This window comes from Mastigoproctus giganteus, chromosome 6, assembly GCF_048544385.1.
Source record: "Mastigoproctus giganteus isolate SK-2022 chromosome 6, ASM4854438v1, whole genome shotgun sequence".
Classification (NCBI taxonomy): domain Eukaryota; kingdom Metazoa; phylum Arthropoda; class Arachnida; order Uropygi; family Thelyphonidae; genus Mastigoproctus; species Mastigoproctus giganteus.
The window spans coordinates 9756701-9828789 of NC_143580.1; the positions used below are offsets into that span (position 1 = coordinate 9756701).

Here is a 72089-nt window from a genome sequence, read left to right on the forward strand (position 1 = left end):
CCTTCAACTTCTGTCTCCTGTCTCGCTATTGCAAGGTGTTTAGACGACCCGAGACGCTCCCTCTCTACTGTCTCTGGCCCAGCATCTGTCCAATGTGCTGATAGTCGTATGCTGGGAGGCTCCTTCCTTGGTGATCATGCATCCCAGTAATTTAGTGGCTAGATGAACCAATACAAACAAACAATATTACACACGATACACAACTCACTCACCCATGTGAGTAGTGTATCGGCCTTGGCAGCGATGCTTCCACCACAAAGATACTAAACGCAGTTTTACAGAATACCACAGGAACCATTTGACACATGGTACAATAGAATACAATACACCATAAGCCTTCTTGCTGGTAGTCCTCGTGGGTAGCATAGTTGGTAGAATCACTGTCCTCCCCACAATGGGTAGAAAAGACCTGAGTTCTGTCGATGACGGGAGGAATTTTTATGTGCATTTTTCACAACTTGGCTAAGTTAGTCAGTCGCAGGCGAGGGTATCATGGTTTTTTCTCCCCGAAACTCGGGTTTTTCTTCCAGCAAACAGAAAACCGATCTCAGAACACACGCATACAGATAATATACACGGAGCAATATGGCCTTAGTCGCTGATGGCTGTTTGGACTTTTCCAACCATTTTTCAGACACCACTATTAATGGGATTCTTGCTTACCGAAAAAAAAAAAAAAAAAAAAAAAACTGTTTTATTGTAAAATCCCGCGGACCACAGTTCATCTTTTTCATTTTAAAACAAATTCCAGCTAGCACCTTTAGGCCAAAACTCGTAACTTGAACTCTAAACATATTGTATTCGCTAAAGATGTTTTCTGGAAATGTAAATAAATCTTGGTTAACTGACCTTGGTCAGTTTTAAAATAATTGATTTGAAGTTTTGTAACACATCTTGAAAGCGTTTTGCAAGTGAAGGTTATAGTGTTTATTTTGGACGGAAGTCTTAGAATAATTGCAGGCTCTTTCGACCAGGAAACAATAGAGAGTGGCACCGAAAGAAATAAAATTGTCATCATCTTGGCCGAATATCCGGTATTTTTAAAATTTATTATTCATAAAGTATTTTTCCTGTATAACCTTGCTTGTGCTTTCATCAGTATTCTGCATAATGTGGCCTGATGGGTAAAATAACCTGTGTTCATAAGATGATGACACCCATCAGTATATTGTTTGAGAGAGAAAACTACGAGGGCTGTTCAATAAAGAACGATCATAATTTTTCATGACAACCGTACCGCTTGCTATTTCTAGCTGAGCTGCAGAATTTAAGACCAAAGCCAGCTGCATTACATAGCAACTGCGTAGTTGACTCCTGCGAACAATGTGACCTTGGTGCTCGGTCAAATTTATGCCTGATCAAGGGAAAATATTTCGAGAAGGAGAAATCCATAGAAGATTCAGATGGTGACAATTAAGATTAGATCTTTCATCAGTCGGAGAATTAAATGATCATCCCCTCGTATAACAGTAGTAGGGCAACGCTGGCAGAGATGTTTAAAATATCGCTAGGAAGCACTCATGATATTCTCTATGACCATTTGCATATGACACTTGTTTGTGCACACTCGGTTCCAAGGCCTGAGCAATAGCAAATTCTCACGGAGGTTTGTCAGGAGCTGCAACTGAAAATTATTGAAGATGGTGAGGTTTTGCATAAAAAAACTATTAGATTAACTTCACCCGGAAAGTTAATTCATATACTCAATAGTATTGTGTCTGTAAATTGCGTGTGTTCTTTGGTCGATTTGCCTATTTTGCTGGACGAAAAACCATGGTTTCTGGGAAAAAAACCTTGCTATCTACTCCTGAGACCGACTAACTCAGCCACAGAGTGAAAAAAGCCCATCAAAGTTTCTCGCGATGGTATTCGAACTCGGGCCTATTCCACCCGATGTGGGGAGGTCGGTGACGATACCATTATGCTACAGGGATGGGATACACTTAAATAGAAAGGATGCAAGAATTTGCTGATGCTATCGAGGCAGTGTTAGGTGGGTCGGAAAACTGCTTGCTTGGGGGGATACAAGGATTAATAGATTAACAGTAGCCACTGGCAAAGGTGAAAGTGAATCTTGCACTGCTTATATTGGAATGAGCAGCAGCTGGGAAAACAAGATGCAGGGGATTTCAGAGACTGCTGGGAGTTACAAGTAAACACATGGGTTGTGTTAGGGTAGCTAAGAATAGGAACAGTTGCATGTATACTTGCTTGTACACCAATGCTAGGAGTGTGGTAAATAAATTTGATGAATTTGAGGTATTTCTCAAAACATCAAAGGCCGATACTGTTGGGATATCACAGACGTGGTGTCACACAGATATAAGGAATGCAGAACTGGAATTTGGGGTGTACAAGGTGTACAGGAAGGATACACAGGATAGGAAGGAAGGAGGCGTTATGCTATTAGTTAAGAAACACATAAAATCCAAGGAAGTGAAGCCAGCCGACATCGCTGGACAGTGCAGTGTCGAGTCAGTTTGGTGTGACATAAGCATTGGGAGATCAAAATTGAGAGTAGGAGTGTCTTATAAGCCTAATGACTCTGATGAGTATAATAAGAAACTCTACAGGGAAATAGAGTGGGCCAGTAAATCAGAGAATCTTATAATGGGGAATTTTAATTTCCCAGATATTGACTGGAATTTGTGGATTGGTCACTCACACACTAGCAAGGCTTTTGTGGATTTATTGAATGATTGTTTTCTAAATCAGCATGTTCGGGAAGCAACTAGAGGGAGCAATACTCTTGATTTGATTATCAGTAGTGATTCTTCATGCATTAAGAATCTGCAGATAAAGGAACCACTAGGTGGCAGTGATTACAGTGTGCTGAAGTGGGATTTACTCAAAGAGGTAACTACCATCAAGGGTAAAGGGAAGGGTTTTTGCTTTCGTAAAGGCGACTACAGTGGTCTGACACAGTATTTAAATTCTATATGGTGGGACCAACTGATGATGTTACCAACAGCAAATTCAAAATGGGAAGCATTCAAAGAATTTATCTTGGAAGCTACTAGGCTTTACATACCAACTAAGAAATATTGTTCAAGGTTTAGACCTAAATGGATGTCAGATGAACTAATCAGCCATATGGCAGAGGGCGCCTCCGTAGCCAGGTGGGCAGGAGCAGCAGTGATTTAATGAAAACGTAGCGCACGCTTCTTGATTAGACCGGGGTTCGAGCCCGTGACCACCAAATATGGAGGATGCGGAAAGGTCAGGGAATGACCACCGCTTATCCCCGGAGCAATATGGTCTTAGTTGCTAATGCTCCTAAAAAACAAATAACAAACAAAACAATATGGCAGAGAAGAAAAATGCATGGGATACATATAAATTAATGAATGACATGGATGCCTATGATAGATATAAGCTGGTCTGTAACAATGTCACAAAGGAGATTAGGTAGGCAAAGGCAGATTATGAGAAATCTTTGGCAGATTCAAAGAAAAACAGCAAAGCGTTCTTTACCTATGTAAACCCTAGAAAGAAAGCGATGAATCAGATTGGTCCACTGGATATTGATGATCCTGCTCAGGTGGCTAACAAACTAAATGAGTATTTTGCATCTACATTCACACATGAGGAGTTATTCAGGGAGGGGAATGCCAGAGGTGAGTTAAACTCTGGCAGTGAGCTAGATGATTTTGTAATAGAGAAAAGTGGGAGAGAAAACTGAGAGAAAAGTGGGGGGGGGGGAGAAATTGTTGAAGATAAACATAAAAAAGGCACCCGGAGTGGATGGGATCTCTCCAGTTATATATTAAAGGAGGCAGCAAAGGAAGCCTTTGCTGCCTCCTTTAATATATAACATAATTATAGCTAAACCCTTAGCCATAATTATGAGAGCTTCTTTGGACTCAGGGGAGGTACCCATGGACTGCTGATGTGCAAATGTGACCCCAATTCACAAAGGAGGATCAAAGGGCGACAAAAGTAATTATAGACCTGTGAGTTTAACTTCTGTTCTAGGAAAATTAATGGAGGCACTGGTTAAAGAAGCACTGTAGGATCACCTAGACAAGACTTCAGGTATAGCTCGGACACAGCATGGTTTTGTTAAGGGAAAGTCTTGCCTGACCATTTTATTGGATACTATGATGTATTCACAAAGGAACTGGATGCAGGGAATAACTTTGATATTATATATTTGAAACTTAGAAAGGCTTTTGATACTGTTGCACATGGAAGACTGCTGCACAAATTGGAGCAGTGTGGCATTGGAGGCAAATTGCTGCTATGGATAAAGGGATGGTTGAGGGGGAGAAGACAGAGAGTGGTAATCAGTAGACACCGCTCATCGTGGACTAATGTTATTGGTGGAGTCCCTCAGAGTTCAGTTTTGGGTCCATTGTTGTTTTCTGTATTTATAAATGATAAGGTGTAAGGTGTATTTAGTGTCAGACGGCACCAGGGGTTTCCCCCATCTCCGCGTAGTTTTCATTGTGGGTTTTCATCGTAGTTTCATTAAATCTCGGGCATTTCCAGTGAATTGGAAATGCCAGAGATTTAAAAGTGTATGAATATTGTATATGTGTAATGCCGTGTACCGTTGTTCATCTGGTCGTTTATCCGCTGGACCCCTGCTGAGGCCCAACGTTGCCCCACCTTCGCCCCGTGGAGGCAGACCAGGAACCCAATAGACTTAAGTTACTCTGGCAGGTCCTGCCTGAGATTTCAGTGGCTAGAACCTAAAAAAAAAAAAAAAGTAAATAAATAAAGAAATAAAATAAAAATAAAAAAGATAAAAAAATAATAATAAAAAAAATAAAAATAAAAAATTCTTATATTGTATTTATATATTGCATGTATATATGTGTCTGTATACACACAACGTGCATACACATACCAGCGTTAATCGTGGGGTTGACGTCGCTTGTGTTGATAGGCCGGGACGAAGATATTTTGGATGTGTTTAAATTTAGGTGTGCGGGACTTCGCTAGCGTGAAGATAGAGAGGGGGAGCTGAAGACTGGGGGGGACCAATAGGGAAGACAGCCCCCAAGTTTCAGTGGGGCATGCCCATGCCCCTCCAGAGTAGAAATGAGGGTGGGGGACGAGAGAATCGTCTCCCCGGGGGAGTAGGGTTTAAAGGTGCCCTCTTCAGGCTGCCGTAAGGCTTTGGGAGCTAGGCTGCAGTTTGTTGGCTCTATTATTGTCCACTTGATTCAGGTTGGGACACTCATGGGGCAATCCCCGTCCTTTTTTTTTTCTTCATCTTTTTCCCTTCTTTTCTTTATTCCTTTCTTCTCCGTTCATTTTCTTTTCTTCTTCTTTTCCCTTCTCTTTTCTTTATTCCTTTCTTTTCTTCCACAATTTTCTTTTCCAGGAGTTGTCTCTGTCTTATGCGATTTGTTTATGTTACTGTACTATCAGTCTCAATGTATGGCAATTAACACCCTTCTCCTTGTGAAGAGATCCTGTGCATACTGGGAAAGCGCTCGGTACTCCTCTTCTGTGTTCTGTGTCAATGAAGTGATGTTCAAGTCCTTTGGGGAGGTAATGGATTTTCGTGATGAGGGTGCATTTGAAATCTTCGTATTGTGGGCAGTCTTAAAGCAGGTGGTCCCAGCTTTCGACTTTCCCGCACGTGCAGTTTGGGTCATTGGCAAGGCCCAAGCCGAACAGTTTCTGGTTGAAGGGTTCATGTGCTGTGAGTAACGAGGTCAGGTGCAAGCCCGGGAAGAACCAGCCCGGTTGCTTTGGGTATATTTTGTTCAGTTCTGGAAAGAATTTACGAGTGATCTCGCCCTTTGTCGTCTCTGTCCATCTTTGCTGCCACTCCTGAAGGATAGAGGTCTGTAATCGTGCTGTTTCCGTTTTTTTGACTGCTTGCTGGGTTGATTGTGAAGTCCTGATGATTTGCGGCCACTCCCTTTGATTGCAGGTAGAGCAGTACTGCTTTCACAGCTTCTAAATCCAGGGGAAGCGCTCCAGCCAGCACCTGCAGTGCAGGTGTGCTTACCGTGCGGCAAGCTCGTGTGGTTGTCAGTAGGATGGTCCTATGTGTCATGTCCAGGATTTTCTTGTTGGTTACCAGTGATGTTTTGGTGTACCATACTGCAGCTGCGTAGGTTATTGCTGGGATGAAGGTTGACTTATAATATAGCTTTATGGTTCGTTTGTTCAGTCCCCAGTCCTTCCTCGTAATCCTAGCCACTAGGGCTGAGTATCTTCTTATTTTCATTCTTATGCGTTTTAGATGGGGTATGAACGATAGGTTATTATCTAAGATAATTCCTAAGTGCAGTGCTTCATTTGCTTGGTGAGTTTGATGGTCAGGCCATTTATTTTTATTTGGGGCGGACGCTGCACCTGAAGAGTTCCTTTCAGCAAGATGGATATGGTTTTTATCGGTACAATTTTTAGCTGTTTTTTTGTGGCCCATTATTGTAATTTCTCCATTGCCTGATTACCGATGTTTTCCAGTTGGACTCTGGAATCTGCCTCAACAGTAACAATGAGATTGTCCGCAAAGGCCTCAGCCTTTTATAATTATAATTATTTTATAATTATATTTATAAATGGGCCTCAGCCAGCCCATTTATAAATGATATTGATGATGGTATATATCAAGCTTAATGTCCAAGTTTGCAGACGATACGAAGGTTAGCAGGGTTGTTAATGACACTAATGACAGTGTGCTGCTGCAACAGGATCTAGAAAGGTTGAGCAGATGGACTGAGAGGTGGCAAATGAAGTTTAACGTTGATAAATGTAAAGTACTACATATGGGAAGCAGTAACTCAGAATAACGTATCAACTCTGTGGTACTACACTGACAGTGGTAGAGAACGAAAAGGACCTGGGGGTAATTGTGCAGGTAGATATGAAATTTTCTGTGCAGTGCAGACGGTCTGCAAGAGTAGTTCATGGTGTCTTGTCAATGATATACAGGAATTTTTCTAGCAGGGATAAGGAGGTGATTATCCCCTTGTATAAGGATTTAAATGGTCAGGCCACACCTTGAGTACTGTATACAGGTCTGGAGGCCTCATTTCAAGATGGATGTGGAGCTGTTGGAACGAGTACAGAGAGGAGCAACAAGATTAGTGAATGGAACAAAGGGATGCTCTTACGAAGAAAGGCTTAAGTTTTGCAAATTACAGTGTCTGGAGATTAGGCACCTGCGAGGTGATCTGATTGAGGTGTATAAAGTCTTGAATGGTTTGAGCATGCTCAATGCTGATGGGATTCTTCCTTTTGCCCAGAATAATCACCTGAGAGGGCATAAATTCAAATTGAGGAAAGACAGATGTAGGATAGATGTGCGGAAGTTTGCCTTTAGCCAGCGGGGTAGTTGGTTGGTGGAACAGACTTCCATCCCTTGTCGTGGAAGTTGATAGCCTAAATAAATTTAAGACTGAGCTGGACAGGTATTTGGAACGAATGGAGGGGTGAAATGGGAGCGGTTTTTTTTTTTTTTTTCCGGCTGATGCTGCATAAGCTTGCTTTTCTGCATCATATGCCTCTAATCATCATCTGCGGGTAGCATTAGTATCATATGCTGATGCTAATGCTACCCGCGCAAATAGGTCAGGGTTTTGCACAAGGTGACAACAGCCAATGAGACATGACTTCATTATTTCTACCCAGAGAGTAAGCCACAAAGGAAGTCTTCTTTTGAAAGTCTACGTCCTTGCCAACACCGAAAAAAGCAAGACCTGTGGCTTCTGCAGGAAAGGTTATAATCATCTCTTTTTTTGACATTCAAGGAGGGTTTACCGCCATGGTGCCCTCATGGATAGCATAGTTATTAAAATCGCCTCACACCGGGTGCAAAAGACCTGAGTTCTAGTCCCGTCGATGACATGAGAAATTTTTATGGGCCTTTTTTTTTTGTTTTTTTAGATATTCTGTCTCAGGCGAGGGTAGCATGGGTTTTTCTCCCGGAAACTCATGTTTTTCGTCCTGAAAACAGAAAATCGACCACAGAACACACGCAATTTACAGAGTATATACGGAGAAATATGACCTTAATTGCCAATGCTCCTAAAACCCAACAACAACAACAACCAGCATGTTGTGCCACATCATACAACTGTTACGGGACCTTACTGCAGAACTGTACTGCACACTTTGAGGGATCACATTCGTCCTAAACGATCACAACTGCACGTAGGCGGGTGGATGCTGCATCACGACAATGCAAGATCTCACATTGCTCATACTGTCATCGAGTACTTAGTCAGCATTAATGTTAAATGCGTTCCTCATCCGCCGTACAGCCCTGACCTTGCCCCCTGCGATATTTTTTTTCTCTTTACAAAATTAAAGTAGTAGCTGCAAGGAAAACGTTTTGAGTCATCAGAAGTTGTAAAGATATCAGAGGATATTCTCAAACGCATATCAAAAAATGGCTACCACCATATTTTTGAAAAATGGCAGTAAGTCGAGGGACCATCAAGATAAGTTGTGAAAAAAAAAATGATCATTATTTTTTTAACAGCCTTAGTATTTTTATTTCAATGTTTGTGCATAAAGCATCTTTCTTAAGAAATTATGGACCTATTATTTTTGGTGTTTTTTAATTCTGCCTTCTGGTTACAAAGCTCTTTTCAAAGAAATTTCCAATCCCTCTTTTTAAAAAAATAAATAAAAGAAAAAATTTTCGCTGTATACGACCAAAAGACCAGAATGCTGCAAGGACCGGCGAGTTCTCTAACAACGTACTGTACTGAAAATAAGAAAGAAAGGAGCGAGTATAACAAGTCTTCTGGTAACCCACTCAGCGCCTAGTACAGGTTAGAAATGATCTCATGAGTATAAACAGTTTATCCACGCCATTTACGCCACCTGGCGGTGTTTACGTCCACCGCTCTGGCTATCTGCTTAATCCAAGGCAGCTTCTCGACGGTTGGCCTGTCACCTGTCTCCCGTTTACGCCACCCCTGTCATTCCAGCATGCGCGCACACTTCGCGCTTTTCCATTCACTACTAACAGACGAACTGGCGAAGGACGGAGAGTATTAACCCGCGATACGAGGGAGCTCTGACACCATGTGCATTTACCTTCGGGTTACGGCAAGTTATTAGAGCAAGTCGGACTGGCAATTAGTTCGTTTGGGAATCGCACATAATGGGTCGCTGCTACCGAGTGGCCCTCCTATTGTACGGGCTCCTAGAGACTTTTGTTTTCACTGGAAACATCTTCGGATGGGCTGCTCTCAACTACATGCTCAAACACCAGGGGGTGTACGAGTACGTGTGCTCATCGGACCCCTCCGCAACCCCCGAGTACATCCGTTCTACAGACGACCTGTTGGAAATGGTGTCGGCATCCATAGGAGGACCATTGGATCCCGAAGAAACTTTGGAGTTCAGAGAGAACCACAACGCAACTTTGAATCTTACGCTACCGAACATTCACGAACAGCTTGGCGACAGATTCGAATTCGAACTCGCTCCTAGAAGCGCGCGTCTCATCTCCGAGTCATCTTCTTTCTTCACAGCAAGGCCGATAGACGAAAGGGAGTTCGAGGAGTCGGCAGGGTGGAACCTGACCTATCGCAAGGGCCCTTACAGTAGTGATTATAACGTAAGTATATAAATAGAAGAGTTGGATAATCTGTTTGATACTTAGAATCTTTGTTGCGTTTATCCCATAACCTTTGACCCCTCATTCGATTGGCTATTTGAAAGATGCTTCCATTATATTTGATGTCATGCAATAACGAGAAGTCCTGTTGCATTATATCAAATGTATCCATATTTTATGATGGTGCGTCTGTTTTGGGGCCTCCACAATGCGAAATAAGACTAAACCGCCTTTAGCGTGTAGGAGCAACTTAAATTACCTCCAAGCAGGCAAGAAAATAAAATTTCTCTCTTCAAAGCCTTTAGCTTTAAACGAAGGCTAAACCTTGGCTATACTTGTATAACTAGTTCACCAACTGTTATTAAGTTTGTGCAAACGCATTATAAAATTAAGGCAATAAAGAAATCGTAATGATGCAGTTTTTAGAGTAACCATAGCAACGGTTGATGTATCCGACACGGTTTGTGTTAGATAAGTCGTATTTTGGTCGTCAAAGCCACTAAATCAACCGATACGGTTGGGAGAATCCGAGGCTTCGAACCTCGCAATAACGCAAGTTTTTATTGCCCCAACATCGGGCAGGCGCTGGAATTTGAATCAATGTTTGTGGAAGGGATAATGGATTAAAAATGAATTTTCCGAACTTCAGGCAGTGGATATAGTGCAATCATTCTTTTACTATTTCTTGCCAGGAGTTGGTATGGCTTCTCCTTGAGAAGTACCTCCAGATCAGATTTTGTCCATGATATTTCAGGAGCTTTTAGTACCGATTTCAGTGTACCATACAGGGACTGAAGGAGCATCATTACTGAAATTCCTCTGATAAAAGACCCAGAACTGAATAATCGGTGGTGCTGCCATCTGAAGTAGAGACCTGAACTAACCACATGGAATTAAAACCTGTTCTTTTTGCAAACGAACAAAAATAAGATTTATTTTTTGAAACCAACTTAAATTGGAAAGGAAATAATATTGTAGACGATTTATGGATTATTTCTTAAGATTTAAATCAATAATAAGAAGAAAGTTGAGGATTAGCTGGTCTTAAGAAGTCATCCGATTAAGGACAAGGAGACTTATGTCGAGAATTAGCTGTTATCTTCATTCCGATAGAAAATAGTATTTACGTGATGTCGTCAATACCCTTGATCACGTGGTATTTAACCTCTGAAGAATTCTGCTGAAATCCAGCTTTTAAGTTACAGTCAACAGTTCTTTCTCTGTCTTTGAGAAGGAACTATTGCCCTCTTAAAGCTCTGTTAAGAAAATTTTACCCTCTTTAATTTCTTTTAAGTGGTAGGAAAGAATTAATGGCTGTGACTTCACTGATCAATTTAGGCCATCGACTTTGGAAATCCCCTGGTTACACCCCTCTACAAATAAACCCCAAGCAATTTTTCAACTGCGTATATTGCGCTTTGCCTTGAGGTCTCAAGGTGAATTGAGAATAGTTTGAAACAAAAGGCCTGAAGAGCAAATGGAAAACGTGTTCAGTGGAGACGGAAAGAATGAAAAGCAACTTGTCTGTCCCTTGATATCTTAATCTTATACGCATAGTTAATTGGATAACATCCATCACAATGCAGTTATTTTTTGTGGTCACTTTTTTCTTTTTGTAATGCGAAAGTTGGCACACCACCTGCAAGGTCACGCTCCCACCCATCATTCAGGAAGTTCTAGTTCACGGCAAAGCTCAAAAGCTCAAATTTTTATGATGATAATTCGAAGGACGCTTTTCGGGAAGCTGAATTCATTCTTTCAGAAGAAACAGTTATTTTTATCACATTGATTGCGGAAGTACGTTGGAAGAATTTAAAATGCGGGTTCCGTCCGTGAAGTCATTTTGGAGTTCTGTTTGATATTTCTTACATCGTCTGCATCTGGGATCTGAAGCCTTTATAAGGGTATGCGTTTGCTGTTTACTACTCCAAACACAGATGTACGAATTTCCTCAGCCTGATCTGTATCATTTGGACAGCTTTTTGACAGATTTCCTCATTAGTTATGTATCGTTATATAATGGTGGGATATCTCCATGCTAATTAGCAAAGCTTGGCTACGAATCAAGATGGAATAAAATAGCAATCGAGGTTACCTGTGCGATTGTAGTACGATTTAATCAACAATCCCTCGGAATTTTATGATTTCTGTTAAGGAACGGACAATTCAGACAGGCTAGAGGACCACAGAAGTGAGGTTGTTGTTATCAATGATATACAAGAATTTTGCCAATTGGCATAGTTAACGTTACGATGTCATATGACCGTGGTGAGGCCTCATTTTGAATATTGCGCAAACGTTTATTGGATTTTTAGATTTCCTGCACCGTTTAATGATAAGAAAGAAGCTAATAACCAATTTCTTCTGTGTCTTTCCTTTCAGTCGAAATGTGCTAACAAAAGATTAAACTTTATGATGAACGTTTTGGGAGTTTTTTCAACTGAAGAGAGTCCGCCACTTCTGGGCTGAGATGTAACGATTTTTTCGAGACTATTCATGAAAATTTCTGTGGAAAACAGAAGAACCAGCTTTGGAACGAACGCGGTTTACAAAGGTAACGCACTCACTGCTGATGGCCTGCGTTTTCTTGTCATTAAACTGCAGAGATTACTGCCATCAGTTCATTTAAGATGTTATTTATTTTAAGGCGAGGTATGGCCTTTGTTTTATGAAGATCGACTATCCACTCTTCGAATTGTTTTTATTTTTTCTTCATAAAGTTCTCCCACTTTAAAAAAAAAAATGTTAATACTCCGCAAGACCACCAGGTCAGTGTTGACCATAAATCACATGGCCAACTCCTGTCAACCTTAAATCGTATAAAAGTCATGAGAGCTTGAACGCCTCACTCAAAGAGCATGTATTACTGCATTTCACTCCTGACCACTCTGCTACCTCAGGCTTAGTAGGGTATTAGTTACTAACACAAGAAGTGAACCTTCTGAGTTTATATACACTGAATGATCACTGAATTATGACTACCTACCTAATACCGTGTTCAGCTACATTCGCTCGGATAACAGCCGCTATTCGCCTAGGCATTGACTCCATTAGATGTCTGCGGACGCCCAGGGATCTCCAGCCATGCTACCTGCAAGGCTTTCCTCAGTGAGGCATGGAATCGATAACGGTTGTGTGTCGATATGCCTCACTTCCCGTTCTAAAACATGCCACAGATGTACAATTGGATTGAGGTCAGGAGAATGGAGGCAGTCAAGATGGGTGGTATCTTCACTGTGTTTGTCGAACCTCTCGTGCACAGTGTGGATCGAGGACACGGCATATTATCATATTATTGAAGATCCCATTTCTGTCCTGGAAAAAATGCAACATGGCTGGATGCACATGATTTCCTAAGAACTGCCGGTAGATATATCTCACTAGTGAAACGTTCGTTGACCACACGCACGATGGGTCCTAATTCTTGTCAGAAAACTCGCCCCATATTAAGCAACCACAACCAACGGCCTTAATAATGGGCACCATACAGGATATATCCATGGACTCGTGTTGCTTGCGCCACACACAAAGGCATCTGTCAGCGTGTTGCAGCAGATATTTGGATTCATCCGACCAGCACTCATTGTTTCCAATGCTCCAGTGTCCGACCAGCCAGATGTTGGCGCATCTTCATTTGGGATATTATTCTGCATTCCTCGTATTGTAATGCGATGTCAACTGTCGTGCAGTGACAGGCCACTGAGCCCGTGCAACGAATCGTACAAGAATGGTTTGGAGAACATAACACGGATTTCCACCATCTTCGCTGTCCCCCACATTCAACTGATCTCAATCACTACACACATATTAGTCAAAAAAATACGAACCTTTATTCACTATCGAATCGGGCCTCTGTGATTCGAATAAGTGTGCTGCATAGGATGGATTATCTAGTGACTTTGCTTGTTTTTTTGAATGAAAAACCCGAGCTTCTGCTAGAAGACAACTTTGTTGTCCTTGTCTAAGACCGATTAACTTATCCACAGAAAGAGTCCAAAAAATTCCTTGTGTCATTGAAGGGTTTCGAACCAAGAACCTTTTCCACACAATGTGGGGAGGACGGTCTACCAATTGTAGAAAATGCAGCCCATGTCTAAACAATTAGACATGGGCTGCATTCTCTATAATGGAATTCTTTACGATTTTAACGACAAATATATAAACGCTGTTCAAACCACTCATGCAATCCACTAAAAAGGAATCTAAAATGTAATGATGTTTAATGATATTACTAATCCCTACTCAATTGGGGAAGTGGAGTGTTTGAGGTTTTCGATTTAAAACCTCAAATACTCCAATTCCTCCGACTTAGCCGGGCTTACTAACATCATTAAACACCTGACTGAACAGCTTAGTCACCCTTTAACTGTATTAACAAATAATATCATTAGAACTGGCAACCTTCCAAAGTACTTAAAAAAAACTTAACAAGCAACACTTGCATCTACGCCTTCGTAGTTGCTTTATCTTGCCCGCTTGGAATGGTTTCGATACGATTATTGTAGACTGAAGGAACTTGTAACATCTTTTTCACTTAGAGTCAACTTAGTTGGCGACATGCGGAGATTCAAGTTTTTATCACCGAATTTTCTTGTTTTCTCCCACAAACAAGGCGTTGTGGAAACATCATATTGACCAAAGAATATTATGCTCGCATTATATCAACGTTCCTTTGCGAATTGCACAGTGGTTAAAATCACTGTCTTTCCACACCCGTTGGTGGGAAGCCATAATAAGTTCTCTACAACAATGTATGCAATAGATCCATGATAATTTTGCTGTGCTGCCAAAAAATAAAAATAAATAAATAATAATAATACTAAAGGGCCCGATTAGCTCAATGATTACGAAGGCGGACCATCAATGTCATGGACTGAATTCGAATCCTGTCGCGGAAAAATGAAAAATAAAAAACGCTAGGGAAAAAGCAAAAAAATCGCGAAAGTCACTTCATCGGGACTACCTCCCTAAGGTCGAAGCGATGACTGAAGCAGAGAAAGGCGTCGTCTGGTGTCGCTCCCAATAACTACCACCCATCACTGAATGCGAAAGCCAAAGCTAAAAAGGTCCACCTCCATTGCTGGATGAAAATGAGAAGTAGTATTATCGAACAAACTGCATCGAGTGTGGCTCAGGATAAAGCGACTGTGGTTCTGTCCAGCACTCAACCCACTGCCCACCATGTTCAACAACAGCAAATACGGATATACTCTAAATGATGGGAAAAGGACCTGTACACTCTCTCTCACCTGATGAATGTGGACGACATCAATCTCTATGCCACAATGGAAAATCAACTCCAATAGCTACTCCGGATCACTGAAGAGTTTAGTCCAGAGGGGTCGGCTCGAAAAGTCGGAGACAGTCTCTCGAGGAAGGCAGTGGAGAAAGTGGCGCTGTCATTCAAATGGCTACCACAAGGGAAAGGCAAGACCAGCCACCATAACCAACTGAAAGTGCTTCCTGCGCAACTGCACTAGTGACCACCTAGGAAGCCAAAGCATGAACTGGAGCATCAAAATGAATACGTTCATCATGCGAGCATTCTTACAAAGTAAAGAAGCTAGGTACCGACATGAAAATGTACAGGACGAAACTACACACCAAGTGGTTGAAACAGTACCCGACTGTTCAGGTTACCGAACAGCGATTGGCAGACGAGAGATGGACCATCGTCACGAAGAACCTGATAGCTCCTACAATCTTGAAAAAAATCAAGGAAGATGTAAGTGACCAACTAGAAAGAACAAAGAATACGAGCATAACCGACACTGACACACTTCCTAGAAGCAACCATGGCAAAATGGAGGACCACCATCAAGGTAGAGAGCATCACAACCAGACCCATCCCATCTCCATCAGAAGAGGAATGTTCCAGGGATATGCCCTGACTCCACTGTGGTTCTGCCCAGCACTCAACCTACTGTCCACTATGTTCAACAACAAAAAGAATCTGTACACCCTCTCTCTCTCTCACCTGATGAATATGGACGACATCAAACTCTATGCCACAACGGAAAATCTGCTCCAACAGCTACTCCGGATCACTGAAGAGTTTAGCTCCTGACATCAGGATGCAATTTGGCCTCGACAAATGCAAAACCTATAGATTACATCAGAGAAATCCTGTCTTCCAACTTCCATCGTGTTGAGTGTTCGGTATTGGGTATTGGGCCTATTGTTGTTTTCTATATTTATTAATGATATTGTTGAAGGCATATCAGGCTTAATTTCCAAGTTTGCAGATTATACAAAGGTTGGCATGGTGGGTAATGAGGAATAAGGTTATGCTTCTTCAACAGGATCTAGAAAAGTTAGCCAGATGGGTAGAAAATTGGCAACTGAAGTTAACATTGACAAATGTAAAGTACTGCACATTGGTGCAGTAGCACCAGAGCAGGGATTATCCCCTTCTATAAAGCCATGGTTAGGCCTCATCTGGAGTGTTGTACACAGCCTTTAGGCATTACTTTAGGAAGGACGTGTATCTACTGGAACGGATGCACAGATGGGCAACCAGATTGGTGAAAGTAACAAAAGGATGCTCTTATCTAGAAAGGCATCAGTTCTGAAAATTGCAGCGTCTGGAGAATAGGCACCTGCGAGGTGATCTCATTGAGATTTTTAAGGCCTTGAATGGACTGAGTAAGCTGAATGTGAATGGCATTCTTCCTTTTACTCAGACTACACACACACACATACACGAGGGGGCATAAATTTAAATTAAGGAAGGATGGTTGCAGGATAGATGTGCAAAAGTTTGCCTTCAGTAAGCGAGTGGTTGATTGTTGGAACAGGCTTCCATCAGTTGTGGAAGTGGATGGTTTGAATAAATTCAAGGAAGAAATCAAATTTCTGAAGGTCAAGGATGGGTAAAGTGTATTTTTTTTTTATTTATTTATTTTTTTTTTTTTGTGGCTGATACTATATAAGCTTTCTTTCTTGAATTATTTGGAAATTTCGGAGCATGACAGTTGTACGAGACAATTTGGTGAGTGACATTTTGCTGGATGTGATAGTTTTGTGTATGACAATTTGGTGACAAGCTTTCCCCAAACTTTCCCCTTAACCTACCGCCCTCGTGGGTAGCACAATTGGTAGAATCACCGTCTTCCCCATATCAGGTGGGAAAGACTTGAGTTCCAGTTCCAGTCCCGTCGATGACAGGAGGAATTTTTATGGGTCTTTTTCACGACGTGGCTGAGTTAGTCGGTCTCAGGCAGGCTAGCATGGTTTTTCATCGTCCAGAAAACAGAAAATCGACCTAAGAACACACAATTTACAGACAATGCACATGAGCAATACTACCAACATCTTTCAATAAAAACTATAGCGCGGGTCGCAAACCGAAAGTCAGAAGGTGCGCATTACCCAGTGATCATCCATTTAAGGACCTGTACCTTTGATTTCCGGAACAACCCCCTCCCTTGATGTGTATTTCCTAAAAAATGCAACTTACAGAAATGAAAGTAAAGTGCCAACAAGGTTCTCCTGTATCCCAATCTTTAACCTGTCAATGGTACTTTTTTAAAATATAAAATATCAAGATTGGTTGTAGGATTTTAGGCGCATCAGCAACTTAAGGTCATATCGCGCCGTATATGATATGTCTGTAAGTTTGTGTTCTGAGGTCGATTTTCTGTTTGCTGGAAGAAAAACCATACTACCCCCTCCTGACAACGACTAACTCAGCTATGTTGGGAAAAGGCCCATAAAAATTCCTCTTGTCATCTATGGGACTCGAACTGAGGTCTTTTCCTGATATTGGATGGTCCGTTTGTAACTAAACTCCGTAAAAACTAAAAGCGTCTAGAATAATTGAATGAACATGTAATTTTTACACATTCATTCATTTATTCATTCTTCATATCTGTTGAAATCCTCTACACAGATGTTTGCATAAAAGAAAGGCATATTAAAAGTGTCATGGATTTTTTTAAAAAATTCTAACATCTGTATTAGCTGCATGTCAAAAAAATAATAAAACCAATACATTTTTACAATTAGTGCTAGAACAACGAAGGTTATAAAGTTGGTAAATTAATGCGTTACAAGGCGGGTTTGGCTGCTGGCAGAAAGGACTTCGACCAATTTCAACTGAAAGCCTCTAAATATGTTCAGTTTATTCCTAAAATAAATAAATATCAAAATTAAAGTAATTTATGTGAGATGTAAATAAATATGAAAACAACGTAACTTTTGTGACCAAATTGCACGATAGTGGCGTCATCTTTGTTCTTGGAACCCTTGTAGCACCAAGGCCTTATATTCAACAAGGCTATTTTTCTTATTCGGCATGTCCTTTGAGGAGATTCTGAAGCACGCGACTGTTAACTACCCTATAGTTCTTAAATGAGTCTATAATTAGGATGGGTGATTCGCTTGTCTGTCTATCAAGCATTATGCGCATCCCATCGCATTGTCGAAGAGATGTGGAATGACCTCCAAATGGTAGATAACCCGCTGTCAGGCAAAGAAACAAAAATTGTCAACATGCGGAGGTACGCTCCGTAGGTCACCTGACAAGGTTATGCGGGAAGCCAGCTGATTGCCACAAAACGAAAGGAACAAGCAGAACCCCAATCCTCTCCCTTACTGAGCTCTAATAGATTGTCAAACTAGCAGCTTGGAATCTTGAACAGCGAGTACAATCTACAAGAAGTAGATTGGCAAAGTTCGCTCAAGGAAGTGATGCGCAAGTTGAAAAAGCCGTCATTATCAGCCATTATGGCACCCATTAGGTGGGGGGGGGTGAATAGATTGAGGTGAAACCTGACAGCGGCAATCTGAGTCGCTATCCACTTTTCTCTTGAGATAAACTTCATAAAGGGTAAAAATAAATGTATTATGATGAGGGTTGATATCGTTTCCCTCATGCCTGTTGGATACAAAATGGAAAATAACTATTGTTTAAAGGAAAATGCTTTGTGTGTTGACCTTCAACAACATGCTGGTTAGTTCTAAAGGGAAAAAAATCTCTAATGAGCTTGGTATCTGGAGACAGGTTAGTACTATGTGATAAAAATTTCCCATAATTCCGAGATACTTAATGAAAATGTGGCTGCAGTGGTACTTGAAGTCCCTCGAAATCGATTTTGCATTTCTTGTAGATGGCACTACGTGGTTATCCCTTAATCTCTATTTATTATGCGCTCATCCTCGCCTTCTTATCTCTCTTACTAAATCAACTTAATCCCGTTATTTAGATGATGGAGTTAGAGATAGTTGGAGGATTCAGTTGAGATTAGTGTCAGAGAAATTCTCTGTTTGTCCTTGCTTATGATTAGTTTCTGTCTCAGCCACAAGATCGATCCTGCATGATTTTTTTAACCTGTCAAGAAGGAAGGGAAACAGAACATTGACGTCTATACTAAAATTTCCACCCGGAGCTCCCGGCGATAAATTTAGGTCGAGGTCTGCAGGACCACAGAAAGATGAATAAACAAGAAAAATGTTATTCCAAAGGTACGCTAACGTTCGCCGAACCCGCTTTCGCTTGGAGGGTGTGGTGGGTGGATTATATCGTGACGTACTCCCTCTCCCTGGAAACAACATTACTTCTAATTATACTTAAAGAATTTATGCCTGAGTAGCTGAGGGGCATTCATGGGCGCTTTAAAATAACGACTATGACGTGGGAAGTATCATGTGATGAATGGACAGGCATTGAATAAACGCGGAAGTAACAAAGAAAACTTTTAAATCTTTATCTGTCTCAGCTTTGTTCTTCGGTGTAAGAAAAAACATAAATTTTAAATTGAATGTTAACGCCTCCTTAAGTTAAAAATGTGTGAGATAAAGAATAATAATTATCCCAGTCTCGGGAAAATTCTAGTGTCACGTGCACGTTATCGATCTAAGTACATCCGGGTATTCCCATGTAGGAGATCACGTGACCCACTTTTTTTTTTTTTTTTGATAAAAACAAGGAGCAATATTTTAAAGCCCTCTAAATTTATGGGATTCAAAACGCCAAATGTAATTGATAGATTATCCCTGCGTAATCCTCTGAAGAGGTTAGCAATGATAATTTATCTCCACTAACACCCAAATCTGTCACATCTCTCTTACTAATTATAAACACTTTCATTAAGATAAAATAATATATTTACATTACTAAGAAAAGGAAAGAAAAAATGGCTTTAATCAGTAAAAGCAACAGCCGAAAAATGGAGGTCATGGAAGACCAGAAACTGAGTTAATTGCTTTCTTTAGAAATTTTTCAAAAATCAAATAATTTGTAGCAATATTTGCTCTTATTAAGTGTTATTATTTTAATTCAAGGACATCTCTAAATATGTTGATATATTAAAGTGATCAGAGAGTGAACATTTCAATTGAGAGAGAGAGACGGTTGCCATAGTAACTAACAGCATGACTTTACTAGAAGGAAATTGTAAAGTCTATTTCACAATTACGTCACTTCCTTCTTTAAATTCACTTGTAATTTCTTCCGTTTTTATCTTTGGTATCTCAGCTGTTTGTATTATTTTGAACTATAAAAATATAATGGAATAAAAAATATTTTTAAATCTGTGTTGGTTTAAAAATCACGTGCTCTTGGCACTTAGTCAATTATAAAGAGGAAATATTTGATTATCGAGATTTTATCTGTGATTTCGACTGTTCCTTTCTGGTTCTGGGCAGTTTATATTTTTGCCAATTATAAGTTTAATGGAAAACATTTTCTAAGTGATTTTGGAGCTCGTGTTATGAGACCTGATAGATATAATTAACAAACAGCTGTTAATATTTATCGTTCGTTTCCCTTTAGTGTTAAACTGGAAAACATAGATAGAGAGGGAAGAAAAAAGAATGGGGTGGTGATCAGTCTGTAATTTTCGAGGCCAACTTTACGCGGAAATTAAAAGCCATTATCTCGGTACTGGTGTGACACAGATGTCTCTGAAAAAGAGTATTTGACCTTGGGGCCACGCCTTATTTCATATGTAAGAAGCGTATTGAGTTCCTGAAATTAGATACAAGTCCAAGGATTATAGTTCGGGTTTTTGAGAGCATATACAACTATTTACTATTCAATTTTACGGTTATTCCAAAAAAAAAAAAAAAAAAAAAGCAAGCATATCCGGGTTTTTAGAATCGGACATCTAATTCCAACAACACGTGAATATTAAGATGCATTTTTATTTCTTTTATTTCCTATTTTTATACACTGCTCGACAAAATTAATAGAACACGTAGAGCCCTCGTGGGTAGCACAGTTGGTAGGATCGCTGTCCTCCCCACCTGGTGGAAAAGACCTCAGTTCGAGTCCCATCGATGACGGGAGGAGTTTTTATGGGCATTTTTCACCACGTGGCTGAGTTAGTCGATCTCAGGCGAGGGTAGCATGTTTTTTTTTCTCCCGGCATCTTGGATTTTTCGTAGAGAAAACAGAAAATCGACCATAGAACACACGCAATTTACAGACAATATACAGGGAGCAACATGGCCTTAGTTACCGATGCTCCCAAAAACCCAACAACAGCAGCAGAACACGTAGAAAACATGGTGTTACTCGTGCAGCTTGCAATGAAGTGGGACAAAATTTGGTATGGTGGTGTATCACAAAATAACGATGAAATGAGGAGACAGAGAGAATCTTCGGACATGTATAAGGGACATATATAGGGGTAAATCAGAATTGCCAAAATGGTCACATTACAGAAGTCCATGTAAGGTTGTTGTTGTAGTAGGATTTTAGGAGCATCGGCGACTAAGGCCATATTGCTCCGTGTATATTGTTTGTAAATTATGTGAGTTCTGAGGTCGATTTTCCGTTTGCTGGACGAAAAATCCGTTTCCGGGACTAAAAAACCACGCTACCCTCGCCTGAGACCAACTACCATACAAGATGCTCGAAACTATGGTCACATGACATCAGTACAGCATATGATCCACTCGAACCATGCTCGATATAATGGTGTCCATAAGATTCTGTGGCAGCAAAGCCATTCGACCAGTGCAGGCTTTAGTTCATCAAGTGACCGAGGAGTTGGCTGTCGGCGTGCAATGCGACTCCCTAGGGCGTCCCACATATGTTCGATTGGATTTCATCATGATCATGCTGGCCAAGGCAGTCGTTGCATATACCGTATTCAGTTTCAAGATACTGTATTCCTCCACCACTTGAGCTCTATATGCAGTGGCGTTGTCATGCATGAAAAGAAAATCTGGAACAATCGCAGCCCTAAAAAGTCGCACATAGGGTTCCAGGATCTGATCTCGGTACCTCTGCGCATTTACCGTTCTCTTATCAAAACCACACAAGAACACATACTCTACTATACATGTCCCTATCTCTGATGTTGGAGGGATGGTGCCGCATTCCTCGTTGTCTCCAAATGAAATAACGTCTAGAATCTGTTTTTAGGCTAAAAGGGCGCGTGTTTTATTGTGAAAGTGTCTTTGACGACACTGTTCAAAATAAAATATTCATGAAAACCATTTTGTTCTGTTAATTTTGTCGAGCAGTGCATTAAAATAATAGAAATAAAAAATCTATATCAGCTCCAAAATGGTCATTAGAAAGAATCAATTGTTCCTTAAAAAATCGAGAGTAACCATTTCCCCCTCCCGATCCCTATGCAGTAATTTTCAGCCATTGAAATGGTTGAGAATTACTCTTAAGCTCACATGTGACACTCGGCCACCAATCTGTTGCTCGCCTTAAGACACTTCAGCTGTGATACGCACGAACCACGCCGATCACTTTGCTACCTTCTAATAGCATTTCCTCTTGCAAAATGGACCAAGGTCGCGCTGCTCAGTTTCGAACGATTTCACAATATTTGAGTCATAAACGCATTCCTTTAGAACATTCTTTGTAGATTAAACAAGGAAGCCACACTGTTTTTTTTAAATGGTTTTCTGTTGATGGTTTCTTTCATAAAACTAAATATGTTTGGGAGATTTAGTGTTAATTTAAGTTATATCGGGGTTGTTCGAAAAGTAGTGGCAAACTTGTCATGCCCATACCCTGTAAAAGGAGACCAGCATAGAAGTACACGCAGCAACAGCAAATTCGTAAGTTTACATAAATGAGAGAGCTTTTTATCTAGAGAAATGTAAGTGAGTGCTGCGGGTGGAAATTATGTTTATGAAGAAAGATCACATTTTTTTGAATAATCCCGAAATTTGAATAATAATCACGAAACTTGGATCATACATAAGCGGATCATTATTTGAAATGGCCTTCAAAACGTATACATATCGGAGGGAATACCTATATGAAAACTGTATACACTCACCAGCCAAAAACTTAGAAATCTTTTGCAATTGGCATTAACAGATAATTACACGTACGGTATACAGATGTGAGTTTTCACATGGTAGGATCATTTGTTCCTTGGTACTAGATCGTGTACTGTTTCCTGGTGCATCTCAGTCGATCCAATCATGCGAAAAACGTGAGCTTTTTGGTCTTCAGAAAGGTGTTATTATTGTTGAAGTACTTTTAGCAGGAACCACAATTGAGTAAACAGAGGAAATCACTGGTGTGCTGCAACCATCTCAAAAGTATTGTGGGGGTTGTACTGGTTTTATTGTGGGGGGTGTGGGTATTATTGTTTTTCTTGGTTGCCCTAATTTTCTTTATATTTTGATTATTATAATTTATCCCCTTTTTTATATGTATATCCCCGTAGTCCAATCCTCCCACTTAGCATCTGACTTGTTTGTTCTCAGAAGATTACCAGACCCAAAGGGGACCCCAATTATTTTAGGTATTTTTCCACCGGATTGGCTGAGTTTCGGAATGACAGACTCCAACACATGAATGTAAAATAAAACAATGTTTATTAACATATCATACAGAAACTAGCAACAGCAGTTATTCAAACTATATTTAGCTGGTGACTTGTTATTTCATTAACCTTTATATGTGTAAATATCTTGTTCAAACTCAATTGTTTCATCATCAGATATTCTACTCTAATACACATTATTATTCATTATGTCGTGGTGTCTCTTCATGTTCTTTACAGGGACTTCAATAGGTCGTGTCATACACTTTACATAGATTCTTCCCACTCTTCTTCTGAACAGTCTGTATAATAAACCAACAACTACCCGCCAATGAACTGGCTCACAAAAACCTTCAGAGTTCGTGGCTCAATTTGTAAGAAAATTTCATTTATTCAATCAGACACCCTTTCTGTAATCAGGTCAACAGGAAATATCAATCAATTCAATTTAACATTACCTTTCAGAACAGTTAATCCTCCATACCTTTATATATCACTTATTAATTAGCCCCTACTCAAATCAGAAATACTCTCCACAAATCAACTCATAATAAATTGAAATTTCAACCTTTAATTTCATACATATTATAAAAACCTTTCCCAACATTAAACAATTCTCAGTTATCTATTATAATCTCTCCTTCCAGCAAGCATTAATATGAGGAGCTTCACTTCAAATTATAGGCTACGTCCGTCTTAAATACATTACACTTTTATTCATATATTCATTACTTAAATCTCCCTCTTTAACTATATATACACATATTTCTCCTAAAGTCCTCTCCTTAATAAACTAAGTACACCTATTTCGGTAAACTCTCTAGCACTTACGTGTTTGGCCTGGAACTTTCCTCTCTGCTCGGCATCCTTTCATATCGGTCATTCAGGTACTGGAATGCGGGGGCGCTCATTTGGGGATCTCGGTGATTATGGTGTTTCCCTACCGGGTACTGCACGGCTGGAATCAATCAGTGTCGCATACTCTTTACCGGTCAGCATTTCTTCTTCCGTGGATAGAGGGGTTTTCGAGTAGGCCAATGGTTCGACCACTCATTCGACTGGCTTTGCCTATATAATTCTCAGGGTGTGATTCTTCCTTCTTCCTCACTACGGCTTCCATGTTTACAGGTGAACATTCCTACGGGCTGTCGGGATATGCAGAATTTCTATCACTGCTTCCATCTATCTCAGGTCTGCAGCTATCACCCAAATTAGACTACTGCTCTGCTTAGTATCGTTCTCCAACTCCTTCAATTCATTCTCCAGACCGCTCCGTGAACTTCTTCAGCCTCCTCCGAAAACTTCTTCCGAATGCCACGAAAACCTTTTCAGAATCTCCCTCTCAAAATTCCCTCTATTTTCTTCCTGGCCAATAGGAGATCTGCACATCCTTTTTCCTGTGTTCTCATTTGTCTCCTCTCCTCTTCCGTGGGCGGGTCTTCTTTACTCTTTGTGTCCCCACTTCCGTGGACCTCGAACATACGAGAACAATCCAGAAAGAGAGGCGGAAGGTCCGATCAACTGAGAAGCGTCACAGCTCCTCCCGTGACCTCACGCGCGCACACCTGGTGACGTCGCCCACCTCTAATAGCGTTTCACCGTGAAATTTATAAGAGGGTCAGCTTAAGCACTCTTGGCCCTTACTATGGTGCATCTGCCTCTGTCTTAATGGGGATTTGTCATGGTATATTACTTTCACTGACTCGTCAAAGAACTTCCATACAAACAAGCTACAACTACACAAGGAGTGACTGGAAGGTATTTTTGAATTCCAGTGCTTCTTAACCCATGTTGTTTTTACCAGAAAACCACTATTCGTATCACAGTTAAATTCTCATAATATTTAACCATTTTTATTAATTAATGTAAGGACGGGTCCTTACAGTATACAATGAGCGGAACATGGAAGGGAAAGCTCTAAAAGAAAGAAATATGGCAGAAAGCCTATACTTCAAGAACGAGATCGCAGTAATTTAAAGAGATTGTGTATCAGTAAAGAAAGTCCAGTGTGCTGTAAACGATGCAAAAATTCAATACAGGTAAAGTAAGATCCCATTTCCAACGGAACGATGCGGTGGGAGTTGAAGAATCTGTGATTTGGCAGTCGTGTGCCTATACGAAAGCCAAGCCATATTCTGTCTGTAAAAAAATTGAAAGGTTCCACTAGAGTGGTGCTGCCAAACAAGAATGGACGGTGGAACACTGGAAAAAGATCATGTGGTCTGACGAGTTTCTGTTTATACTATTTGCAGAAATGCAAAAGTGTGGCATGAACCTCATTAAGCCATGCATACAGACTGTCTCGTGTCCACCACTAGCTGGACTACCCACAATGTTTTATATTTACCTAGATTACGGGCGCATTATGGCCATGTTGCTCTTCCGCCATAAAGCCCACACTCAAACAAACAAACCTTGGATTGCAATAGTTGCTTTGACGATGACAACGCAGCCCTCGTGAGTTGCACAGTTGGTAGGATCGCCGTCCTCTCCACACCGGGTGAAAAAGACCTGAGTTCGAGTCCCGTCAATGACGGGAGGAATTTTTATGGGCTTTTTTCACAACATGGCTGAGTTAGTCAGTCTCAGGTAAGGGTTGCATAGTTTATTCTTCTGAAACTCGGGTTTTTCTTCCAACAAAACAGAAAATCGACCTCAGAACACATCTAATTAACGACAATATACCGGAGCAATATGGCCTTAGTCGCTGATGCTCATAAAACCCTACAACAACAACGCAGCTATTCACCGTGAAAAAATTGTATCTGAATGGTTCGAGAAACATTTCTCCAGATTTTAATACAATTGAGTATGTCTGGAATATGTTGGAAACTGCAGTTAGGCTTCACAGTTCTATACTGACCGCAGCACCACAGCTAACCAATATGTTGATGGAAGAATGGTCAAATATGGCGCTAGACAACTCGTAGAATCAGATACCTGTCAGACACCTCGTAGAATCGATGCAGAAATGCAAAAATTCCTGACAAATTGTTCGGGCTGTAATTCAGACAAAAAATGAAGATGGCTCTCTCTGGATATTAAACCTTTAATAAACGTTTCCAATCATTTGTCCAGTCAGTATATATACTACTCCCCACATATATACTGTATAAGGGCATGTTCTATAAAACAGACAATGGATCACGAAAACTTGAAGCTGTATGTGTTTATCTTCAAATCTGAATTTTGAAATCAGTTCTATAATTTTTCTACGTTATTCCCAAGTCGAGTTGTGGTCCTGAGAAGAGCTGCACGTGTCACAAGCGGGTCGCTTGTGACACGTGCAGGTAGATTACCCCAGACCTAGAGTATAGTATCGCAGTTTTGTTGTAATGGCTCTTCTAGCGTAAGTATGGTTGCTTTTATGGCTTTTCCTGAAACGTAGATAGCTACACAATTCAATTTTTTCCCACGGGTATCCGGATATTTTTGGCAATATAGTGTATGTAGGATGTGCCATTCTTCTAATCTGTGCCTTTCAATTTTTTTTCAACGCCATCAATGTATAAGTTTGTTGAAAGGCTGAAAGAAAGAAAAACATTCCACTCGTCAAATAATTATATTTGAAACGAACGTTTTCCTTGTTGATAGAAACTATTAGAAAGACAGTAGTCATAAAACGTCTTGTAAGGAGAATGTCTTGCAAGGCCACCACTTATATAATTCTTCGTAGCGTAGCGATAAAAGCCATTTATCCCACGGACTTCTCTGTATCGTGTAAAAGGTATAATAATTAGTTATTTTTGGCTTATATGTATATTCTCATAAGGAAACTACGAACGCCTGATGTGTGTGCCTCTGAAATATTGTTTCGTGTCCATTTTTACTGGCTGACCTTACGCTAGCGGAAATCTAAAAATCTAAGTTGCGTAACCATAACAACAATTATAACGGGTACTATATGCCTGTCTTCTGATGCCCTCATGGGTAACGCAGTTAGTAAAATCGCAGTCCTCCCCCCAACGGTTGGAAAAGACCCGAGTTCGAGTCTCGTCGATAAGGGGAAGAATTTTTATGGGCCTTTTTCACAATGTGGCCAAGTTATTCGGTCTCAGGAGAGGATAGCATGGTTTTTTCCCTGAAACTCGGGAAACATGCAATTTACAGACAAGGACCAATATGGTCTTATTCGCTGATGCTTCTAAAACCGTACAACAACAACCAATCTTTTGATTAAATATTCAACAAAATACGATTATTCTTGGTAAAGGGTTCTTAACCGATTTCTTCATTACTCGTACTTTTATTCAGTGTCTAGATAGGGCCATTTTTTCCCCCGAACTACAGCCTGTATACGTTGTGGTATGGTATCCACTAGGTGTGCGTGAAGGAGTCTAGCTTCATATTTGAATCCATCAAATTCTTCCATCAATATATTTGTCAGCCGTTGTGTTGTGGGTGGTAGAGAACTGTGAAGCCGGACTGCAGGGTCCAACATATCCCAGACATTCTGAATTGGATTCAGATCTAGAGAATTAGGCGGATACAGCAGATGAATAGTTTGGGAATGCTCCTAGAACCATTGAGATACAATTTTTTTTCTCTCCGAAAAATCGGGTTTTTCGTCCAGCAAACAGGAAATCTACCACAGAACACACAATTTACAGAGAGCACGGAGAAATATGGCTTAGTCGCTTATACTCCTAAAACCCAACTACAACAACAAAATCCAATTTTTGCATGTTGGGTAGCGTTGTCTTGAAAGAAACCATTGAAAGTATTGAAGCAAAGAAACCATAGAAAACATTGAAGTAAAGAAACCATTGAAATCATTGAAGAAAAAACCCATTAAAAGTATTGTCGTCTTGCAAGAAACAATTGCAAAGCAGGTAAATATGAAACATTACAGGTGAAGTTGGTCCGATACGACAGAGAGATATTCACTGAAAGTAACACGACCTTCTAACGATATGAGCGGACCCAGTGCATACCAACGGAACATACCCCATAGCATCAATCCCACCTCCAGTCTGGATATTTGGCTTCATGAGGTTCATACGTTGGATAGTGTCGTCTTGAAAGAAGCCATTGAAAGCATTGAAGTAAAAAAAAATCAAAGAAACCATTGCAGGCATTGAAGAAAAGGAATCAAAGAAGCCATTAAAAGCATTGTCGTCCTGCAAGAGACCATTGCAGTCCAGGCAAATATGCAATATTACAGGATGAAGTTGGTCCAATACGATAGAAACATATTCATTGGAGTTAACACGACCTTCTAACGGTATGAGCGGACCCAGTCTGTACCAACAGAACGTACTCCATAGCATTAACCCACCTGCAGCCAGTGTTGGACATGAGACGGCTTGGATACTTGACTTCATGAGGTTCGTACCACAGTATGAACCTCATGAAAAGCTGAAAAAACACTAAAACGAGACTCGTCAGACCACACGATTTCCAGTCCTCCACACTCCAATATTGGCGTTGATGGCACACGACAACCAGAACTCAAATTCTTCAATTCCCGCCTTATAGTTCGGTTGGAAATTTTGTCTTTCTTTTCTAAATTGAATTTTTCATGAGGATAAATGGGCCTGTAGTACTGGAATCCATAGTGATACAAATAATGATAATGTATATATCCAGTAAAATGCCTCTAATTATACTTTGGGGCTTTCGAGGCTGAATGTGCCTCTTTATCAACAATCCATTCTATTTGTTGATAAAGAAGCCTCGAAAGCTCCAAATTATAATTAGAGACATTTCACTGGATATATACGTTATCATTATTTGTGTTGAATTTTTCAGTCATTTTCTGTACATTGAAGCTTCTATTCTGACCAACTTAAGTTCACGTGGTCTCTTTCTTGGAGTACCGACTCTGCAATTTTTTAACCAGTGATTTCATTTGTTTTCTCAGTTGTATTAGCATTAGCATTAGCATTAGCATTAGCATTAGTAGAGGCATTTGATGCAAGAAAGCAAGCTTATGCAGCATCAGCCAAAAAAAAAAAAAAACCCACTTCCACTTCACCCCTCTGTTCGTTCAAAATACCTGTCCAGCTGAGCCTTAAACTTATTTAGGCTATCAACCTCCACCACAAGGGATGGAAGTCTGTTCCACCAACCAACCACCCGCTGGCTAAAGGCAAATTTCCGCACGTCTATCCTACATCTGTCTTTCCTCAGTTTGAATTTATGCCCTCTCAGGTGATTTTTCTGAGCTAGAGGAAGAATCCCATCAGCATTGAGCATGCTTAAACCATTCAAGGCTTTACACACCTCTATCAGATCACCTCGCTGGTGCCTAGTCTCCAGACACTGTAATTTGCAAAACTTAAGCCTTTCTTCGTAAGAGCACCCCTTTGTTCCATTCACTAATCTTGTTGCCCTTCTCTGTACTCGTTCCAGCAGCTCTACATCCTTCTTGAAATGAGGCCTCCAGACCTGTATACAGTACTCTAGGTGTGGCCTGACCATCGCCTTATACAATGGAATAATCACCTCCTTATCCCTGCTGGAAAAATTCCTGTATATCATTGACAATACTCCATGAGCTACTCTTGCAGCCCGTCTGCACTGCTCAGAGAACTTCATATCTGCCTGCACAACCACCCCCAAGTCCCTTTCATTCTCTACCACTGTCAGTATAGTACCACAGAGTTGATACGTTGCTCTGGGGTTGCTGTTTCCCATGTGTAGTACTTTACATTTATCAATGTTAAACTTCATTTGCCACCTCTCAGCCCATCTGCTCAACCTTTCCAGATCCTGTTGCAGCAGCATAGTGTGAGTAGTGTCCTTGACAACCCTGCCAACCTTTGTATCGTCTGCAAACTTGGACATTAAGCCCGATATACCATCATCAATATCATTTATAAATACAGAAAACAATAATGGACCCAACACTGAGCCCTGAGGGACTCCACTAATAACATCAGTCCACGATGAGCAGTGTCCATTGATTACCACTCTCTGTCTTCTCCCCCTCAACCACCCCTTTATCCATAGCAGCAATTTGCCTCCAATGTCACACTGCTCCAATTTGTGTAGCAGTCTTCCATGTGCAACAGTATCAAAAGCCTTTCTAAGATCCAAGTATATAATATCAAAGTTATTCCCTGCATCCAGTTCTTTTGTGACTGCATCATAGTATCCAATCAAGTTGGTCAGGCAAGCCTTCCCCTTAACAAAACCATGCTGTGTCTGAGCTATAACTGAAGTCTTGTCTAAATGATCCTGCAGTGCTTCTTTAACCAGTGCCTCCATTAATTTTCCTGGAACAGAAGTTAAGCTCACAGGTCTATAATTACTTGTGTCAGCCTTTGATCCTCCTTTGTGAATTGGGGTCACATTTGCACATTTCCAGTCTATGGGTACCTCCCCTGAGTCCAAGGAAGCTCTCATAATTATGGCTAAGGGTTTGCTTACTTCCTTTGCTGCCTCCTTTAATATAACTGGATAGATCCCATCCACCCCGGGTGCCTTTCTTGTGTTTATCTTCAACAGTTTCTCCTCCACTTTACTCCCAGTTATTTCAAGATTCTGTAGCTTACTGCTAGAGTTGAATACACCTCTGGCATTCCCCTTGCTGAATAACTCCTCATGTGTGAATGTCGATGCAAAATATTCATTTAGTTTGTTAGCTACCTGAGCAGGATCATCAACACTTGACCCATCAATATCAAGTGGACCAATCTGATTCATCCCCTTCCTTCTAGAGTTTACATAAGTAAAGAACTCTTTGCTGTTTTTCTTTGCATCCCTTGCCAAGGATTTCTCGTAATCTGCCTTCGCCTGCCTAACCTCCTTTGTAACTTGGTTGCATATCAACTTGTATCTATCATAGGCTTCTGTGTCATGTGTTAATTTGTATGTATCCCATGCATTTTTCTTCTCTGCCATATGCCTCATTAGTTCATCTGACAACCATTTTGGCCTAAACCTTGAACAATATTTCTTAGTTGGTATGTAAAGCCTAGTAGCTTCCAAGATAAGTTCTTTGAATGCTTCCCATTTTGAATTTGCTGTTGGTAACATCATCAGTTGGTCCCACTGTATAGAATTTAAATACTGTCTCAGTCCATCGTAGTCGCCTTTACGGAAGCAATAACCCTTCCCTTTACCCCTAATGGTAGTTACCTCTTTGAGTAAATCCCACTTCAGCACACTGTGATCACTGCCACCTAGTGGTTCATTTATCTGCAGATTCTTAATGCATGAAGAATCACTGCTGATAATCAAATCAAGAGTATTACTCCCTCTAGTTGCCTCCCGAACATGCTGATGTAGAAAACAATCATCCAATAAATCCACAAAAGTCCTGCTAGTGTGTGAGTAACCAACCCCCAAATTCCAGTCAATATCTGGGAAATTAAAATCTCCCATTATAAGACACTCTGATTTACTGGCCCACTCTATTTCCCTGTACAGTTCCTTATTATACTCATCAGAGTCATTAGGCCTATAGCACACTCCTACTCTCAATTTTGATCTCCCAATGTTTATGTCACACCAAACTGACTCCACACTGCACTGTCCCGCGATGTCGACTGGCTTCACTTCCTTGGTTTTTATGTGTTTCTTAACTAATAACATAACCCCTCCTCCCTTCCTATCCTGTCTATCCTTTCTGTAGACGTTGTACTCCCCAAATTGCAGTTCTGCATCCCTTATATCTGTGTGACATCACGTCTCTGATATCCCAACAATATCTGCCTTCGATGTTTTGAGCAAAACCTCAAATTCATCAAATTTATTTACTAAACTCCTAGCATTGGTGTACACACAAGTATACCTGCACCTGTTTCTATTCTTAGCTACCCTAACACAACCCATGTGTTTACTTGTACCGCAATGGCTCCCAGCAGTCTCTGAAATACCATGCATCTTGTTTTTCAGGCTTCTGCTCATGTAGTTCGTGCTAAACGTGAACCAACACTAACACCTCTCTGACAATCGTAAAGATTATCTCATCCATTACTGGATAGACCAAGAAGCTCCAGGAAGATACAGTATTTATCCGATACTAAGGAATTTGGGATCATACCGCATGACAACTTACATTTGCATGCGGTACGTTTGATTATCTGTTGATTCCAATTTCAAAATTTCAAATTTCTTTGGTCATTGAGTGTGGAAGTATGAATAGATAAAGGAGACAACTTGCTCCTCTGGAAAAGGGTGCCCCAAAACGCGACAAACTGCCGAATCTACTTCTACAATAGGAGAGTCGGCAATTTGTTCTTCAGCTATTTAAGAAATTGCGGATTTCCTCAGTTGCAGGAGATCAATTACGTGACCAATTACGGTTTACTCTGGAGGTGCTTTGAAAGTTTACGACGTGAACTAATTGGAACTTGGCTTCAATTATATCATGAGGTGTGCATGTCATCATATTTAGGTATACATCATTTGCACGTGCTGTGATCCAGTTTTGTTTTAATCAGTGTAGTTGTGAGCTCTTACGATCTATTAGGTCATTTTACACCGAACTTTTTTTTATCTCTATATTTGTCTTGTATTATTCTAAGTATACGCTAAATAAATATCACCTGGAATATTAATTCAAATACTCAAGTGTAGTATATTCGTGAATTGCGTGTATTCTCTGGTCGATTTGTCTGTCTGTCTGCGTGGGGTAGCACAGTGGTATCGTCACCGTCCTCCCCACACTGGGAAAAGGCCCGGGTTCGAATCCCATCGGTGACGCGAGAAACTTTAATGAGCTTTTTTCACTCTATGGCTGAGTTAGTCGGTCTCAGGCGTAGATAGCAAGGTTTTCCCGGGGGAAACTCGGGGTTTTCGTCCAGCAAAACCAGGCAAATCGACCATAGAACACACGCAATTTACTGACATAATACAGCAGATGAATTTAATTATTCGGTGGCCAAAAATAATAGGTTGGTCGATTTATCTGTTTTTCTGGACGAAAAACCCGAGTTTTCGGGAGTGGAGGGATATTGCTATCTACGCCTTAGACCGACTAACTCAGCCAACGAATAAAAACAGCCCATAAAAGTTGCTCCGTCATTGACAGGATCCAAACCTTGGCCTTTTCCACCCGGTATTGGAAGAACGGAGACAATGCCCCTGTGCTACGCGCGCCTGCATTATTATTTAGATTTTACACACATTAATATTATTATGAATATTGTTATCTAAATATTATTATTTTGGTATCGTATCCGCTCGTGTAACAAAAATTCAACGATCGTCCACGATCCTGAACTTTAAACATTGTACATCTTATCTTGTATATATTCAGTTATTCTTTACGTTGTGGAGAGCTGAGCATCTGCTGCCCCAACTAATATAAAGCGAATCTATACAGCAGAATATTGGTCAAAGAATATTAGCCCGAGAGTGGCCAGCGGATACGATAAGCTCCGAATTCCTCCTGTCCAGAAAACATCTCAAATGGCAAATGCACTAAAAATCAGACGACTACCATATTTGGCCGGAAAAAAAAAAAAAAAGGATTTTATTCATCTCAAAATATGAAAACCAGGCTGATCTCAAGCAAAACCTCTGGGAAAGTTTGCGGATTCCCTAATTCCAGCTATGAGCCACACCTGATTTTTGGTATTTGGTATGTTGAGGGTCTAGAGGCTCCTGGGATTTCTCCCATCTCCACGGTGTTCTCTGTATTGAGTGACAGTACCCTGTCAAGCCAGAGGTTTAAAGTGTGTGGATCATGTATAGTGTAGTCTGTTGTGCCCATTGTTCATCTGGCTTATTGGCCATCGGACCCCTGATGGAACCCGACGTTGCCCGTACCGCGCCACGAGGAGGCTAGCCAGGTGTTACCAGTAAGGAATCAGTACTCTGGCAGGTCCTGCCACCCACTTTCCTCAGATTTCAGTGGCTAGGACCTAAAAAAAAATGCTTTAATCGCTGTTGATGCTTTTGTTTGATCATAGAGATTTGCTTTAAGAGCGAGAAGAGATTGTACGCTGGATGAGTTTTATTTTTTTCCGAAAAGGGTCGGGCAAGCAATTTTCGTGTAGTTACAATTTTGACATGTGGGACTATGCACTGTAAAGGTAGACAGATTTAGGTGGGGAGAAGGAAGGCTAGAGGATAGAAGAAGAAGAAGAAAGGGACCGATAGAGAAGGTGGCTCCTAAATGTTCAGTGGGCATGCCCATGCCACACCAGGGGGAAAGTGGGTTTGGTAAGGAGAGGAGGGGACAGGGGTGTCTCCCCCCGCCGGAAAAAGGAGATAAAGCAGGCCCCACAATGTGTCAGACCTGGGTCGCCATTTGGCTAGTTGGCAGCAGGCTGCAATCTAAGTCGTTCACTTTGACTCTCCAGCTGGTGGACTTAGTCTCGGCAGAGGCCAGGATGCGTCACCTGCACGTGACAGGCCAGTTACATCTAGGTCCCGGTGTTTGGTCGCATCCAATAGGGACTCAGTTGTCTTTCAGTTGCTCTAGGTTGTCACGCCTCTTGTGTTCAAGTCCTGTAGTCACTCAGCTGGTCTTCAATGGCAAGTTCTGTTCTTTGCGTCTGTTTGGTGGTCCAAAGTATGAAATTTGTTTCAGGGTGGTGGAAGTGCCTTTTGCCTCGCGAAGAGATTTTTAGCGAAAAGCGTAAAAGCCTTATAGTTTTCTTCTTCCTGCAGCACTATGTCCTCCTGATTTCTAAGGATGGAGCGTAGTTTGGTAAACAGCTGGCCACGGAGGTTTTCATAGATATTACATTCGTAGAGCAGGTGCTCCCAAGTTTCTTCTTGTCCGCATCTACAGTGCACTATGTCCGAGATTCCAAAATCGTGTAGCTTCTTCCTGAAGGAGCCATGCCCTGTCAGCTGTAAGTGGTAAGAAGTCCAGGAGAGTACCAGGTCGGGGAAATAGAGTAAACACGTCTAATGTCTGGTATGAAGCTTCTAGTTATGCGGCGTTTAGTGGAGTCATTCCACCGATTCTGCCACACTGTTCTCATGTGGTCTGTAAGACGTCTTTTTTCCTGTGGTCTGGTCAGAGTTGGGTCCGTAGTGTATCCCAAATGTGTGATTACCCTTCCTTTGGCGTGTTGGTGCAGCAGCCCACGGCCCACAATCTCCAAGTCCAGAGGGAGACAACTTGTGCTGATTATGAACTCCAGGCTTGCTTTATCTAATCGATTCCTGCCGAACTAAATGCTAACCAGACTGCGTGGTGACCACCTGAAATTTTCCACCAATGAGAAGCAATCTACTCAACCCTTCATCTAATATCTTAACAACACCGATTTAATCTGAAAGTGGATCAACTAGATGCAGTATTATGTTTGTTGCGTTGCGCTGGTTGAAATGATGAATGGGCAATATGGCAGATGAGCAGAAACAAAATTTTCTGGGTTCAAGAATAAAACTTTCCTTTTTGCCCTCTTTTGTTATAAATCATTAATTATTTCTATTCGTTAACGAGTCTGAAATGTAACACATTACACACATTAATTAACTTGTATTAATTATTATATTATGATATAAAATATCTCTTCCATTTTAAAACTGCAAGCATATTCAATAGCTTGAATCATTAGACATGATTGGGCGTTCCATACCAAAGGTTTCTGAAGTTCCGAGACAGTTGCTTTGTCTTATGATTGTTGAATGGGAAGACAGCAAAACCTGACACAGCTAAAGAAACCTTAAGTGTTTCTTAACGTCGGTAGAAAGTCGGTCAAGGAAAATAATTTTTTTTTCTCTCTTTTCGATACGCTAATACTGAGAAAGGAAGTACAGTACAAAGATGGGAGACCAATTCAAGTAGTCTTTATTTCTCCAAGACTTACCATGCAGAACCCTTTGAGTGAATAAAGAGATCCCGAAAAAGCTCCCTCCCCTCACCCCCACGTTGGATCAACTTCTACTAATTTTTTTTGCCCATATTACGCATTGCAGTTTGTTAGTAACGCCATCATGTAATTATTACATTAAAAATTAAGACTTGTTCATTTCTTGAATCACAGAGAAAATATATAGCAGCGCCACCAAGTATTTTTTTTCAATATTAAAAATTAATAATAAATTAATAATAAATTAATAATTAGTAATTTCTTGGCTTCTTTAATAGCAAACGAACAAAACATTTCCTTAGCAGCGCCACCTACTTTGCGATTACATTTTAGGAAAGAATTGCTAATATTTCTTTAAAATTTATTATACAATGGTTTTAATTGCAATAATCATTTCAGTTGTTTTAATTGAAATGTTTGAAATAATAAGATAATTGAAATAAATAAAATTTAATTAATTTGATTTATGAAATAGCTTCTGATAAGATAATTAGAATAGAGTAGAAATAATTAGAATAGAGTAGAAATAATTAGAATAGAACAGATAGAATAGAATTGAAATAAGATAAGATAATTTGAAATAAATAAAATTTAAATAATTTGATTTTAGGTATTATTCAGTATTAGGTATGTTGAGGGCCTGACGATTCCTGGGCTTTCTCCCAGGAGACGTCTACCCTCAACATATGTTCTATGTATGGGACAAGCAAGGGATTTAAAAGTTGTGTGGGGTATGTACTATGTAGTTTTGCCTATGCGGTTTTGCCAAGTTTGTTTTAGGTATTTCTTCAGCCTGTTCTTTTCAGCCTTGTGGGTTGCGCTGTTATTCACTGTGTAGTCTAGATGGGTGCAAGGCTTTGGTTATATAATAGGTTATTCCAGTGCGTATGATGTCCAGGTCAAGGGGAAGGGCTCCGGCCAAGACCTGTAGGGCAACAGTACTAGTGGTGCTGCAGGCTCTGGTAATGGTTAACGAGATAGTTCTGTGGATTGAGTCGATTATGCGCCTATTTACGGCAGTTGATGCCTTGTGATACCAAACTGCAGAGGCATATGTTATAGCTGGTAGGAGTGTTGTTTTGTAATATAAGGAGAGTATGCGACGTTTAAGTCCCCCGTCATGACGGACCACACGGGCTAACAGTGCAGAATACTTATCTTTGTCCTTAGATGTGTGAGATGCTGCTTGAAGGAAAGATGGCGTAAAATTTAATATCACCCCCAGGTACTTAAGCCGGCTTTGGAGTTTAATTATGGTGTTATTCACCTTTATTTGTGGCGGCCTACGCAGGTCAAGGTTTCCTTTCAGTAAGATTGAAGACGTCTTAGTCGGTTAGATTTTTTTGGCAGTGTAAGAGGGTCCAGTCCTGTGGTATCTTTATGGCTTAGTTTGCTTTTACCTTCAACTGTGCTCTACTGTCGGCAGAAAATTTCAAAATCAGGTCGTCGGCGAAAACTTGGGTTTGGACGTCACCAAGATCCATGTCCAGGAACTTATCCAGGACAATATTCCACAGGAATGGCCTAGGACGGAACCCTGGGGGCCAGCCGCTGCAAACCCGGCGGCTTACCCTGCCATAGGGTACCACGGCGCTAATACTCCTGTCGGTAAGATAACATTTGATAGTAAAATACAAGTTGCAGGGAAGGTTGGCCCGCCTTAACCTTGCCAGGACGCTCGGGCCCCAAGTGGTGTCGAACGCCCTGGTGAAATCAGTGGAGATGATTAGGTAGTATTTACTTCGGAGCTGACCACACCGTGCAGCAGATGTCGATGTGCCTCTACTGTGGAAGACTCGAGCTTAAAGCCGAACTGGGTAGACATGTGCAGTTGAGTACTCTTTTAATGTGTGTCAATTCGGGCCTATAGCATTCTCTCAAATAGTTTGTTGATCACCGGTAGCAAAGATATCGGTCTGTAGGTGATTGACTGTTGTAGAGACTTCATGGGGTTTTTGGGATCAGCTTCAGTCCCGCGGTCTTCCAGTTTCTTGGCAAGATGCCTTGATCCAAACAGTTATTGAACAGATTTAGAAGGAGATTTAGGAGGGTCAGTTCTGTTCCTTTTTTGATTATTTCCGGCTCGAGGTAATCGAGGCCAGGACACTTATTATTTCTTATGTACGATTTGATGTCATCTAGCATGAAGGGTGGTGCACAGGAGTCAGTGGCGTACATGTCATTTTCTTGGCATATTCTACCTGATCAGGCGAATTAGGCACAGCAGTCTCCGGGAAAATAGCACCCAGAATATTTGTGATTGAATGTTGCCATGTGGTGGTTTGGCTCCCCTGTGGTGTCAGTGTGGTAGAAATAACTTCTCCCCTGGGGAGTTTGTTTGTGATTATCCTATAGACCACTCCCCAGGACACATTATTTCCTGTTATGCCTACCAGGTTTTCCCAGGCTCTTCGTGCGATCGCCAACAAGCGTCTGCAGGAAAACTATACATAGACCCTGCTGGTGGTGTCCAATCTGGTGTTATGTCCGAGTTGTTATCCGTGGGACCGGGGTTCCGTCCGTCTTAATCCTTTACCTTAGGGTGGTTTATTTCCTTAAGTCTTCCAGTTCTCAGGAACATAGACCCAGCTGGTGGGGTGTCCAAGTTTGGTAGTCATCTCCATTTGCCATTCATAGGACATGGGTCCCGTCCATGGTAGTCTACTTTGGCATAGTTTGTTTCCTGAGTTTTCTAATTCTTGGGGATGGGTCATTTCTGGTGTCCCAGTCCAAGCGAGCTGAAGAACAGATGTTCTCTGGTTATAGCGGTAGTGGGTTGTGGGCTGCGGCGATTTGGTTTCTCCTCCTCGCGAACAGTGCCTGCGCGTAATCCAAGAAGGCTTGATACTCCTCCTTCGTGTCTAGGAGGATGATGTTCTTCTCCCTGTGGCAAGTAGTGGATCCTGGTGAATAAAACACTACGTAGGTCTTCATAGAGCCGGCAGTCATACATGAGGTGCTGCCAGCTCTCCAGCCCCTCGCAAGTGCAAGTTGGATCATTCTAGATCCCAAGTAGAGATAGTTTGGCATTAATCGCTCCGTGTCCAGTTAAAAGGTAAGTTACCTGTAGACCTGGGGAGAATCAGTTTGGTGAGGTTGGGTAGTTTCGTTCAATATTGGGTAGAAACTTCTGAAGCGTCTTGTAGTATTTAGTACTTAAAATATTGAGCAGCGCCACCACCTGTTTTTTTTTTAATTTTAATATTAAAAATTAAGAATTATTAATTTCTCGGCTTCTTTAATAGCAAACGAATTCAGTTTGCGATTGCATTTTAAGAAAGAATTTCTATTTTTTTTTTTAAATTTATTATACCGTTGTTTTTATTGTAATAATAACTTCTGAAGCGATTTGTAGTGAACGAAAAGTGTCTAACTCGATATGTTATCAACAGAATCATGAATACAAGATGTGGGCATACAGTAGTTTACGAGCTGCTAAAGATATTTAGCTCAAAGACTGCATAATGGATTAAACGCTGCAGCGAAGTGCATCCTTCTGAAAAGATTGAACAAAATGAACTATTAATGTGATTCAACACCTTGTGAGTGCCCAAAGGTTATATATCGATTTCGTGTCGTATTCATTGATCTGAGGTGATTATCCACTGGATAATCACCTCAGATACTGGATTCAAATTGAAATACACAATCCATTGAGGCTTGTAAAGAAATAAAAAAAGGCTTTCGCTTTGATAATTGGATGAACGTGAAATGTTTCTTTCTCACGATTTGTATACTCTCTTTCCACATCACGTACGGCTATGTAGTATGTAACGAATGACCAAGAAAATATCTGTATGACAAACTCCAATGGGGCAATATTTTCCGGCTAGCAAACTTACTATTACAAGTTCTCAAGGTTCAGTACATGGGAAAATGAGTAGTTACGTGGACTCTAGCAGAAATAATAATTATAAAATGTGAGATAACTGAATTCCACGAAAAAGAAAAAAAAAAAGAGACAAGAGGCGTGGGGGTAAAATCTGAAGACTAAATTGCAATTGGTAATCGGTTGTCATATGCTGATATAGGCCAAGGTGAAATATTGTCCATTTTGTCAATACGAACATCTCGTGTCAAGTAGAATATTCTTCAGACAATAGTACTGATCAACAACAGTACATAAAGAATTCTTCAACAAGAACTGATAAGCTCAAAGTAACATTTCCTTATAACAAGGAAATAGGGTATGATGTCCATGTTGCTTTAGCTTTTTTTTTTTATACCAAAGCAACGAATTCCATGAGGTGTCAGCGTATTCTGTCTATAAATTGAAGCTGTTTATGGTAATCGGTTTGTCTGTTTTCTTGATGAAAAACCAAAATTAATAACAGTTACAATTGTGCCACTGCTGCCGGAGACTGACTAACTTGGCCACAGCCCGAAAAAAATTCATAATGTTCCTCCCGTCTTCAGGCTCATCCATATGGTGTGGGAGGTGAGCCATCAAAATCATGGTGATGCCCTTAAGGGATGTCCACACAGCAATGTTTATTTAAGAAAACAAACTAAGAACTGGACTCCTTCGTTCCAACACGATCTTAAAAGAGTCAACTTGTTTTAAGTGTTACTCGCACGTGAGAATTTTACTAAAAGCATAAAATACTCATAATTAAAAAAAAAATTAAATGTTTAATTGGGTGACGTGCTTCAGATAATTAATTACGCAAGCATAACCTGCGATTTTTAAAATTATACATTTAAAATGCAACAGTTTTCCAAATCTCTACTTAATTGTGACGCCTTTTTTGTCAGTATAATAGTTTCCTAGGATTTTATGTACACTATTAACCAAATTATTAATCACTGTTACGTATATCTTCCGTGGTACAAGCTATTGCATCGTAACTAGAGTTTTCTGAAGAAATTTAATTTAATTGCATTGAGTTTTGCTCAGGTGAGCACGTGTGGTAACAGCACACTCCAGAACATATAAGTCAAGGCCATTGGTATCGGTGATTGAAAAACGATATGTGTCGTCGTGTCATTTGTGTCTCTTTGTCTCCGAATCCAGTTCCATAGAAAAACAGATGAGGCACTTTCTTTGACTTTTTAATGCCCCCCTCTAATTGCTACTGGTATGCCCAATTACGTTACAGAGATTAAAGCTGATAATTGCTACCCAGCAACTGTTCGGGACTCTGTCCAGTGTTGCATGCTTTAAAAATGTCATTAATACTAATTAGTTGCTGGTTTTGTAAACCCAAATTCTGTATCGACGGACAAGAACAAGATCAGGCAAAACAATAAAGACATATGCTGATGAAATGTGTAATTAGCTGACGTGCTTGGTGATCGTCAGGCCAAGTCTTGTGGCTACTGTATGACGCATGTTAATTCCGAGGAGTGAAGTCAATTATGACGTAACTAGTTACCTGGTAATAGCTCGAGATAAAAATGAAAATAAATTTAAAAAGTTTGGACTTTTTAGACCTTCGATGAATTCTACAAATCCACTTTGGTATCGCAAAGCAGCGCTGCCCTGAAATTATTGTGCACACTGCTTGTTGATTAACGAAATATTTCCACACGTTTTCAGTTTAGAGTTCGTAATGGACTGAACATGAGCTGGTTGGAACAGGGCACACACTATTAATAGTGCGTGTTGGAATATTTGGCAGTCTGCTCACTTATTTCGAGTTGCTTGTCACCTTACCAGAGGATAGCTAGCAGGAAGAATGGACAATATTGGACTTAGGAAATTCAATAAATAGAAATTTTTAGAGGTTGTTTATTGAACGTTGAAGGCTTCCGTAATAAATGATGATTTAGGAATCCTGAATTTTTATACATTCTGAGCAATTGTATTAGTGTCATAGCGTCTAATTTAAAATGGCGTAATGCGTCTTAAATTGTTTTAAAGTTTAAAATTAACATTGCATTGAAGTAATTTAATATCTTCCTGGAATTTATGACTTTCAGTGATTACCCGATAGGTGTCTCTCTGTGGAGTTTTTTAGAATTCGTGGATTTAGCATTCATTGCGTTTTTGTTAGAAGATTAATTATTTCTTCTACACGTGAAGGAGTTCTGCCTACAGAACTCCTTTACGTGTAGGCAACTGTAACTTTATTCTTGCTTTACTTCTTCTCACTTCTAATTATTGGAGGGTCCCTCTGTTGATCCTCCTCTATTCTATCTTTTTTACCTCCCCAGCTCCTAAACCTCTTTCTCTGTATTCCTCCTTTTCCACTTCATTCTTATTCTCTGGTCTTATGCCCTGTACTTGCCCAGCAGAGCAAATTTTTGTATAATGTAGCTGGAGCACTCGATATTATTTGTTGCAGTTGATTGGAGGACTGAGCTTAGTTCGTACTTATGAGCTCGTTTTTTGTTATCAGTTTACTAAATTTATAAATCACTAAGTATTACCATTTGCTTCTTATAATAACCACAACAGAAACTTGAAATACGCCTAATTTCTCAATTGTATTAAAATCCAGAAGGAAATGCTCAAAGAACATTACAAAAACATAGACTGCGTACTACAACCGGAGATTCAATTGGTGTTGAATTTCACCATTTCCCCGATAGAGGGAGCAAAAAAGGACTTCTTTACATAAAATTGTTTGTTTCCTCTTGTGGCGTGTCTACAATTCAATAAATTTCCGTTTCTTTGGAAAAACCTTGAGACCTGAAAAGTAAATTAGTATTTACTTCGTAGCTTACTAACAGAAGAAAGTGATCTTTCATTTGTTATTTCTTCTTTTTATTATGTGGGCGGATGCATTTTTTGCATTTGACTTCCACCCCTGATATTTTTAAAGTCTCTATTTCAGTACTCCTTAAATGATTCTTAGATAGACTGCTGTTAAGAATGCTGTCAACTAAAAATTAGAAATCTAAGGGCTATACGAAATAAAGGAGTCTTAGTTGAAACAGATAATGATAAGGATTTGGATAAACTCAGTAAGGCAGAGGTATTTTTTCAAAAGGGTATTAATCTGGATAAAGTAAAGTTACAGAACCCTACCATCTTAGTGTATGATGTACCTAAGGAATTAACTCAGGAGGATATTATTAGGGATTTATATAAGAAAAACCTTCAAGATTATGGATATGAGGAGCAAGAGGTCAGAGAGGGGATTGTTTTTAGATTTAGTAACAGTTCCAAGGCAAGGTTTAATAATTGGGTGATTGGGGTAGCTCCTCATATGTTGCAAAATTTGATGTGTAATGACAGGTTGTATTTTGGATATACGTCACACAAATTCAGGCGTTTTACAGTTGTGACTAAATGTTTTAAGTGTTTGGGGTATGGCCACTCTATACAACACTGCACACACAAGACTGTGTCGTGTGGTCATTGTGCTCAGGGTGGCCATCTTTTTGTTGATTACCCAAATAAAAATAAAGATCCATGTTGTGTGAACTGCAAGCGCAGAGGTAGAGCTTATGATCACTCATTAAGGAGTAGTAGTTGTCCCGAGTATAAAAAGGCCCTAGAGTTCGCCAGTACGCGTACCTATGATGGATAACTGTAGTACTTTTAATGTGAATGGTAGTTTTCAACATAAAGATGAAGGTAGTGTGCTTAAGTTGGTTCAACTCAATGCCCAAAGATGTCGTGCGGTTACTGATGAAATTAGAATGGTGGCCGTGCAAGAAAGTGTTGACATTTTGTGTATGCAGGAGCCGTATGTTGGTTCCTTTGCACATGGACATAAAATTGTTGGTTTTCCTGCTGATGCCAGAGTTATAAGTGTAGTTGATGTGAAACCTAAAACAGCAATTGTGGTCTTTAATAAGTTATTGCAGGTAACTGTCCTCTCTGGGCTGTGTAGTCAGAACTCAACATGTGTGAACATTAGTACTCCTAGGTTGACTTTTAATTTAATATCTCTTTATTGTCCTCCAAGTCACGAAATTGTTAATTCTATCCATTATATGGAAACTGTTTTCAGTGAAATTGGTTGTAGTAATTTAATTATTGCATTGGATTCCAATGCAAAGTCTAACTTATGGTTTAGCGGCATGACTGATCAGAGAGGTCGCTTAATGGAGGACTTTATTTTAATGAATAATTTGTGTGTAGTCAATATATCAGGTCAGCCTTATACTTTTAATAATGTTCATGGCAGGTCGAATATTGATTTGACTATAGTTACTCAGGGGTTATCCAGACGAATCTGTCATTGGCTTGTGAAAACGGACTATACGAATAGTGATCATAGATCTTTGGTTTTTCATATTAATTTGGCTGATTTAAATACTTCTTTAGATTTTGATAATTTTGAATTAACTAGATTTACTTATAAGAAGATTAACTGGTCTAGTTTTGCACGGTCAGTGGCTTTAGATTTTTCAGGAGACAATATGGTTAATTCGAATTTTTTAAATGCTTGTGAGTATGCTGCTTTCGTTCAGTCTTCATTGCTTAGAGCCCTCAGTTGTGCCTCAAGAAGACAACGAGTTAAGAGACGAGTTGTTAATTGGTGGAATGCGGAATTATCCAGGTTAAGGAAAGAAGTATTTTTCTGTAGGAAGGCATATCAGAGGTATGGGCGGTGGGGGCTGAATGAGGCTCAATTTTATCGTGCATGTTATAGGAATAAAAAGAAAATTTATTATAGGGCTATTTATGAGAGTAAATTAAAGGCTTGGAGAAATCTAGTTACTAGTGTGGGCAATACAGATCCTTGGGGATTAATTTATAAACTAAGTATGAATAAAGTAAGACCTGGAGAGATAATGAATACCGTAATCGTCAATGGAGTGGAAACAACTGATTGGATTACAACAGTGCAGGCAATAACATCGGAGTTGTTTCCTCATGAGGAAGAAGGGGGGGGGGAGACAACAGAGCAAGAAGGCATCAAGGACTCTAATGTAACATACCTTGGGTCTGTTGATATTAGCTTATTTACTTTAGAGGAATTGAGAGCCGTTTCTAAGAAAATTAACATTTCCAAAGCCCCAGGAATCGATTTAGTAGAGAATACCGCTGTTCTTAAAATGATTGAGCTTTATCCTAACATCTTGTTAAACTTGTATAATAAATGCTTACTTCAAGGTACCTTTCCTGGGATCTGGAAAGTTGGTTTGATCAAGCTGTTAGTTAAGCCGGGTAAAAAACCAAATGACCCAAGAGGGTATAGACCAATTTCGTTATTGCCCAATCTTGGCAAAGTTTTTGAAAGATTGTTATTTATAAGATTGAACCAAGTCATGGATAAAAATGGTTTGACCCTGCCTTATCAGTATGGTTTCAAGAGAGGGCATTCTACGGAGGATGCCATTAATGATCTCATGAATTTCACCAACCAGGCAGAGGATAAATATGTGTTAGCCATCTTTATAGATTTTACTGGAGCTTTTGACATGGTGTGGCATGAGAGTATTCTGTCTGCATTAAGGGGTATGCAATGTCCAGACTTATTGTATAGGACGATACAGAGTTATTTGTATTGTAGGAAAATTATACTGAAAGCTAAGAATCTACAGTTTAATAGGAATCTTTCGAGAGGGTGTCCTCAGGGGTCTGTATTGGGCCCACTTTTTTGGAACTTAGTACTTAATTTATGGCTAGAACAATCAATTGAAAATCTGCATAAGATTGCATATGCAGATGATTTGGTTTTATGTATTACTGGTAAATCCAGGGCTGTGCTTGAAATAAGAGTGGCCCAGGTATTAGAAAGTCTAGTGCCGTGGGCTGATCTGCACAAACTATTGATATCTACAACTAAAACTGTTATGATGCTTCTTAAGGGGAAACTAAATTATGCGCGACCGCTAAAAGCTTTAATTAAGGGGAGGCAGATTCCCCTAGTATCTGAGGTGAAATATCTAGGTATAAGAATTGATGATAGATTATCGTTTTTCCCACATTTAAATTACTTACACGAAAAAATTAAAAAATTTAGTGCAGCAATAATTCGATTAACACGGTCAGATTGGGGGTTGAAAAGGAAAGTTTTAAATTTATACTACAAGGCAGTCTTCTTACCCATAGTTGCGTACGGAGCATCAGTGTGGTACTTCAGAGTTACTAACGTTAAATTTAAACAGAAATTGTTATCGATTCAGCGTTCAATGCTTTGTTATTTCTAATTTGTGCAGAACAGTCTCAACGAATGCTATGCAGGTTTTGGCCGGCCATTTGCCTCTAGACTTGTATATTGTGTATCGGGCCCTTTGTTATTACTTAAAAAAAGGCATAGTGGTTTCTTTCATGAATATTACATCTGATGTCACTATAGAGATAGCTAAAGCTAAGAAAAATGTTCTAACACAGTTGATTGGTATGTGGCAACAGAGATGGGATCTTAGTGCAACTGGGGAGGTGACTAGATTGTTTATTCCAACAGTTAAATTTACTTATGATAGTAACAACAAATGGTTTTTTCCTTCTATGGTAACATCGTTTATTTTAACTGGCCATGGCTCATTAAATTTTAAACTACATTACTTTGGTCTAGTCAGCTCTCCTTTATGCACTTGCGGTCAACCTGAGACTTGGAGTCATTTATTATATGATTGTAGTTTGTATGTTGAACATAGAGAAAGGCTAAAAGTGAAGATTGGTAATTTAGTTAGAGGCTGTGAAAGTGACCTTATTGCTAATCAGGATAAATTTCAAGCACTGCAAGAGTTCTGTGTAACTGTTTTTCAACGGAGAAGACATTGGAATAATCTAATGATTACTAATTAAGATTTGGTTATATACATTTTGATTATTTGTGTTTTTTTTTTTTTTTCCTTTTAGTTTGTTTATATTATGTGTTTTTATTTATTTATTTTTCTTTTATTTATTTTTTTTTTTTTTGTGCTGGCTCTCAGGTGTGGGCAGCCTGGGAGCGGGATTGCTGGCACCCACTGGTATAGCACTACTTCCGGTGGGTGCGGGATTTTTGTGCATGAGGCACTTAAAATAGAAGACCAGGCCCAGCATCAAGTGAATATGGGCGGCCATTAGGGTCTATTCGCCAACGGGGAGCGGCTGTGCAGGTGACAGCTTCTCCCTGATGGCGAAGAGACCTTTCATACAGGTCTATTTTGCAGAGGTTCTGCACAAAGTCAACTTTATCAGGTGGAGATAGACGGAAGTCTAGGTGCCACCGTAGACATAATAATAATAATAAAAAAAAAATAATAATGCTGTTAAGAATGACTTATGGTAAAGTTAATATAAAAAAAATTATATTAATTTTAAAAAATATTTATTTTTATGCTGGAGATGGTGATCCTTTCCCAATTTAACAGAACAACTTATTCTATGATTTTTTTTTCAATCTCCACAGGTAAGTATGAAAACTACTGGAGGATGCATCAAACAAGATAAACTTCTTAATCTTGCCTTTACAGTTGGTAGCTTTTGTATCGGATTCACCGCGTTTGTTTGGGGCTTCCTACTGGATCGATGGGGACTCCGGATTGTTCGCTTGATTATCAAGTAAGGACTCAGTAATTCTTTAAGAAACACTAACCAGTAGCTTCCATATTTTTTTAACTTAGTGACAACTTTTTCTTTTCTTTTCTAGTGCCATGGTAACCTCAGGGACTATACTCCTCTCAATCACAGGAAGAGGTAGGTAGGCCATGCCGCTTGCACAGTTACTTTGAGCTTATCTAATCGCAAATGTAGTTGTTAACCGTATATTTTTCAAGAGATTCGAATTGAAATTTTATTCAAGAGGTTCTACTGTATTTACACATAATGTAGTTTCCGTTTCTTTACTTAGACACCTCCAATCTAGTGTTTCCTGCCCTGTCTTTAATGTGTTTGGCTGGAGTTCCTCTCCGATTGGCTAACATGCAGGTAGGTTGTTCACCACTAGGATTATGGAAAGCAAATGGTTACAAGAGCAGTTAAGATCGATGTCTTTAATTTTTTTTCTTTCAGATAGCCAACTTGTTTCCGAAACAGAGGTCCACAGTCATCACACTCTATAGTGGAGCCTTTAGCTCTTCTGCTTCTGTCTTTGTTTTCATAAAGGTAATCATTTTCGATGTTTTGGTAAAAGGAAAAATTTCTCTAAGGTGTTTTGGTGAAAGCAAAGATTTAAACTGTTGAAGTGTGGGTGCTTTGAAACGATTAATTTTAAGTCCTTTATTTTTCCTTTGATTCTCTAGTATGCTTTTGATGCTGGTCTTCCTTGGGAATGGGCTTGCTTTGTTCTCATTGCTTTGAGTGCCGTAATGTTTCCAGTCACCTTGTTTATTCTTCCTGCAAATAAAATCACCGATCAACCAGATAAAGAAAAGACCTTCTACAAGCCACAAGCTGGTGAGATCGCCATAATTTCTCCTATGATATGGGGAAAGTTCTCCAACATTCCATGTAAGAGTCTTTTAAGAGTTTATGTTGTCAATGCGTACGTTAATTCCAGTGATAGTTTAATACTTAGTATTGTGTGGCATGTGGATTTTAGAGAGTAACAACCAACAGCTTAGATTTGACATTTTTCACAGATATAGATTTTTTTTTGCAGCTTCTCCATGCAGTAACAGAAAATGTGAAAATTCTGACTTCTCCAAGGCAACGAAAATCAGTAAGTATGACAACACTGTTAAGTACATATATTAAATATATTTAAACACGAAAAGGCAAATTGGACAGCTTTAAAAACTATAAGAAATATTGGCATATATACAGCGGATCAAAGCTCCTGGCAGGCTGGAAGCAGGAGATTTCCAAGCGCCTGTGGAATAATGACCCAGTTCTAACCTCAGCCTGGTATCCCGAACATAATATCTGTTGCCAGAGGAACTTTGATGTGATCTTTTCACGTGGCCAAGTTAATCGGCCTGGGACATGAGCATGGACACATTTTTGTTTATGTGAAGTAAATATGTCTAAGATAGAAACCATGTCAACTATAATGAAGAAATATCAATTTGGATGATTCCATTATGATGTGTCTTACCAACTATAAAAATGGCTAATGATAAATTACGCAGTCGTTATATTATTCCTTAATAATAAAAATATATAATAAAATAAATTTTATTTATTTTAGTATCGCCTTCCTGTATCGGCAGCTCAACTGAGAAGTCTCCATCTCCAAAGAACAGCATTCCCTTGAGGCACACCCTTTTTTCATTTTCTTTCCTCATGCATCAGTACTGGTTCTGCTGGCTATGCCTTTATACGATTATATATGTGGGCACCCTCCATCTGTGGCTGGAACGTATCGTCAGTGACGTCAGAGAAGGTACCTGGTCTCATTGGCTACACTTTTGTGCAAATTTTGCTTAAATTACCAAGATAAACTACCAATAAAAAGAAACTTGTAGGATGTTTTAAAGAGAATTTTGATCTTGTATCGTACATTAAACAACTATTAACTATTTTTTTTATTGTTCAATCTATTATTTGGACAATTAATTTGATGGAAGAGACTCTGTAATGATATATTTAATCATGTTTTTACCACTTCTTAATGCAAACATAATGATCTCATTATAGCTGCTAAGTTTACTAAAATCTACGGCCTGTTTCAATTTACCGGACTCATGCTGGCACCGCTAGGGGGAGTTGTAATGGACAAGAGTATTAATGCTGCCGCCCAAGGTAGAGTAATGATAATTATCACTTCTTTTTCTAGCTTCAAGATATAAATAAATATTTGTTAAGAGCATTAAGTTGTTTAGTAATATGAACATCAGATATCTGTGATCGAAAGGGGCCCCCACTCTGGTTAATTTTCCTTTTCTTTAAATCCACTCAACCATTCAGGTCATTGATTCTCTTAACTGTAATTTTTCTCCTTCTCCTATGTATTTATTTTTAATTTTGCTTTTGTCTCTTACAAATGTAAAGCTGAAAAAAAATCTTTTAAATTTTATTCTCAAGTGTTATGCTATTTTTTTTTGCTCCTACTGTTGTTCCTGATCGAATTACCAATTGAAGAAAAAACAGGTTTTACAAGCTCTAAAGTACTGATTGTTTAATTAATTCTATAGTGGACATGTTGGGAATATTACTTCTATGCTTATTTACTGTTTTTAGACACAGTGAAATAAAAAAATAATTTAAAAAAAAATTCTTCCTGGCCTAATCTCGAACTAAAAAGCATAAATTTAAAAGTCAGACGAAAGTGAACCGAAGCGGAAATTGACATTTAATAGGAATCCTGCGCGCGCTGATTAGTTGTGATTGTTGCCAAACAGGATTTTTGTCATCTGCACGGATTCTTTGCTGCCTTTTTAGTTTTTTTTTAGGCTAAGGCTGTTTTTTTTTGTCATCGTTTCCATAGAAACGCTTATCTGTTGGGAAACAGTGTGATCAGGTTTCTCGTTGTAAATGGATACGTTGTTTACACCAGATGTTAGGGCATGGAGCATTTTTGAAATTACATACTGTGTTACCAAAAGTATTGGAACATTGACGATTAATATTTTATGCTAACTGTTGGTTATGCAAATATTGTATCGAATCTTTCTCTTTTTTTTTTTGGTTTTGCAGAACAAGATGCTGAAACGCGCAGATTAAGGGCTCTGCGGTCGGCCTTTTGGCCCATGATGTTTACCACAGCTACTGAAGCCGTTGTGCAGGCATGCAAGTTTTTTGACAATGAAATCGCTGTATACGTGTCCATTGTGTTTGTCACCCTCTTGAGGTCATTCTTTATTGCTATCGGAACTGCGTACCTGAGGATAAGGTAAGGTTAAGATATAAGCAAAATTTTTCTTGAATTTTTGTATTACTATTTAAAATTCGAAAGTTTGCCTTTGTTTTTTTCTTTCAGGTTTCCTGCTGACCACTTTAATAGATTACTTGGAATAATGAGTACTGCCTCAGCAGTTTTTACCCTTCTACAATTTCCCCTTTTCCTGTGGGAAGCTCGATCAGAAAAGGATGTTTTAAGTGTAAGTTCTTTTTATGTTATTAATAAATGTTCATTTATTGTTAGAAGGGATGATAAAAAGTATCGAGATGAATGAATATTTCCGATAAATTGTACCATATTGGGATTGCTGTTGCGATGAACATCATCGCAACAGCAGAATGGTGCAATAAGTCCCCCTCGACGTCCCCAAAGGGGACGTTGAGGGGTCGTATCTTCAGCAACCAGAAGTACAATATCTTAGTCCCCACGGATTCAATCTCCATACTTTTTGATTGGCTCTTATACAATGAGCCAAAGCGTGGATTTATTGATCCTCATTTTCAAATCACTCTATTTCTTATATTCTAGGTGTTGATGGTTTAATAAAAATTTTCGATTATTTTATAGGTAAACATCTTCAACTCTGCCTGTTTGGCCGTAGCTTTCTTACACCCCTTACTGCTGCTAGTCACACCACTACAGAAATATTTCATCCGCAAAGAAAAGGCATTGGCTGCAAGGTATAATTTCCCATACGCATCAAATCAATGAAGAAGCATTCATCAGGCAGCATATCAAGATTAGCACCTTTGAGGTACTCCCAACTCTCCTTAAGTTTGGGACATAAAGGAGGCTGAATAATGGAAAGAGCAGCTATTAGTTCAATTTCTACTGACAATATATCCCATTTGAAAATCGTATTTACTCTAGAGGAGATTTTTGGAATTTCCACGAGCGTTTATTGTAAATGTGTGTGTTTATATGTGTTACGTCATTATTAAAAATAAACCCCATCGACAGCCAAGACAAGTACAAAATCTTGTTGACCAAGTTGGTACCTTCTTTTTAGAAGCTGACTGAAAAACGTAAAGTGTTCTGTTGGAGACTCAGCACAAGAATATATGTATTCGAAGATGGCACAATTTGCTCTTCAGGATTATATCTTTCATATGTAGCCATTATTTTGTCCAGGTCTTCGAAGCCTTGGTCCATCCCTGGTGCTCGCAGATATTTACGGTGGGAGAGAAGGAGGCAGATCAAGTTCCTTTACCATTCGTATCAAAGTGTGTATACAACTCTCTGCCTACAGATCTCATAGTTTCAAGTAAACAGCACTTATCATTTCATCCAGTCCATACTTTACAGTATTTACGATTCACTTTTTATCCGTTTGGAAACAAATAGGCAAAAAAGTGAACCCAATCCAGGTATTCACATAATCAACAATAAAAATTGAGTTGAAATCATTTTGGAATACGATTTGATTTGATTTCAGTTGAAAATTAAGTTGAAATCATTTTGGAATACGATTTGATTTGATTTCAGTTGAAAATTAAGTTGAAATCATTTTGGAATACGACTTCATTTGGTTCTTAGCCAACTTCCAGGCTTATGTATAATATATCTTTTATTTTATTTTTGTAAATTTCAGATTAGTTATCTGAAATATCTTCAGATGGCAGCACGTGTATATACTCTTGATATATGTGAACAGTACAAAACTTGGTGGTCAGAGTAGTAAATTTATATTTCTTTTTTTTTTTTTAAGTTCCACTGTCAATAAAGAATATTTTTCAATAGTTTTTTTTGTGTGTGTGTGTTTTTTTTAATTATAACGCATATTGTCCAAGTTGATAATAATTTAAACAACAAATAAAAATCGAAATGTTTTGCCCTTATGTTTTTATTGTTCTTCCATTGATCAGTATTATTCGTGTTTGTCTCTTGATTTGTTTTGTTCAGGAGTTTTTGATTTTCTTTGTTTTGAGTGGAAGGTGCTGAGGGGATGATATTGTCATGATTCATTGAGTCATTGATTTTGAAGTTGATGGGTGACCAGAGCGATGATCATCTTCCAGAGATCATCTTCCATCAACCAGAGGTCCTCTTTAAATGGGAATCATTGAAAAGTCTTCGAACTCTGCACAACGTCTTCTCCAGAAGCTCTTTTTAACAGCTTATGGGTTACTGTTGCACTTTTCCTTGATTTGAACCAAATTTGATGCAAATACCAATCCTCATGAAAAATCCAAGAGTAATATCCAACGTGTCAGAAACAAAGCAAACGTGTTTTCTAGAGATTGAAACTTGTTATTATACTGAAAAAGAGTCACAGAAACTGCTTATGGTGAATAAGATTATGTGGTAATCCGATTTAAGGATTTCGTAAGAACTTTGAAATACATATGCCATTTTAAAATTCACACTTTCCAGATTATGAAGCTCATTTTGGTCGTGAAGAATAGAGTTCAGGAAAGAAAGATAAAAGTAGTAGCTTTGGATATTAGTCGGACTTGGTGCATCATGGTCCTAGTCGCTCATGCGCCATAAAACCGAAATAAAACAAACTTGACCATTAGTAACTATTTGTATTAACGATTGTCAACGAGAAATTCAAGAAGATAGTCCTGGAAACACCCAACAAGAAATGGTCGTCAGCAAAGTCAGCAAGCTAAACTGAATATGATACGAATCCCAAAATAGTTGCATATCATATCTCACAAATGACACGATGCTCCTATAATGAAACTTTGGGAATTCAGTTATTTGAATTTTGTATACTCTTTTATTAAATTTAAATGACAACAAACACGTTTGTCCTTCATGATTTAGTCACTTTCAGGTGCACTCAATATAATTTCTTGCTTCAACCTTGAAAGGACAAAGCTCTGAGTAAAATCTTAACGCATACTATATTTCTGAACATTGCTAATATGTCATCAACCTATTGCGGTCATGAAGGTTCAATGGTTCGCTTAGCAGATACATTTTGTAGTGACTGTTCCTAGTTTCAGGTCACTGATTTTTTTACAAGGATTCGTAACTGAGATTTTTCAAGGCAGTTTTTATTATGAAATATTCGATTTTCTTTTCTACTGAATAAAAATTTCAATTTTTGAGTTCTTAAGTTAAAAATAAGATTCCTCTCGCTACAGTGAAAGGTATTTTGTAGAATCTGTTTTATTTGAGCAAGTTGTGAGTTTGACGGAATATCCAGTCCAATTCTCAATCAATGAGAATGGGTTGTTAAGGTTGTGGTATTAAGGTTTTATCAGCATCGGCGACTAAGGCCATGTTGCTCCGTGCATATTGTCTGTAAATTGCGTGTGTTCTGAGGTCACCTTTCTGTTTGCTGGATGAAAAACCCGAGTTTGCTGGAGAAAAACCATGCTGCCTTCGCCTGAGACCGGCTAACCCGTTACGTTGTGAAAAAGGTCCATAAAGACTCCTCACGTAACCGACGGAACTCAGGTCTTTTTCATCCTGTGTGGGGAGGACGGCGATTCTACCAACTATGCTACCCACGAGTGCGTTAAGGGTTGAGATGTTTAGAATTTGCACCTAAGGTAACTATAGCTAAAGGTGTCTATTCTATGGTCGGGTTCGCAGTCCTTCGTGATGAAAAACCCAAATACTAGAGTTAAAAACTAATTGTACATCGTATACTTTTTTATACATTATTATTATACTGTTTTGGACATCTCCAATAATTTAAAAATTACCACGGTTGTATTCTTTGTACATTATTTCAAGTCAAACCAAATCGGGCAGGAGAACCAAATTCCTGTATACAAAACTTAGCATGCTAAATTTCACTACACCAACCGTCTATTTGCTTCTGCTGCCCAATTTGGTCTGACGAAATATTCTGATATTAATAATAAATGATAAATAGCTGGGATTACAGGCTGAACAATACATTTTTATACACCTGGAAAATTTCTCTAGTTAAAATGGCGAATGAATCAAATAAAACAAGCTTTATTGTAAAGCTTCTGTTTTAAATACATTGAGTGATAACTTCATTAGGTAGACCTATCTTATTGTAGCTAATAAGGGGTGCACTGGGCGGAAACAATTATTTTCAGATAACCTGTGGGATCCAAGTATTTCTCCATGGGTATTAGGGACTCAATGTGGACGAAAACGAGTAGGACTCTTTAGCCCTCGGAACAGCCTGCATTCGACCTTGCATGGACTCCACGAGGTACTGAAAGTATGCCGCAGGGATTCTGGTCTATATCGACTCAATTGCTTTCTACTGTTGTTGATTGGATGAATGGGTCACTCTCTACTCTGAAGGATTCCTTACACATCCCAAGAACTCAATTAGTTTGAGATCTGGTGAGTTGGGAGGCCATCCCAGTAGGCTGAATTTAATACGCACGAAAACGCTTCCTACACCATTGTACTGCCATCACTAGCCGACCTGCAGTATTAACACCTCTCAGGATGGATACATGGATTCATTATGTTTTCGCCAAATTTTGATTCTCTCATCAGCGTCAAACCAAGCAATGTTTTTTCAATTCTTCACTGTTCAGTGTTGATGTTACTAAACCCATTCAAACCATACCGTCTTGTTTTTGTTGCCAAGAGTGAAACCTGGTTAAGTCGTCAACTGCGATGCCCCATCCGTGTGTCTTTTTGGTTGTCACTGTTGTACTGGATTGTTCTTTGACTGAAGTTTCATGAAACGGTAGGTGTATCCAATAATGCGCCAATCAGTGTAACTTTCACGCTATTTCTCAACATAATTATCTCCACCCTTTTCAATACACCTGCTAAACTATTCACGAATTGCTTTTGATACTTTTGTTAAATGTGTAAAACGCCAGACACCCTTGGACAGCAACCCGCGCTCTTTGCTTCTGATGAGTGTCCTTTAGACAATTTCCCAGAAACTTCAATTTCTCTCCTTCCTTTGTTCGTTGCAGACCTTTCCGGCTGGAGCTGTCTCACTATTGAGATATCCAAAGCCAGCCACCTTATGATATTGAAGTGCAAGCAGAATCTCCAAGGGTTTAACCAATTAAACATCCTATATTTTCAATATGCATCTGAGATACGTGTATATTGTCCAATTAAAACCAATTTTCCTAGATATGTATTAATCAGCAACAAAATGCAAAATAATCCACTTATTTATATGCCCTCATGTGTAGCACAGTTGGTAGGATCGTCATCTCCACACCGAGTAGAAAAGATCTGAGTTCAAATCCCGTCGATGACGAGAGGAAATTTTATGGGCCTTTTCCACAACGCGGTTGAGTCAGTCAGTTTTAGTTGAGATTTTTTATCCTGGAAACTCGGGTTTTTCATCCAGCAAACAAAATCGACCTCAGAACACATGCAATTTACAGCCAGTATACACGGAGCAATATGGCAGTCGCTGATGCTCCTAAAATCCTACAACAACAACTTTAATTCATTAATTTCTTTTTTGGTACTGTGGAGTCCTTGCTTTGCTTGAAACCGATCTTTTAAAACAAGAATTAAAAACCTCATCTTAAAATAACTCCTTATAAAAATAACTTTAAACATTAAAAGTTTATTTTTACAAAGGCTGAAAAAAGGCTGTTGTAAGAAAAGTTTATCAGCGTATTTTGCGATTAAGTCTATGGGTGCGCCTTCCAAAGTTAAAAAAAAAAAAAAAAAAAGATGGAAAATGCAATCAGAAGTACTGTAAACATTAAAAACATCTTATTGCTCACAAAAACACATTTCTTTCTTTCAGAATACCATCAACCTTTTTGGTGCACTCCACTCTTCTAGGTTGCCTTTCCACTAAAGAACTGTAAACGTCAGCAGGAATAATGTTCTTGAAGAACAGTGCCCAATTCGGCTGCCGATGTGGGACCTATTGATCTGACCCTCGTCGAACGTTCCAGTTCATCCAATGCGGTTCAAATAGGACTTTTTGCTGGCATTACAACTTTGTACATTGATGATCCATGAACCATTTTCGAATAGCACTGGAAATATGGCATGGATCATTATCCTGTTGAAACAAACAGATCTGTCGCTGCCCCCATGAATGAAAACCGAAGCTATGGATCTCTGTATGTAGTGGGTGTTCGTACAGACCTCAAAATTACTGGCGCCTTACATTTCCGGTTGATGTTTTGAAGGGACAAGGATGTCTAATAAGAATGTCGTACTACGCCCTCCGAGTACCCTCTGGTCACGAGCAGTAAACTGCCATAGTCTTCCTATGAGACGATGGCCGTACGGTTACTCTTCAGTTTCATGCTAATGATGTTGGCTTCAGCAGTTGCCCAATTTGACAAGCCAGCAATGAGATATCCGATGATAACATGTGTCCTCTCGAAATCAGTTCACTCAGCTCTATGTTTGATACCTGAACAATCAACTTGTATAGCTCATTTGCCTTCCTTATATAGTGGGATCAGGCACTTGTTTATGAGGACAAGTCTATTGGATTCAAAAGTGAAAGATACAGGATGAGGCAAAAGTCAGGGTACGCTTTTATTTTAAGTGTTTTTAAAAAGAACTTAAAATAAAAGTTCACCGGTATCAATGGATCCAATCCGTGCCATCAAAACATTTCCCATACCATTATGCAACTTCTAGATGCCTGCGTTGTCTTAACAAAACAAGCTTGGACTGTCTTAACAAGGCAAATCGCTTCGTGTGGTTCTAGCCACACTCTCTGCCTACCATCAGTGCAAAAGAAAATGTATTTTAATTCGTCTGATCATGTTACTTTATTTCATTGTTCAAATATCTAATCAAGACGTTCTCAGCACCACTGAGAGGGTTTTTCTCTGCAACTAGTGGCTTCCGAATAGGCAGGCGACTACCAATACTCAATTTCTTCACTTAACCAATGCGTATGTCCACTGAATGTGTTCTATGGTATATTTGCATGTTTTAGTGGACAAAAAACCCGAGTTTTCGCGAGGGGGGGGGTCCTTGCCGTCCACGCTTGAGACCGATTAGCTCAATCAACAAATGAAAAAAAAAACCAAAAAGTTCCTTAAATCATTTCCGGGATTCGAACTCTGGCCTTTTCCACCAGCTGTGGAGAGAACAGTGATTATGAGCACTGTGCTATCAGCCCAACCTTTTCCTAAGCAGACATACTCTTTTAAATAGCCACTACAAACAAAAATCCTTGGAGAACACAAATGATAATCTGGTTGGCTACTTGATCGGGCCAATGCCAGATCCACTTGTTTGTTATTTTGTCTTTTAGAAGAGTCCTGACTTCGAGGGAGTTATGAGAAAGTGTCAATCCTGCACGATTTTTAAAATAAAGTTTTTCTTTAGATTTTAAAGGAAAAAAAAATATTGTATTGATAAGTTGCTGTCTGGAGTAAAATTCATGCCAGACAGCAACATCGAAAGTGTTTAATTCCTTTTCAGTTGATATTAGGGTTCTCGGTAACCCAATAATCTAGTGACCCAGCAATTGCTTGGATCACCCGATCGAAAGATCAGCCCTGGATAAAGAAATTTCCTGTGGCTGAATACAAATTTCCAATATATCCGATCTGTAACCATCATTCCTCAATTTGAATTTATCCCCCCTATGAGAATTAATGTTACTCAATCTATTCAAAGCCACAAACACCTCAATCAGATCTCGCAGGTACCTAGTTTCCATAACTGAAGCCTTTTTTAGAAAGAGTACTCGTTTTTTCGTTTCACTGACCTATTTGCTCTTCTCTACACCTGTTTCAACAGATCGATATCCTTCCTGATGAGGATGACAACTCCATCATTAAAGGTTTCTTTTGTTGTTATAGAGAAAACATTCGTTTAATACCAGATTACAAAAGGTGAGTTTTGGACAAGTTCCAGCTGGCAGCGATAAGGAAATATGATCTTGATGCTTTGTTCAAATATTTGTTTTGCCAGAGGAAGATTTTGTACTTTGTATTTTACTTCTGATCAGATAATTATAGGTTAACTCTAATTTTTTTATTAGAGAAGTTGTTGATTGAATATTGTAATTCTATTTTCTGGTAATCTTTAGAAATGTATGGTCTGTGCTGATTTTTTAACACTAAGATTATTGATTAATGATTATTGATTATTGACCAATAATCAATCAGGGACTCAATCAGAGGTTCAATCAACATTCAGGGACTCAATCAAGTACAAAAATGAGACTTGGCCTCTTCATTTAGAAACGTTAGCACTAAAGTAAAACGATAGGAGAATGCAACTCTAAAAGGAAGAAATATACGAAATATTCAATTTAGGCAAAGAACCACCCATTTACAACCAAACTATACGGTGGAAGTTGAAGGATCTGGGATTGGATAGTCTAGGATTTGATTACAGCATACCATAACGCAGGCTGTAATTCGGGAAAAAGATAGCCCTATTAGATATTGAATAAAGGTTTCAAATTTTTTTGCTAGTTAGTGTATCTGTTGCAAGACAAGTTGCTGTAGTAGGGTTTCAGGAGCATCAGCGGTCAATTTTTGAGATCAATTTTCTGTTTGTTGGACGAAACACGAAAAGTTTCCGGGAGAAAAAACCACACTACCCTCTCCTGAGACTGACTAACTCAGCCAAGTTGCGAAAAAGGGTTCTAAAATATTTATTGAGTCTCATTACAGTTCAGTTTTGCATATTTTGAAACGTTTGATGAAATGAAATAAATTATAAACCCCAGTTGATGTTTCTTGAACAGCTCGATACGAAATTTTGATGTGATCAACGAATCAGGTCCTCATCCAATCAATCAGTTACCTCTTCAAATTAATCATGGGCAGTTGGTTCCTATCACCATAATTACAGTCCCACGTTTATCTGTATCTATTTTCTTTGGTCTCGTGTCCATTAACTGGAAAACTACTCAACCCGTTTAGAATGGCTATTTATAGCTGCGTATCTTTAAAGGTTATTTGTTCAACCAAGATGGCCGCTATTTAGGTACCAAAGGCGTTTTACAAACGCTTATGACGTCCACGTTGGTAATAACTCACCTAAATGTCCCTCTGGTACAAGGATTTCAGAGAAAAATCGTTGTCCGTTACAACAGTTATTCTCAAATCCAACTAGAATCATTTTCCAACTCGAATGCGATAGAATTTTTAAATATGCATCGATTATCTGAAAACGCTGAACCGTTGCACACGATCAAACGCGGGCGCAACAGGGCAAAAAAGATAGAAGAGAAAAAGAATTAATTATTTACGGTGTGTGAATGTGTCACCAATCCCCATACTGGTTGTTGAAACCACCGCGTTGAAGTATATAAATGGATCTGGACGGCCGTGAAAGTTCAGTTGCAACCACGCCTTCCAATTCACCACAAGATCTTAAATGAAGTTAATTTATTCCATCACACTATCCACAAACCATTTCGAATAGTTACTATAATTACCAGTGGTATTCATGACTCAAATATGTGCTGGTTAGAACGAATGGATTTCATTGGTTGAAGTTTAGAATAAGTCGAAAAATGGTTGGTGACCCAAATTTATTTATTTCAAATATAAACTGCTCTCTAGGTCACGAAATTCTAATTAATAAAATAAGGGGCGGGCCACCACGAGAAGTCCCTCACTTTCTTTTTGATATATAACAAGGACACAATGTGCATATGAAATGTCGATGCGCCAGGAATTTTTCATGGCTGGTCACCATGGATGAAACTTGGATCTGTCACTATAGTCTAATGTGAAAACAATGGAAGCATGCAGAATCACAACCCCCCTCCCCCCAAAAGGCAAAGGTACAACCAAGGTAATGCTGTCTGTTTTTTTGGGACCAACATGGTGTAATACTAGCAGATTACCTTCAAAAAGGGCTGTAGACGGCGAAGTATTATTCCAACTTCCTCATGGAGCTAAAAGAAAAAAGATGGGGGAAGTTGTCAAACGTTGTGCGTCTGCTCCAAGATAATGCCTCTGGGCATTCCTAGCATGCTACAATGAGGTGTGCCCACGAATTGAGTTTGAAATATTGCTGCATCCCGTTTATTCCTCCCACCTTGCACTCACGGATTTCTCTGTTTCCTGTCCCAAAATCTTTTTCTTGTGGAAAACTCCTGCTGATGAGGAAGTGGTGTCTGCTATTTGAAGGACAGTTAGAGGACGTCTACAAAAGTGGCCTGAGGAAGTATATTAAGAGGTGGCAAAAATGTGTCATTTTGTCTGGTGACTATGTTGAAAAATTGTAATACATGGCGTTTGTTTCAACCTTCTATCATTACTACTTCTGGGGGAATACAAACCTCTTTAGATGATACCCTCCTCTTGTAGAAATACAAGCATACTATCCTCCCAAAAGTATTTGGACACTTTACAAAGATTGAGAATGATGTGAGCCACATTCACATATTTGTTTGCTGGATGTGAAACTTGGTATGATAATCAATGCAGCCTCCCCCTATAAGATCTTATATATAATGGGAATAGCAGATCAAGCACACTACCAACAATATCTGGACACACCTTTATTAATAGTTAGTCAAGTGCTGTTTGAAAATAAAAGCAGACTAATGCTAACCCTCCCGAAATGCACGAAAATAACCAAATATAACAGAACATGACAGTAGATACTTGTAAAGAATCCTCCACTCGGAATGCAGGTCGACGCTGTCGCAGCACACACACCCTCAGTGAGACAATTGGGACATTTGTTAGCGCCGGTAGTGCTCAGGATGCCACATGGTAGGGGTTACCATGGTAGTCCAGCTGCCCACAAGCGGGTTGGTTAGTTGGTTGAATGTTTTTTGGGTTTCAGGTGCATCAGAAGTTAGGTAATATTGCGCCGTGTATATACACTGAGTGGACAGAAATCATGGGATACCTACCTAGTAACGGGTAGGCCACCTTTCGCCGGATAAGGGCAGTCAACTGTGAGGCCTTGAGTCCACGAAAGCATTTACATAGGTATTTCGATCCATGCTTGTTGCACCGCTGTCCATAATTCCGCTGCATTCCTCGATGGAGGATCCAAAGCTCGAACGGACCTTTCCACAGCATTCCAAAGCTGCTCCACAGGGTTCATGTCCTGTGAATGGCGCGGCCATTCCATGGTGGTAAAATCTGTGGAATGCTCTTCAAACCGTGTTCTAATCACCACGGCTACGTGGAGAGGCGCATTGTCCTGCTGGAAAAGTCCATTGCCCTGTGGGTGCACGATAATCATGAAGGGATGCAGATGGTCTGCAAGGATAGACACGTAACCTGGACCATTCAGAGATGTCTCTAGATATACCAGAGATTCCAACATGTGCCAGTTGAACACACCCCAGACCACTACCGACTGTCCACCTGCCTGAACAGTTCCTTGTTGACATGACGGGGTACACAGCTTCGTGTAGTTTTCGCCAGATGCACACCCTCCCGTCCACTCGAAATAACTGTAAACAGGACTCATCAGACCAGGAGACCGGTCTCCAATCATCCAAGGACTAGTGCCCATGTTCTGAAGCCCAGTTGAGGAGTAGACTACTGTGTCGTGGTGTTAGCAATGGGACTCTGGTGGGTCAGCGGCTTCCATAACCTATTGTGGCTAATGATTGCCTGATGGTCTTGGTGGAGACGTTCTGGCACCGCCCTCGTTGAAGTCAGCGGTGATTTGTGCCACTGTCGCTCTCCGGTTGGCTGAAACAATGCCAGACACGTCAACCACGTTCATCTGCCACCTTTCTCTACTCACAGCGCTCTCCACGATGAGATGTTTTTCCGGAAATGGCATATTCCCGAAGCACTCTCGATACTGTCGAACGGGGATAGTGCAATTTCGGTACCACCTCCACGATCGATTTACCCATCGGGCACCCATTATCATCCCTCTTTCAATGGCGGTTAACTCACGACGTTTATCCATACTGATAGCGAATTATGGTCTAGTTGAGTGCAGTGTACCTATATACCTGCCAACCGGTGGGTTCGTCCACTAGCTAGAGGGGGGAGGTGACAGGGTCGAGTTGCCCAAGAACCAGGTATCCCCTGAATTCTGTCTTTTCAGTGTATTCTGTTTATAAACTTCTTGTATTCTGTTGTCGGTCTGCTGTTTCCGGGAGAAAAAACCCTGCTACTCTTGCCTGAGACCTATTAACTCAGCCACTTTGTGGAAAAACCCATAAAAATTTCCTGGCTTATATTAGGTGTTTAATTATACATCCAAATACGCATTAGACAGTACATTTTGATGAAATCTTATTATTAATAACAAGGAAATAAAATTCTACAATAAAGTTTTTATTACTAAAACAAAATCAGAAATTAGTTATTGGCAGTTATCGGATGACAACGACATCTAGTGTGCAATGGATAATTACATTATTCTCGAAACCATGACTAGTATAAATTACGCTGGTATTAGCTAGTACCTACTTAATAAATGAAATAAATAAATAAATAAATTATTATTAACACATTCATAGGGATCACTAGCGAGACACGTATTTGGTGACATACAAGAAAGGTCGAATCCTAATCTTTCCAGCAAATAGCTTGTTGCCGAATTTAATGAGAGCTGGTGGAAGGGATAAGTCTAGATGGATTCCTTTCGGTGGACCGTGACCCCCTCCAAATCCACTAACTGCAAACGATCGGGAGACCAGATCACAACCATTCAGATAGGCAGAAGTGTCACCACTGCAGCGAGAATGAGTGGACAACCTGGAAGATCAAAAGGATTCCTCTGAAGTTATCTCAATGTAAATCTACCATGAATTATTATGTGAATGAATGATAGAGCTTACACTATTATATCACGTGATAAATTAAGTAATTTATCGTGATATGATACAATTTTAAAAGAAGTCACCTCAATGAGAAACACTAACTATTATGACTACGTTTCAGGAACTCATTGTGACCTGTCTTCAGGCCTGTTTACTCTGGGGAGATAAGGTAAAATAACTTATGCACTTGGTGAGGGTCGAATTAAAAACAGTAGAAGAAGAAAAGGAGCTGGACGTTACAATACGGGTAGTTATGAAGTTTTCTGAGCAGTGTAAACTGGCGGGCAAGAAAGACCATGGTGTCCTATCGATGATTTATCGAACAATATCCTGTAGAGATGAGAAGGTCATAATCCCGCAATTGTAAGACTGCATTTAGAATAATGTGTGCCAGTATGGAGATCTCTAAAAGACATTGAGCTTCTTGAAAGGGTCTAAAGATGGGAACTAGCATGATGAGATCGGAAAAAGGACGAGTCCACGAGGAAAGACTTCAATTATGTGAGCTACAGAGCTTGGCAACCTGACACCTTGGAGGGGAGGGGACCTGATTGAGGTTTATAAATGTCTGAAAGGAGTTAGTAAAATAAACGAAAACAGAAATTTCACTGCCATAAAGTATTTCAGAATTGTGGGCCATAAATTCAAATTACAACTTAGGTATTTGAGGCTGACAGTTGGAAGAAATTCAAAGGCGAACTGTCCTACATGAGGAGGAAGTGCAATATTTTTTTTTTTGGCCGGTGCAGCAAAAGCCTGTGACTTTCTTCCGCTATATGGCTAATCTTCTTCTTCCAGTCACACAGTTCTCCGAGGAACTGTTGTCGCCACCAACAAATTCCTCCAACTGCATCGATCATGTGCTATACGAGCGGCATCGCAAAATGTTACGCCCAAAACTTCACTGATCCCATCCTTCAACCTAGTTGCAGGTCTTCCTTTAACAGCAGTTTTTGGAGTTGGTTTTGTTATAGTCACTACTATCGTAGCGAAACATTATCTCAGACAGATCTGCCAAGTTCAGTGTGGCTTGAGTCAATGGGAGAGTCACAATGCTCAGTTGGGGCATGTCTTGGTGTGTCATATGCAGGTAGCGCAATCAGTTCCAAGAAACCATTTGTGAGGTTTCAATTCAGGGTCGTAGAAACCAACAAGCAACTTTCAACATAAATTGTCCAAAATCGTCTTTTCAGACATGGTCTTTATGAGAGAAGAGCTATAGTGTGCGTTCCATTAAGGGTCTAACATCGTAGGTCCAGACAAACATGGGCACTTCACTTTGTAACTGGACTGAAGAGAATGGACCTGTGTGGTCTTCGTTGATAAGTCCAACTATTGCCCTTAGATTCACAACGAATCCTAATATAGCGTGAAAAACGAGCCAGAAACAGTCATATACAGGAACACAATCAGTTCGGTGGATTGATGGTATTGGGGTGACTAGTTTTTGTAGTCATATAGACCTTTAAATCATCAGGAACGGGATTCGACTACATGCACGAGATCCGGCGACTCCTATGTTGGTTTTGCAGGCGGAAATTTCGTTGTTATGAACAACATTCATCTCCAATAAGGCATAAATAATCAACAAATGTTGGAAGATAAGGGTATGGATTGCCTTGCCTGCTCTTCACATCTGATACCATTGAGCACATCTGGAACATCCCAAAAATGCGTATAGCAGCTTGCCAAAGCTGTCCAGAGACAATTAATCAGCTGTAAATGGGACTTCACAAAATCTGCGATTGATTCTTCAATAAATGTTCGATGCATCGCAGGTGTGAAACATATCTGGCAGTTGCTAAGGTACATACACCATACTGAAGTCACGGACTTTGCACAATGCTGTCCATAACGCTGACAAAAATTATTACTACATTCCCTGACCAAAAAATTATAAACATTTGTTAAATACCTAGTAGGGCCACCTGTACAGCCCGGACATGGATTCCACTAGCTATTTATACAAATATATACACACTGTGCTGCCACTTTATTAGGTACACCTACTTAATAGCGTGTTGAGCCTCCTTTAGCCTTCAAAACAGCCTGAATTCGTCTAGGCATGGATTGAACAAGACGCTAATACTTTGTGCAGGAATGGAGTACCATGCAGACATGAGTGTGTCACGCAGTTCTTGAGATTCGACGGATTTGTAGACCTGCAGCGAACAGCCCTTTCCAGCTCATCCCAAAGATGTTCAATAGGATTGAGATCCACGGACTGAGCGGGCCACTGCAGCAAAGAAAAGTCATTGTCATGTTCCTGGAACCATTCCATAGTGATTCTGGCTTTGTGTACCGGCTCATTATCCTGCTGGAAGTAACCATCTGACTGAGGATAAACTGTCAACATGAACGGATGCACTTGGTCAGCAACGAGGTTTAGGTACGATGTGGCATTCAGACGTGAATCTATGGGTATCAATGTGTGCCAAGACCATAATACTGCTCCCACCACCTTGCACAGTAGTCATCAGACATGACGGGTCCATGAATTCATATTGTCTTCGCCAAATTCTGAGTCTTCCATCAACATGATGCACCAGGAACTTCGACTCGTCAGACCAAGAAACTGTTTTCCAATCCTCGATAGTGCTGGTGTTGCTGTGCCCACAGGAGGCGTGCTCTCTTGTTCTTCATTGATAACATTTCATTATATACAATATGTACTTGTCTATGATGGACTAAAGTCCCTCTCCACCAGTATATTCTGTGAACAAAAAAAAAAAAAAGAATAGGCCTCTCTGCCACCAGGGAGCAGGCACAACCTAAGTATCTGTTACCTGGTGCCTATCCGTATCGAAAGCCCCTTCAAAATCAATGAAGAGGGCTAGGACATACTTAAAATTAGAACAAGTAGCAAAATCTACAAGATCATGAATAGCATCTACTGTGGAATATTTCTTTTTAAATCCTTATTGACAGGGAAAATCCAATTTCATTGTACAAAATAGTTTTAAGTCTTATTAGCATTTTAAGTCTTAACCATTCAAAAATCTTCCCCAGGTTTGCAAGCAACGTTATAGGCCTATAACCTCTAACCTTATTCTGCATAACTGTATCCTCACTAAGAATACTTCTTTTCTTAGGGCTGTCAACTCAGCAGACCACCAAGGAACCGTATGTAGGTTCCTTGGTGGTCTGCTTTTGGGTCTTGAAGACACAAGATTTGGGCCAAGAAGACACATTCATTACAGATGCGCGTACTGGCAATATCTAAAGCTCGAAGATACTCAGGACATTTAGAGTCTCTTGTAGAATGTTCACAGTCTTTACCCCTCCTTTTACCATTAACGCATTTAGGAGGTTGATCTTTGATCTGGCAATGTCTAAAAATATCTCCTCCTTGTGCACAATGTCTATTTTGTGTGTACATTTTATAAGAATGCCCATAACCAAGACATTTAAAACACTATGTGGAAATTTTGATTTTTAACTCATAAATGGTGTTAGTATCACCATACCCACATCTCTGTTCATGGATATTAGCAACAATAATATCACTCTCTTGCACATTTGTTCCTGTGCTTTTCCGACTATCATCACCAAAAAAACTGTCTACATCAAGATTCGGAAGGTCCACTTGAACCTCTGAAACATCTGAGGACCGTGGCCCTGAAAATAACTGTAAGTCCTGAATACCTTCTCTGATCTCTTCAATTTGAATTCCCTGGTCAGTTACCTCAACTTGTCTGTCTGCTGATGCCTGCACACCACCTTCCCCAGTACTAATAGAATTACTAGAACTTGCAATCGTACTGGTAGTAGCAGCTATTCCACTAGAAACACTTACTTTCAAACTCTTTCCTCTCAGGAGTTTATTGTCAGGAATTTTTTTCCTACCCTCTGTATGCATCCTACGGACATCCTCCTCTGACTTCTCTCATCAACAAGCGATTTTCTTCCACAGGAGTGCCGTTGAGAGGATCTTTTCTGTTCGTTGCACCATTCTCAATACACCCTTGAAACTGTGGTGCGTGAAAAGTTCAGGAGAACTGCCGTTTCAGAGATGCTTTGTCCAGCACGTCTTGCACCTACTACCATGCCACGCTCGAAGTCCATTAGATCACTCCTTTTCCCCATTCTTGCTACGGTTTGTACGCTTAACTAATAATAAAAAGGTTGTTCTGCTGCATTTATATCCACAATTGTGGTTATGTGACTTGCAACATTGCGGGACAAACCATTTGTGTGCATAGTGGGGATGTACCTAATAAAGTGGCAGCACAGTGTAATCAGGTGTCGGAGAGGGAATCTAGCTCCAGATCTGACTATTTTTCCATCATGATATTCGTGAGCTACTGTCCTGTGGTCATTAGAGAACTGCGAAGCCGAACTATCCTTTGCAACATATCTCAGACCTCCTCTTAGGCAGCCAGAGTAGATGTTCAAAGCCTTGGGAACGTTCCTCGAAGTACAAGCTTCACACTTGAAAGAATCCATCGCAATCCAGGTAAAAAATAAATATTGCAGGGTGAAATTGGTCCAATATGACCGCACCAACAGAACATGCCCAATACCATGATACTACCTCCAGCAGCTTGAGTAGTGGTCATCGCCGGGACTCGACCTTAGATCTTTTCCACCCGGTGCATGGAAAAGACCTGAGCTTTACAACATCACTATAGGAAGCAGGCACTCATGGTTCTATGCATTACACCCAGTTGATACCATAGAGTATACCGTCAGATCAAGAATTTTTAGGGTGTTTTTAAGCGCATCAGCAACTCAGGCCACATTGCGTCTGTAAATGTCTATAAATTGTGTGTTCTGTGGTAGATTTGTTTTTGCTGGAAGAAAAACCTGAGTTTTTTGGAGAGAGTGAAAAAAAAAAAAACATGATTCCCTCGCCTGAGACCGAATAACTCAGCTACATCTTGAAAACGGTCCATAAAAATTCCTCGTATCATTAAAGGGATTCGAACTCAGGTCTTTTCCACCCAGTGTGGGATGACAGTCTTTATGCCAACTGTGCTACCTACAAGTGCCCTTCAGACCATTACACCTCCTTCTCGACCTTCACAGTTGGGACAACACAGTAACTGTTGTCCAGGTTTTCTTTATACTCAAACACATCCATCGCACTTGAAGAGCATGTAGCTTGACTCTTCGCTCCAGTCGAGGTTCAACGCACCTTGCACCATGCCAATCAAAGGTGTGTATCTGTACAGTTTGAAATGAATTCCAAGATAATGACTTATCACCCTCTCTAGACAAGATTTTTCATCAACTGTAATTTTATTTTAATGTTGAAAATTAAGCGCGAATAACAACTAGGCAACACATAATGGTAATATGAAAGATATGCAAAATCCCTCAAGCATTCGAGATTATTGTTATTATTATGACTTCTTCTCCTTATGGATTTTTTTTCCAATCCGTGATGGGTACTAGTACCAAGTGTATGGGGTAGTTGGTTATACCGGTTACTATTATTAACGTACTGTTGGTCGATAAACTCTCTGATGTTCCTTATATGTGTTCAGGATCGCGGCTTTCTGGAGTTCCATGTAAGTATTCTCTGGGAGGTCTATTGCTGTTAGTTTCTTGTGGAAGCTCTTTGGTACCATGGTCATTACTTATTCCAAATGCCACATTTGTTTCACTTTCTGCCTTAGGTCTGTGTACTTCGCGATATTCTTCGTAGATTTTCTGGAGGTTGCTGGTATTGGGTACCGCTATGTCCATCAGGTAGGTAGCCATTTCCTTCTTGTCCATGAGGGTTATTATCTAGTCTGTTGCACGTTGTTATGGCGCGGTTCCAGTATAGTTTGTGAGTTGGAGGTCTCCAGTACAGCTTGGGGATACGGTAAACTTTCTTTTATCAGCTGGTATTTTTGTGCTAGCTTCTGATGGTATCTAGTTTGTGTTAGCTTCTGATATACTGGCGTCCTAATCGTGTCTGTGAGTGTACTCCGCCTTGGTGATTACCCTGCATTTCGCGGTGATGTGCTGGGCTGTTTCTGGGACCAGGTGACATCGTGGACATGTCATCGGTTGCTCTGTGGTCCTCGTCGATTTATTTTCAGTAGTTTCTGCTTTTCATTACCTGGTCTTGGATGGGGAGCATGAATCCTTCGTTCTCAAAGAGCTTTATTTTCGTGGGTCATCTTATTTGTGTAGACTTGGTGGAGACCATTGTAGTGTCTGCCATACAGTGTCTTCTTCGCCCACCTCTCTGTCTTTGTTTCTTCTATCTGTGTAAGTGTGGTCTCCTTGTTGAGGTTGAGTGTTGTGAGGCATTTGTCTATCTTTCTTACGGTTTGGTAGGGTAGATCGGGGCTTTTTTTCTGGGAGTAATCCCTCACGTTCTTAATTGCCTTCTGCTTTTCAGTGAGGCCTGTCAAAACCCTTCCCTCCTTCTTTCAGTGCTAAGGTCAGTCTCTAGATTGCAGACTTCGGATGTTGTTGACGGCTCTTGGTCATCATTAGCCTGGTCGATCTTATAATCTCCTTCAGCTCGGTTTTGGTGTAATCTTTGATCCTGAAGAGTACGTTAGTACTGGGACTGCATAAGTGGCTGTGACCATGTACCCGCCTTTCAGCTTTGATTTTAGAAGGCTTTTCAGTCTCTGATGGTATTTCTCAGTCAGGTGGGCCTTGATCTCCTTGGCCTTCAGTTGGTAGTTTCGGCAAATTGGATTTCCTGATGCAATCCACCTGTCTTGCATTTGTCTAGGCCAAATTGCATATTGATAGCAGTGCTAAACTCTTCGATGATCCGGAGCAGTTGTTGGAGTTGATTTTTGGTTGTAGCATACAGTTTAATGTCAGCAGTGTACCTCAGGTGAGATAGGGTGTACAGATTTTCCTCCCTTCTTTTAGGGTATATCCATACTGGCTGATACTGAGTATGCACGGGCAGCATAGTAGTATCGTTATCGGCGTCCCCACACCGGTTGGAAAAGACCCGGTTTCGAATCATTTTTTTTTGCTGGACTCGAAACCGATCCCGGTTTCGAGTCCAGCAAAGCAGGCAAATCAACCACGGAACACATGGAATTTAGAGACAGAGTACACATGGTACTTGAAGTTACTTTCCAGGTGACCCTAATATAATAGTTAATAGTTTTGCTGTTAGGGTATTGAGCATGATAGTCAGTGGACTGAGTACTAGATGGAACCATAATGGTCTCAGGGCATCTCCTGGGAAGATTCCTCTTCTGATGGGTCTTGTCGTGATGTTCTCCATTTTGCCATAGTTGTTTCTAGGAAGTACGTCAGTGTCAGATTAACTTTGTAGATCAGTGCTTCTATAAGCTAGCTATGGGACACGGAGTCGAAGGCTTTGTGGTAGTCGATGAAGGCCGTGTACAGGTTGTGGTGCTTCTTGTAGGCTTGCTCCATAACCGCAGCGTCAGTGGTCAATTGCTCCTTGCATCCCCTGCTGCTCGGTCATGACGTTCTGACCCTCCCAGTGGTCTGATATCTTCTTAGTTATCAGCTGGTCAGGATCTTGTACATTCTTGGGAGACAGGTGATTGGTCTGTACTCTTCCGGGTTTGCGTTGTCCTTATTCTTAGCCTTCAGGTAGGTGATTCTTTGAATCAGAGACTCAAGGATTGTGTCAGGGTGCATTATTATCTGGGTGAACTGCTTCGCTATGTGCTTGTGAGTGCAACTGAACTTCTTGTCCAGTAGTTGTGGATGTTATCTATTCCTGGAGTTTACCAGTCGTGTGACTTCCTGATCGATTGTTGTAAATCTTCCTCCCGAATCTCCCATTCTGTTGTTTCTTGTATATTCTTGGTTTTCTTCCTTTCTAGATCTATCCAGGGGGCACGGCCATTGTGGCTAACTGCACTGCTCCACAGGTTTCCCCAGAACTCCGAGTACCTTCTGGTTGGGGTTATATCTGGAATATTTGCAAAGATTGAAAACGAACAAGAAAGCAGTCTTGCTCCTTTGCAATGGCAATACGAATGAAATCATAAATAACATATTTACATAATAGCTAAGGGGGTGGAAGTGATTATTATTCGAAAACACTACGATTCCTTACCAGTTGTTTAATCCGTGTGCTTGGAGTATATTCCTGACGCAGTGCACATCGTCTCTCAAGTCGCCATCTCGAAGTCCTGGAAATAGAGAAAACGGAAAAATAAAATGCCATATTCTAAATTAAATTATTCTTATTTCTACAAGAATTGATTAGGATTTAGAAGAATCGTTGCTGAGTTAGTTAGTCGGTCTTCTAGGGATTTTCATCCCTATAAAACCAACTGGCCGAAAAACAGGCAATCTTTGAAATGCAGGCTGATCATTTAATTCGCTGATCATTTAATTTACACAGGCTGATCATTTTAATTCTAAGACTGGTAGCACCACTGTACAAACACTCACGTTTCTGAAACCCCCCCGTAGATGGTGGGAGAGTGTCTATATTCAAGAATAACCTGACACAGTACAAAACTATCACAGCATCAATCTATATTATTCCATTTGACTAAAGGAGAAAAAAAAATCGAATATAATTATAGTTGATTTTTATAAAAATCCCCCAATTGTAAAAATCGAACATGTTGCAATCGAACAAACTAATGGAAATTAGGTGTGAATTATCCGAATCCATCATGGGAATAGCAGAAATTTCCATCCACTTTATGTGTGCATATATATAGAGACATAAAGAACTAAAATGGTCTTGGGCAGGACACATAGCTCGAACACATTGATGACAGATGGACTAAGAAAATAACAGAATGGTACCCAAGAGGAGCTAGAAGAAAACCTGGAAGACAACAACGGAGATGGACAGATGAAATTCATGAGTTTGTGGGTAGTAAATGGATGGCCATTGCACAAAACTGAAGGAACTGGAAAGTTGCTGGAGAGGCC

The 72089-nt window shown here is 39.9% G+C and overlaps 2 protein-coding genes across 2 annotated transcripts in view; one reads left to right on the forward strand and one right to left on the reverse strand.

Moving 5' to 3' along the window:
• The first annotated feature begins 8869 nt into the window (after nt 1–8869).
• LOC150083893 (equilibrative nucleobase transporter 1-like) lies at nt 8870–51988 on the forward strand. The gene is made up of 12 exons (XM_090374934.1): nt 8870–9541; nt 47255–47406; nt 47495–47541; nt 47696–47772; nt 47857–47949; nt 48087–48294; nt 48446–48505; nt 48974–49168; nt 49423–49527; nt 50422–50617; nt 50705–50825; nt 51194–51988. The coding sequence occupies exons 1-12, from the start codon at nt 9083–9085 to the stop codon at nt 51335–51337; spliced, it is 1857 nt and encodes a 618-aa protein (XP_090231060.1). The 5' UTR covers nt 8870–9082; the 3' UTR covers nt 51338–51988.
• Nucleotides 51989–71249: 19261 nt separating this feature from the next.
• Nucleotides 71250–72089, reverse strand: part of LOC150083894 (alpha-lactalbumin-like) — a 9545-nt gene continuing 8705 nt past the window's right edge. The window contains exon 5 of the mRNA XM_090375546.1: nt 71250–71329. Within this exon, the coding sequence (XP_090231672.1) occupies nt 71250–71329 (80 nt within the window). The remainder of the gene's footprint in view (nt 71330–72089) is intronic.

What these genes read in the sequence shown, in the direction of transcription:
- LOC150083893 (XM_090374934.1), top strand. Translation starts at nt 9,083, where the DNA reads ATGGGTCGCTGCTACCGAGTGGCCCTCCTATTGTACGGGCTCCTAGAG. An exon ending in CCTCTCAATCACAGGAAGAG is followed by an intron (nt 47,542 to 47,695) that starts GTAGGTAGGCCA and finishes TTCTTTACTTAG; the next exon opens with ACACCTCCAATCTAGTGTTT. An exon ending in CGTCAGTGACGTCAGAGAAG is followed by an intron (nt 49,169 to 49,422) that starts GTACCTGGTCTC and finishes ATCTCATTATAG; the next exon opens with CTGCTAAGTTTACTAAAATC.